General features: G+C 50.2%; 2 protein-coding genes across 2 annotated transcripts; both read right to left on the reverse strand.

Moving 5' to 3' along the window:
• Positions 1-685: 685 nt before the first annotated feature.
• LOC123345536 (zinc finger protein RFP-like) lies at positions 686-56941 on the reverse strand. The gene is made up of 7 exons (XM_044982514.1): positions 56405-56941; positions 54184-54279; positions 53371-53601; positions 52750-52772; positions 52082-52197; positions 50482-50541; positions 686-2043 (listed from the first exon to the last, which is right to left on the reverse strand). Exons 1-7 carry the CDS (start codon positions 56819-56821, stop codon positions 1535-1537), a joined length of 1452 nt encoding a protein of 483 aa, XP_044838449.1. The 5' UTR covers positions 56822-56941; the 3' UTR covers positions 686-1534.
• On the reverse strand, positions 7700-11052 carry LOC123345545 (E3 ubiquitin-protein ligase TRIM41-like). Its single transcript, XM_044982521.1, has 2 exons — positions 10504-11052; positions 7700-8431 (listed from the first exon to the last, which is right to left on the reverse strand). Exons 1-2 carry the CDS (start codon positions 10918-10920, stop codon positions 8255-8257), a joined length of 594 nt encoding a protein of 197 aa, XP_044838456.1. The 5' UTR covers positions 10921-11052; the 3' UTR covers positions 7700-8254.
• Positions 56942-70556: the final 13615 nt, after the last annotated feature.

Below are 70556 nucleotides of genomic sequence, written 5' to 3' on the forward strand. Positions count from 1 at the left end.
TGTTAATATTTTAACAAGCACCAAAAGTTAGGAATGTAAGGGAGTTAAACACACCGAACACTAAACCAGGGAGTTAGAGTCAGAACTGTGAGATGCTTGTGTTTCTTATCAGTTCTTCAAACACTGTTTCTAACACAACACAGCTGGTACCAGCCCCCTCACTTATCTCACTCTTTCCCAGGGCTTTATGAGACAATGCTGCTTCTCAGTATTTTTCCACTCTGGGATTACCCAGAAACCTCTGTTAGCCTGACTTCAGTCAGGTTGGCATAACTGGTTTTGTGCTACATCTTTATTCAGGCCTAACACAACCCCTTGGATCTTAACACAAGGAGAATTTAACCATCCCCTCTCCTTTCCCCCACCACTTCATGGTGAGTCCAGATTCAATCCCCTTGGATCTTAAAACAAGGAAAAATCAATCAGGTTCTTAAAAAGAAAGCTTTTAATTAAAGAAAGAAAGGTAAAAATAATCTCTGTAAAATCAAGATGGAAAACACTTTACAGGGTAATCAGATTCATACAACCCAGAGGAACCCCTTCTAGCCTTAGATTCAAAGTTACAGCAAACAGAGGTAAAATCGTCTCAGCAAAAAGGAACATGCCTTGTCTGGCTGTTACTTACAAGTTTAAAACATGAGAGACTGGTTCAGAAAGATTTGGAGAGCCTGAATTGATGTCTGGTCCCTCTAAGTCCCAAGAGTGAACAACCCCCAAAACAAAGAGCACAAACAAAAGACTTCCCCCCACCAAGATTTGAAAGTATCTTGTCCCCTTATTGGTCCTTTGGGTCAGGTGTCAGCCAGGTTTCCTAGCTTCTTAACGCTTTAAAGGTAAAAAAGGATTTTGGTGTCTCTGGCAATGAGGGATTTTATAGTACTGTACACTGGAGGGCTGTTCCCTTCCCTTTATAGTTATGACAACTGCTCAGAGCTGTGAAAACTTACACACCCTGTGTGATGTAGTTAGGTCAATCTAACACCTGATGTAGATGCAGACTGCTCAAGGGAAAATTTTTTGTTGCTCTAACTACTGCCTCTCCTGGAGGTGGATTTATTGCATTGATGGTAAAACCTCTTTTCTCCTCCTGCACCCCCAGAAGTTCTTCACCCCTTCCCCTCCCATATCTGGTGCTGCAGGGAGAGAGGGGGAGGAGCTTCCAGGAGTCACAGAGCTAAGAGGCCAGAGGTTGGGTAGACAGGAGTCCTCCAGGGCATAGGGGCTAGGATTACTTGGCTAGAGAAACCCATTTTTCCATTCTCAGTGGGCTCTTCCCCACGATGTCTCAGTGGCACTGTCTGACCCAGGATCCCCAGAGTCCTCCTGGATCATAGAGGACAGGAGCAAACAGGCTGCACAGTCCCTGGGTCAGTGATGGGATTGGCTTCTCTACCACACAGGAGCCTCCAGGATCATAGAGACGGGATGATAGAAAGGCCACAGGGAGAGGTCATAGAGACAAGGGTGTGTGAGGCTAGAGAGACTGATCTCAGGGCTTCCAGTGAGCTATTCCCCAGCCCCTCCCCTGTGTGTCTCAGGGACACAGGCTGAGCCGGGATCCCCCCACCCAGAGCCAGGGTCGGATTCTCTCCCCAGGGATGGAGCCCGGCGGGAAAGTGAAGATCGGGGCCTCGTCACCAGCATCGATAAATGTCACCTGCCCCCGGTCACAGTCCAGACAAACCCGGATCCTGCTGGGGAACCGGCTCAGGGGCAGGGGGGTCTCAGGAGAGGTGAGAGCCCAGAACTGACCCAGCCACTGCAAAGCCCAGATCCCCCCCTTAGGGCTAAGGCTGAACCCTTCCTTCCTCCTCACAGACTCTCTGGCCACCCCCACAGCCCAGAATAGCCCACCCCCCACCTCCACCTCCCAGCAATGTCTCCCCGAGGTGAATCCCTCACAGCCCAGCACACAACCACAAGTATCAAATCTCTCAGGGTTCTTGGGCAGTCGCTGCCGTCTGTCTCCCCATCTCACACTTTTCCGATCCTCAGACAGGACGAGGTTGGGATGAGCCGTGTCTGGATCCAGAGTCACATTCGCTGGGGAGAGAGAATCAGAGCGTTAGGGGCAGAGCTCGGCCCTGGGGGAAGCTGGGACCATTTCTCAAACTCCCCAGCAGCCCCGTCCTGGCTGGGTCAGTCCTGGATCCCAGGGAGCTGCCTCTGTCCTGGGCACCTGAGACTGAGCAGGGAGGTTACTGCAGCTCCTCAGAGTAGTGATCAATCTATCGGGGATCAATTTATAGAATCTAGTCTAGACGAGATGAATTGATCCCCGAGCTCTCTCCCCGTCAACTCCGGTTCTCCCCCGCCGCGAGCGGAAGCGGAGTCGATGGGGGAGGGGCAGTATCTTAGCTCAACCTCCCCCACCCCTTAGCATAGACCCGGGCCTAGTGTGTTTCTCATTTGCTTCCAGAAGCTTCAGCTCCCTGTTCCCTCTGCTGGGGCTGCTCCATTCCCAGGGGCACAGACACATCCAGGAAGGGATCAGAAGCTTTTATTGAGCAGGGAGCAGAGGAGGCCGGTACCAGCTTTATACCCCAGAGAGAAACTCCCTCCCCTAAGGCAGCCTCCACTCCCAGGCCAGGGAACAGAGAGGAAGGTGCAGCATTGGGGAAGATCTGCTTAAAACCATAGAGTAGGAGGTGGCACTGTTGATCTGTTTCCTTATTAAAACCTGCCCAGGATGGGTTTCTGGGGGGGCCTAAGAGCAGCCCCCAGCCCAGGTCCCCGCTCACTGGAATGTGATGTTGGCTTGGGATCTCCCCAGGAGTTCCGGACCCTTGGTAGAAGTTGGGGGTGGGGCACGAGGTCCCACCACTGGCGGCCCCGCATACTCCGTGGCCCTGCCCCATTACTCCTCTTCCCACCAAGTCCCTGACCCCTGGGAGCATTGCCTGCTGGGGAGAGCTCATGACCCTCCACCTGTCCTGGGTGGGTCTCTGCGGGCCTGAGAGCAGTCCCAGTCCCATGTACACGCTCCCCGGGGTGCTCCATCCAGAGCAGGTGGAGGGTGCAGGGCTCAACAGGGCCGCTCGGGCTCCCTGGGTGGGAGCCCAGCTCTGGTTTCTGGCCTGGCCAGGGGCAGGGTCTCGGGGGAAGAGGAGCAGGGGTGGGACTGCTGAGAGGGGCCAGTGCAGGGAAGAGGCTCCAATCTCACCCTGTCTGTGTGCTCTGAGTGGTTCCCCTCTTTTTCTCTCCAGTGCAGACGGCAGAGTGTCTGGAGGGGGAAAGGATAAGAGAGGTCAGATTTCAGGCTTCATCTTTATAACAGTATCATCACTCTGATCTCCTAGAACTGTGTTTTCATCATGACACAGAAAGAGACGGAGACACACTCAGGTATTTAATGTGAAAAGGTCTGAAACCTCTTTCCTCTCTCATTCAGGCATCTCCCAGCAATGGGCCCAACATCCTTGTGAACTCCCAACTTGTCAAAAGACATGAAATTGTAGAAAAGATCCTTGGGTCCTGATTCTGTCATCCCAGATCTGCTTAGGTTTCATCAGGGGAAGTTTGAGTCGTAAGACTGACGTCCCAGTTATGCTGGTACACCCTCAAGGTGATATTGGACACTGGACTATGAACTATTTCTGAAGAGCTAGAAAGCTCGCCATCTCCGCTATGAATCTGAACCTCGATGAATCAAACGCATGTCTGTATGTACACTGATCTTTTAACCATACTCTCTCTCTTTTGTTTTTTAATAAAGTGTAGTTTCGTTAACAAGAAATGGCTGTAGCGTGTATTTGTGTAAGATCTGAAACATTTGTTAACCTGGGGAGTAATGTGTCCGACCCTTTGGGATTGGTAGAACCTTTTCTGTTATATGATGAAGTAAGATTTTCAGAAATCGATGTATTTGACATAAGGGAAATGTTTCCTTAAGTGACCTTGTTATTAAGTGGTGTGTTCATTAAGTTCCCCTGTGGGACAAAGAGATGTTTCGACCACACAATGTGGTCAAAGACACCAGACACCCACAATGTGCTGCCCAGGAGCAGTTAGCAAAGTCCAAAAAATCCCATGTGGAGAAAAGGGTCAAAGTGACCCGTGCACATCAGTGTGTAATGACTGGTAATGAACGAATCAGAAACAAGAATAACTTGAAAGTATCTTGGACAGCAAAAGCCCTGCCAGTTAGAAGATACTTACAATGCATAACACACATGCGTGTGTAGTGTATGAGTTATACAAGATACTTCCTATTCATAACATTCAAAGGTGATTGGAAAAGAACTAATAAATATAGCCACCATCCTAGCCACCATGGATGTAGAGGCTCTCTACACAAACATCCCACACACAGATGGAATACAAGCTGCCAGGAACAGTATCCCTGATGATGCCACAGCACAACTGGTGGCTGAGCTCTGTGCCTTTATCCTCACACACAACTATTTCAAATGTGATGACAATATATATCTCCAGATCAGTGGCACCGCTATGGGCACCTGCATGGCCCCACAACATGCCAATATTTTTATGGCCGACCTGGAACAACGCTTCCTCAGCTCTCGTCCACTCACGCCCCTTCTCTACCTACACTACATTGATGACATCTTCATCATCTGGACCCATGGGAAGGAGACTCTGGAAAAATTCCACCACGATTTCAACAGCTTCCACCCCATCATCAACCTCAGTCTGGACCAGTCTACACGGGAGTTCCACTTCCTAGACACCACGGTACAACTAAGTGATGGTCACATTAACACCACTCTATACCGAAAACCTACCGACCGTTATGCCTACCTTCATGCCTCCAGCTTCCATCCCGGGCACATCACACGATTCATTGTCTACAGCCAAGCACTGAGGTACAACCGCATCTGCTCTAACCCCTCAGACAGAGACCAACACCTACAAAATCTCCACCAACCATTCTCAAAACTACAATACCCGCACGAGGAAATAAGGAAACAGATCAACAGAGCCAGACATGTACCCAGAAGCCTCCTACTGCAAGACAAACCCAAGAAAGAAACCAACAGGACTCCACTGGCCATCACATACAGTCCCCAGCTAAAACCCCTCCAACGCATCATCAGGGATCTACAACCCATCCTGGACAATGATCCCACACTTTCACAGGCCTTGGGTGGCCGGCCAGTCCTCGCCCACAGACAACCTGCCAACCTGAAGCATATTCTCACCAGTAACTGCACACCACACCATAGTAACTCTAGCTCGGGAACCAATCCATGCAACAAACCTCGATGCCAACTCTGCCCACATATCTACACCAGCGACACCATCACAGGACCTAACCAGATCTGCCACACCATCACCGGTCCATTCACCTGCCCATCCACCAATGTAATATACGCCATCATATGCCAGCAATGCCCCTCTGCTATGTACATTGGACAAACTGGACAGTCCCTAAGGAAAAGGATAAATGGACACAAATCAGATATTAGGAATGGCAATATACAAAAACCTGTAGGAGAACACTTCAACCGCCCTGGGCACACGATAGCAGACCTTAAGGTGGCCATTCTGCAGCAAAAAAACTTCAGAACCAGACTCCAAAGAGAAACTGCTGAGCTCCAGTTCATCTGCAAATTTGACACCATCAGCTCAGGATTAAACAAAGACTGTGAACGGCTCGCCAACTACAGAACCAGTTTCTCCTCCCTTGGTTTTCACACCTCAACTGCTAGAACAGGGCCTCATCCTCCCTGATTGAACTAACCTCGTTATCTCTAGCTTGCTTGCATATATATACCTGCCTCTGGAAATTTCCACTACATGCATCCGACGAAGTGGGTATTCACCCACGAAAGCTCACGCTCCAAAACGTCTGTTAGTCTATAAGGTGCCACAGGATTCTTTGCTGCTTTTACAAATCCAGACTAACACGGCTACCCCTCTGATAATAAATATATAATCTGGATGTGTAAAATACGTCAGACATTGTAAGGAGCATCATAGGAGAAATGCATCATGACCTGCCTGTGCCCCAGGAGAAGGTAAGTGGGCAGTATTTCTTTCAGTATGTCTGTCATTTCTTACTTTAACAGTAACTGTAATGGCAAGACATGCTTTTGGAACAAATAACGGGTTGAATTAATTAGTCTGAGTGTCTTGGACCCTAAGTGTGTGGCATTCTCATCCAACAATTAAATAGAAGCATAATCTAACTATGAACCAATTGACCAGAGCCATTCTCTTTCCACAGTCTCAGACACTTATCCCAGTTTCCCCTCCTAGATCCCTTCTAGGTACCTTTGAACTTCCTCAGAGCCTCCAGTAGAGCAATAGTTTTCTGGGAGAAACCACTGACTCGCTCTTCCAGTTCAGGAGAAATCTTCTCTGGCTGCTGCAACTTCCTCTTCTCACACCTGGAGAGAAACAATGTCATGTGATTACAATTCATTGTGACACTCATTATAAGTGGTTGCCAGGGAGTCGCTGCTCTAATGGGCCTGGAGTTAGAATTCCTCTGCTTTTCCCAGCTGCAGAAATCTGTCCCCTAGGAACTAGACTGAGGCACCAACTCCCACATCCCCAGCTCATTCCACGCAGGTCTCCAAACAGTCTTCAGGTGGGAAAGACTCTTGACCACTGCTGGCCTGGGCTGAATGGTAACCAGGGCCCCAGCAGTGACAGGACCATATTCCATCTCCACTATCCTGAGGAGGCCAGTCCCCCAGGGAGGTGACATCTCTGGGAAATACTTGAGGTCAGTCTTTCCCACTGAATGGAGAATTCCAGAATTTTCTGTGCAAGGGTGAGAACCTCTGGATGAAGTTGATCAGAGAGATTTGTATCTAGAATGTGACCTTTCCCGCACATTTTTCTGTACAGCCCTGGGGAGATGCAGTGCTAACATCACCATTAAGCCCTTTCCCAGTATTGTGAAGTGCGAGGGGGAGTGAGAGGGAGCCACATACCTGCTCAAGGTGCTTCTAACATCCTAGAGGGAAGGGAGAGAGAGAGAGGAAAGACTGTCAGTTCCATTTGATTCCCATAGGGGATCCCAGGGAAGGGATTTTGCAAATATGGGGAAGAGAGGCCCTGCCCTGATCCAAGGGCCATGGATTCCCTGAGCTAACGGGGCTTTTCCATCTCTAAGATCTCTGTCTGTAACTCTGCAAAGAACAATAGTCACTCACATGTCAGCAATGCACACGCCGAGTTACACTCAGATCTCAGACCGCTGGCTCCAGTGCTTATGATTCAGGAGCCCTCCCTTCCCTGTGTGGGGATCTGGGATGTTTCTAACCACAGGCGCTGGCTTCTAATTTGTCCCTGGAGGTGCTCAACCCCAGGCCCTGCCCCGATTCCACCCCTTCCCCAATGCCACACCCCCACTCTCCCTCTTACCACTGAGGCAGGTGGGAAGTGCTGGGAGGGAGGGGGAGGAGTTGATCGGTGGGCATGAGGTGCTAGGAGTAGAGGGGGGAGCTGGCTGCCAACGGGTGCTAAGGACCCACTAATTTTTTTTCATGGGTGCTCTAGCCCTTAAACACCCATGGAATTGGTGCCTCTGTTTCTCCCTGTCTCACCTGCAGGAATTCACTCGCTGGCTTCTGACACTTCCCCTCCAGCTCACTGATCAGCTCACTGAGATGGGAAATCTGCTCGGAGAGTTTACTGACATTTTCATTCTGGATCCTCACAATCTCCTCATCCAGCTTCCCCAGCTGGGCCAGCAGGAGTCGCTCTTGTTCCTTCAGGAACTGCCACAGTTGCTGAAATTCAGACACAATCTTCTGCCTCTCGGTTTGTGTTTGTCTCTGTATGAAAATAGGGCAAGGGCTGGTCAGGGACATGGATGTAGCCTGGGGTCCTTTCACGGAGAGCTGACTGTGTAGGAAGGAGAACTTTGTTGAAAATCCTAAGATTTCTGACATTTGACTTTACCCTAGGGAGAGGATTCTCTCACAGCTTCCCCTTCAGCCCCTGTATCTCTGAAAGGGAGGTTTCCATGTCTGTCATGTTAGCATATTATGTCATTCATGGTCTCTGGGAATTCAGACCCAGAGCAGCAGGAGGCAGGACTCAGCACTACACTGACAGAGACACCAGGGGAGAAAAAAGAAACAAACATGTTAATGCACAAAATGACCAGACCCAGTGGACAGCACTTCATGGGGACATTCAGTTCACTTGGGGGGGATTTCTGGGCAAGTCACAAGAGCGAGACATTAACTGACCAGCTGAAATGGAAGCTTAGGGCTTGTCTATGCACAAATCTAACTCAGTAATCCATGGTCATGGAGAAACACGCACAAGCCCACATTCACCAAGGCCACACAGGAATCTGCCTCCAAACAGACCTCCCACTGCCAGTCCCTGCTGGTTCATAACAACAGGCACCTACCAGATACTCCTGGCTTTTCCCCTCTCCAGTCACTTTCAATCCCAGCAGCTTTTCTCGCTCTTCCCTCAGAGTCTTCAATTGGGTCTGGATTTTTTCCTGAAGAAACAGAAATGATTTGGGAACTTTAATCTGAATGGTTGAGAGGGGTGTGGAGCTTTTCGTTTTTTCATCCAAGATGACTGTTGGTCCTAATCACTTTGTGTCATTATCAGACTCATTACCAATTCAGATTCAGTCTTTTTAGTAATTAGACAGAGATCTCAATTATAACCACGCATTATTGATATTTGTGAATTGATGAGTGGTACAGAGCATAGCAGGACATTGGAGTCACATGGAGGTGAATCAATAAATCTGTTCTTGAGGTTTAATGAACAAAGTGATACAAATCCCAGAATCCACCAGGTTTTCAATATGGGCTGGGATTTCAGCCCTGAAGCCCTGGGGACTTCACTGGTTGGGCTGAGCTGGTCTAGGCACCGGGGCAAACCCCATGAGACGTCGGGAGGCCATTCGTCTGTTTGGAAGCTCCACAGTCCTAGTTTTGTGGAGCACTATTCGTGTCTGGTAGGCACCCAGCACTGGGTGTGGCTTCGTCCAGTGAAAAAGAGGGAAGAGGAGACCGAGGATGCAGGAGGACACCAGTGAGCGTGGGGGCAGGGGTGTGAGTGGCACTTCCATGCAGAATGATGCAGGTGGGGTCGAGCTGACAAAGGCGGGGGAGGGCCCAAGCAGGCTGATCGATTCAGGTGTGGGAGGGCCTCATGCAGGCAGGCATAGGGATGTCCTATATTCTGGCGATGCCTCAGGGCCCCTCCTAATGAGGCAGATTTGTATAAGGAACTGTTGGGATTTGCCCCAGTGCTGCCCTAAATCCTTTCCGTGGCAATGCCCTCTGGGTAGGTCCCCACTGTCCCATTCCCTGGTAAAGATCCTGGAAGCAGTGCATTCTGGGAGATTTCTAAAGGCTGCCTGGGAGAACTAACAGAACAGCTCTGGCTGGTCCTTGCCCACGTACACAACAGAACAGGTCAGACTGGCCGCGGTCACCTCCAGCCTGGGGTTGGTTTTGCTACAACCCAGTGTAATCCCAGTGGTACTTGGAATGGACCTGAGCTGCGTGGAGCCCTTTTGTGTGCGGACTGAAGGTACTCGGGGTCCCACGCAGCGTTTAGCCCAGTGATCTCCTCTAGTCCAGACCGGTAGCATCTGAGTTTAACCCCTCATGGAGCAACACAGGAGTTCAGGTTCCCCCTGGGAAACCTGGTATCCCTGGTGAGTCTGGGGCTTTTCTCAAGGAGTCTTTTCCTCCTAGTGTCCACATGTCATCATTGCTCCGTGCTCCTGAGGGGGACAGTGTAGCCTAGTGGTTAGGGCACTGGGCTTGGCCTTGGAAAAATGGGGGTTTATACCTGGCTCTGACACTGACCTACTGAGTCACCTTGAACAAATCACTTCCCCTCTTTGTGCCTCAGTTTCCCCTCCCACCTTTTGTCTCTCTTGTCCAGTTAGACCAGGGGTGGGACAACATGGGAGCGGGGAGGGGCTAGCCTCCCCAGCCAGGAGATCAGGGGACGAGCAGGATGGGCCTGTGGCTGGATGTGGCCCGCAGGCCGTAGTTTGCCCACATCTAAGTTAGATTGTAAATGGCTCAGGGCAGGGATTGTTCCTCACTGGGTTTTCTACAGGGCCCCCCACAATCGAGGTCAGATCTCATCTGGGGGCTGTAGGGGCTGCTGGGATGCCTATAACAATAATAAACACTGTGACACAGTCAGTAATAACAGCCACAGCTTGTAACTCCCCCTTCTCCAGCCTGAAGGCAGCACTCCCACATAGACTGGCCTGCAGCTCTTGTGAATCAAACCTCACTAGTCATTTAATGACTTCTGGTCTGCAGAGAGTTCCCTTAGTTCACTGGTGGGAGCTGGGTTTGAAAAGGTTTCAGCTGCTCAGAGAAAAGTTTCCCACATCAGACAATTTTTAAATCCTTCTGCTGCCTTTCTTGCCAGGCTGCAGTATCATTAATTTGTACAACCTCTTTCATGCAATGAAGGCTACACACAGGTGAGTGACGCAGTTACACCTGTCTCAGGAAACTTGTGATGCCATGAACCTGTAATTCAAATCCAAAGTTATTATCCATTAGACTGGACAGCAGTTCCTACCTTGTACTCCTGGGCAGCCTCCTGTATGGGAACCACAGTGTGAGCGCGGTGAGCCCTGGACTCTCTGCAGATCATACAGATGGAGGTTTGATCCTCTTCACAGAATAGTTTCGGAGCCTCCTGGTGTTCCCCACACACCCCGTCCCCTCCTCTTCCCTTTGCTGCCTGTAAACTCAGTTGCTTGGCGATTTCCACCATGTTTGCCAGCTGCCTGTTGGGCCTGAGGTTTCTCTGTTGCACAGTTTGTCTGCACTGAGGGCAGGAGGCTGCTGTATTGGATCCCTCCCAGCACTGGGCGATGCAGGCTCGGCAGAAATTGTGCCCACACTCCAGAGTGACAGGTTCTGTGAAATACTCCAGACAGACGGGACATGTTGCTTCCTCCTGGAGACTTTCCACGGGGTTCTCTGCAGCCATGGCTCCCTCTGGGCAGTTTGTAACAGGCTTTGTTTCACATTCCTGAGTTCACACTATGCCCAGCCTGCAGCAGCAAGGGGGTGTTTCCCTTCCTGGAACTGACTCCTGCTCTTTGTTCAGGTGGAAGGGGCCTAACTGTAAAATTACAGCCCTGGATGTTGTGGTGAAAAATTTACCACTGGCGCTGTGGTCTGGCAATCAGCCCCTGTGCTGGTGGGGAAGGTCACTGGGGCTTCACATGGACGTCAGCTCTCCCTGTGAGGATGAGCCTGCTGGAGCAGGGTCTGTGTGTCTGAGGAGCGATAGACTCAGTGGAATTCTTTTTTTTTATACTATACAATTTTGACAGATAATGCTCATTTTAAGCAATTTTTATATTTACTCTAAACTTTCACAGTTGCACAAAAATCTGGGTTCCAGCATTTCATTCCAATTGTTACCAATTAAAATTTTCACAGCTGTGGGAAATTATGGGAGTTCAGACAATATTTTGGCAGACAATAACTATTGAATGACACTGGACACTGAGATTCAAAAAGTTGAAACTTTAGAAGTGCTAAAATTGTCTGTGGGCAGCTAAATCTCCTCCCTCCCCCAGCAGCTCCCCCAGGGCAATAACCCAATTCCTCCCCCACCACCACATGGGCAGAGGCTGAAAGTCCATGTGATGGCAGCTCCGGGGCCTGTGGAATGTGCTGGGATCTCAGCCTGGGCCCTAGTGGGGCAGGTGACCCTGTAACAGTGTCGGGGACTCAAACCCAGACGGCGACGTTCATTGTCTGACCGCAGAGAGACAGGCAACACCAGCAAGGTCCGATCAAAAGCTCTTTATTGACAAGCGCACGCATCAATAGAGAGCAGCCCATCTCCAGAGAGAACCAGCTGCTCTTTACATCTTAGTATCAGCCTATATAGACAGTTCTATCGTGTCATAGATCATTCACTTGAGCAACCCCCCCGACCCAGCTTTTCTAACAACTAGAAACTAGATACCTTTAATATACACGCATGCCTAGTCCCCTGTGTTTACAGCATTAGATGATTAATAATCTCTTAACAAGCACCAAAAGTTAGGAAAACAAAACAGACAGAAAACTGAACCAGGGAGTGAGAGTAAAGACGCTGGGAGGCTGGGGTTTCTTATCAGTTCTTCAAACAAACTGTTGCTAACACAGCACAGCTGGGACTATGCCAGGAATGCAGCCCCTCGCTTATCTCACTTTTTCCCAGTGCTTTGTGAGACATGCTGCATCTCAGTATTTTTCCACTCAGGGATTACCCAGAAACCACTGTTAGCCTGACTTCGGTCAGGTTGCCATAACTGGTTTTGTGCTACATCTCTATTCAGGCCTAACAACAGGGCCACACCCAGCAAGGCCTGCACTGATTTTCTCCCTATTTGTCAGTCCCAGCAGAGAGGCCAGGGACTCAGTGCTGTACTGAGACCAAGCTCCTCCCCACCAGGTGAGGGCTGGGGCCCAGTGGCCAAGGGCAGCGGGTGTGAGGGGAGATGGCACTAGGGGTCCTGCACTGCACAGGGTGTGGGACAAACAGAGAGATCTAGGGGTCCCTGGTTCAGTGCTGGGTGTGCTGGCCAAGACAGCAGCCGTCACCCCTGTTCTTAGCCTGGCGGCTCCTGCTTCTGTTTCCCTGCAAAGTCTCCTCAGCTCTCGGGGACTCCTGACTCTCTGCAGATGGCAATGGGTGTGAAGGGAGCTGGCGCTGGGGCTCCTGCACTGTACAGGGGATGGGCTAACCAGAGATCTCCTGTCCCCAAGGCTCTCAGGCCACTTGTCCAGCCTGGCTGCAGGAGGGGATCTGGGGACAGACAGAGGGGGCCTGGGAGAGTCTGGGGGGGCAGCCACCTAGGAACAGACACTGAAATCCAGCGGTGGTGAGAAAGGCAAAGGGGCAGGTGCTCAGGGCTGTGTCCCTTAGATATTCACAGCTCATGTCAGTGAAGATGCTGATTGGGTGGTCACTAGGGGTTGAACAATCAAAATTATAATTCAACGTACAATGGATCTTAGTAATTGGTGTCAAACAATGACTGAGAAACCTTCACCAGCTACTTCCCCAGGGATGTCGATAGCCAGAGTGTTAATAAACTTTTTTTGCAAGCAGAGACCCCAAGGCACAAGAAGATCCCACGCCCTGACCTGGTGCCTCTTGAAAGCAGAGGAAAGATTCCCACTCACATAAAAGGCTTTTGGATCAATCTCTGAGTGACTTGGTCAGTCACCCTGAGTGCCAGTCACTGCACCCCAAAACTGGGTACTCTGCACATGTAGTGCAGCGGGGTTGGGGAGGTGAAATCCAGCCCCATCCTGGACCCGGGACATAGGGCCCCAGCACAGCACAGACTGTGCACCCTAAAGTCAGCCCCTCCCCCAGCCTGTGCAGGGGTGGGGCCACTGAGAGGGGCTGGCACTGGGAAGAAGCTGGCACGGCGGGCAGGAGCTGTTCCTTATGGGGAGGAGCTGATCAGCTGCCCTGCCCTGCACTACCACTGCCTGTGACACTCCGCACGTGCCCAAGGCTTGCAGTGGCCTCCTGCCCCCAAACTGTGCCCATGTCAAAAAATGGGCAGAGCTCAGTGGCCTTACCACCATGGCCCCTGGTCTACCCTGTTCCAGTGCCCCTGGATCTCCTCACTGCTAAATGGGCTAGTTTTAGGGCTTTGTGTCCTGGCCACTGTCGCTTTGGTTGGTAACTTTAGCTACAATCCCAGGGAGATTTTTGCACTGGAATTTTCTCCTAATTTAAAGACAATCTTCTCCTAAAATCTCACCCTGTCTGAATGGTCCTAGGGATTTCCCCTTTTTCTCTCCAGTTCAGACAGCAGAGTGTCTGGAAGAGGAAAGGAGAAGAGAGGTGAGATTTAAGGCTTTCATATTATTACAGCGTCCCCAGTCTGAACTCCCAGAACTGTGTTTTAATTATGACAGAGAAATAGACAGAGAAACACTTGGGTATTTAATATAAAAAGGTCTGAAACTGTCTATTTTGTCCCTCATTCAGGCATCTCCCAGCAATGGAACCAACATCCAATGAAGCCTCACAACGATCCCAGGACAGACAATCTGTAAGTGAGATTTACTTTTCCCTCATCATCCCCTCCCACCCCTCGGACTCCAATTGGTTTGTCTCATTAACTTGCTGCCTTTTGTCATAACCTAGACCCAGATCATGCAAAGACTTTGGCATAAAAGTAACTTTACCCACTTGGGTTCCTTTGACACTAACGGGATGTTCAGAGTGCCCTGGAGCGCTGGCTGCAGCCCCCGTGCGCCACTGGGATTCCCCTTCCAGGAGACATTGAAGCTGCTTCTCCTCCAGCAGCTAGTCCAATCTGTCCTCTTGCTGCTGCAGCCTCACTGCTATTGGCAGTGTGCTCACTCCAGCAGTGTCAGCATGTTTACATGCACCCATCTGGGAATCACACCTCCCAGGTGCTGTGTAGACGTGCCCTCACCGAACTAGGACATTTGCAATGTAAGTAGGGTCTGAATGAGCTCTCCTTTGACACCTAGTGGTGAGCTGGGGAAGAGGACTTCAGGAGCTGCCATGTTTGCATGAACACCCCCACCCTGCCTCGGTGCTCAGCATGATGGGGCTGCTTTGCCCAAACGATCCCTTTTGGCTGGTATTGGATCACCAGTCAGTTTCTTATTGGGGGCAGAGGTACTAAAGCAGGGGTAGGCAACCTATGGCATGCGTGCCGAAGGCGGCACGCGAGCTGATTTTCAGTGGCACTCACACTGCCCGGGTCCTGGCCACCGGTCCGGGGGGTTCTGCATATTAATTTAATTTTAAATGAAGCTTCTTAGACATTTTAAAAACCTTATTTACTTTACATACAACAATAGTTTAGTTTTATATTATAGACTTATAGAAATAAACCTTCTAAAAAACGTTAAAATGTATTACTGGCACGCGAAACCTTATGTTAGAGTGAATAAATGAAGACTCGGCACAGCACTGCTGAAAGGTTGCCGAGCCCTGTACTAAAGTGTTGTTATCCTTGTGTGTGAATCAAGGGCAGCAGAACTGTGCTTGGCATACCCTCATTGAGAGGCTCACCCTCAACTCAACTGCCCTTGCTGGGCAGGAGATGTTGGTGCCAAAGACTAGTGGAGCTGTGAGAGGGGCGGGTGAGATATCTGTACTAGATGGTATAAGCCCTGGATGCTCTCCAATCCTTTCTGTGTCCACTGTGTAATCATAGAGCTGGTTAAGATTCAATGGGGAGTTTTGTAACATACCAACAGATCTGCAATCACTGATTGTCAGGTCTCATCATTAGATCTTCGTTGGGAGAGTTGCTCTGATACAGTAGACTGCCCTGTCTGTGCTACCAGTGAGGCTCCCCCACTAGCAGCTGAAATCACTGAGAGCTGTGCTAAGTGGTGTGACGTGAAGATGTCCCAGAGAGTGTAGGGTGGCGAGCCAATAACTGGCTGAGCAGCTGGTGCGCTGGTAAGTAGAGCTGTGAGTGGCTGGCAGGGCCGGCTCCAGATGCCAGCGCGCCAAGCCTGCGGAAGGTCCGCTGGTCCCGCGGCTCTGGTGGAGCATCCACCCGCCTGCCAAAGGGAGGTCCACCAGAGCCGCGGGACCAGTGGACCCTCCGCAGGACGTCTGCGAGAGGTCCACCGGCGCCGCGGGACCGGCGCCTGGCAGAGCACCCCCCGTGGCTTGCCGCCCTGCTTGGGGCGGCGAAAATCCTAGAGCCGCACCTGGTGGCTGGCAAGGCAGCCGGTGCCAGAGGAAATGCCTGGACAGTGGAGCAAGCAAGATGCACCCCCTGGTCCCCGCCAGGTTGAGAGGTGAACTCTGGAGATGCACCTCTACATTTTGGGTCTTCACTGTGAGTGCTGCAGAGGGAGAAGGGGTGGGCACGTCAAAGGAACTTTTGGTTGCTTGAATTAAAAACCTGAGACAAAAGGTCACTGCCCAATGTTTTCCAGGGTGATTGTTTTGCTCATGGTTTTATGTTTATTAATCCAGCTTGCAGCAGTTCCCCTAACGAATGCTGTGCAATTTCCCTCCTTTCATTCAAAGGTTCTGTTCTACATTCACACTCCGTGCTTGCAAGAGGGGAGCTATTGCCTCTAGAGGCACCCAGGGGTGGTGTGTAATTTTCTCAGGTTACTGGTGGGGCTGGAGCCGGGTCTATTGTATTGTTGAAAAGGAACCCCTAGATCAGTGGTTCCCCAACTGGAGTTTGTGAACCCCTGGGGATTCATGAAATGTTACAGGGGCTTCTCGGGGAAAAATTCCCTAATGGCGGACAGAGCTGTCCCTAGGCACCCTGGGCAGCCCGGGTCAGCAGCCCAGATCTCCTGGACTTCCAAGAGCGAAGCAGGGCAAAGCCAGCATCTCTATCACGCTGAGGAGATTTAAACTTCAAGACTCCTTAGAAGAAATGGAAAGGGAGGGGATATTTTTTAATGTTTTTAAAATTAAATAGGCAGAACAAGTTTAAGTTTTGTTGTAATGTGCATTGTTTGCCTGCACTGCTCAAGACCTGAATGCTTGTGTAGGAGGAACTCTGTGAGTTGGCCAGGGGTGAAAGTAACTTACTGGGCTTACCGGTACTGCTGGAGTCCTGAGGGGGCATGGCCTCAACCAGACGAGGTGGTACCTCTCAAGATTTAAAGGCCCTGGGGCACTAGCTGTGGCTGGGAGCCCCAGGGCCTTTAAATCAACCAGGAGCTCCCAGCTGCAGAGGTGGCTGGGAGCCCCCGGGGCTCAGGAGAAAATTAAAAGCCTGGGGCTCCAGCTACCATGGCGCTCCAGACCCTTTAAATCCCCACTGCAGCTCCGGCTGCCGGAGCCGCGGACGTGGAGTTTAAAGGGCCCTGGGTTGCCCACAGCAACGGCACCCAAGCCCTTTAAATCCGGCTCCAGCCTGGCCACCGAAGCCGCGGGCGGAGGGTTTAAAAGGGCTCTGGGCTGAGCACAGCCACGGCACCCCAGAGCACTTTAAATCCGGCCCCAGCCCAGCCGCCAGAGCCGCGCGGGGGGGGGGGGGGGAGGATTAAAGGGCCCTGGACTGCCAGCTGTGGTGGGGAACCCAGAGCCATTTAAGTCCCCGCAGCGGAAGCAGGTGCGGTCCAGCACGGCATACAGGCTCTTGCCAGTACGCCATACCGGCCTGTACCAGCTTACTTTCACCTCTGGAGTTGGCTTCTTAAATACCTTCCTGCTGTTTCACATCTGATGCTCCTTGATGAAACCTAGGAGCCTTGTCTTATAACAGGCTTATTCAAAGTGACACACGCTACGAAAGTGTGAGCTTAGAAGTGTGCTGCCGTTTTCATAACGTAATAAAAATACTGTCACGATAAATGATAATTAATAATAAATAGTGTGTAATAAGCATGTCATAAAAACAAATTGTATAATTTATAATCACTGCTATTATAATTTATACTCAGGTAAAGGAGAAAATCCCTGGAAATATTCATTTTTAGGAAGGGGTTCACAGGACTTGACATTTTAGTGAAAGGGGTTCATGGGTTGTTAAAGTTTGGGACCCACTGCCCTAGATATTGAACCCAGGCGTGGTTGCTGCCAGCTCCCCCCGGCAGAAGGGTTATATTAATACACAGTGAGGGCATCCACAGCCACACACAGACTTGCACTGAAACAATAGGTGGGAACTAAACCCCCTTGAGTGATTTCAGTGGCAATGTGTGTGCAGAGGAGCCTTGGCTTGGCTGTGTCTTGCTGAACATCTAACCACCCGCCTGGGACCAGCCGGGCTACAGGAGCTGCCTGGGTTTAGGTCAGAGGCAGCTGGTGTGTGTTAGTGACAACGCATGAAAATGGCAACAACTCATTAATCTGGAGCAAACCTGGAGCTGAAGGGTGATTTCATGGTAAATCTTCTAAGATTTATGTCATTGCAATCCAGGGCCGCCCAGAGGATTCCGGGGGCCCGGGGTCTTCGGCGGCAGGGGGCCCTTCCGTTCCTGGACCCGCCGCCGAAGTGCCCTGAAGACCCGCGGCGGGGGCCCCCCTCTGCCGAATTACCGCCGAAGCGGGACCCGCCGCCGAAGCGCAGCCCGGTCTTTGGCGGTAATTACCGCCGAAGACCGGGCTGCACGTCGGGGGCGGGTCCCGCTCCGTCTTCGGCGGTAATTCGCCAGCGGGGGGTCCTTCCGCCCCGGAGCGGAAGGACCCCCCGCCGGCGAAGACCGGGAGCGGCAGAAGCTCCTGCGCCCGGCCACACAAGCGTGGGGCTCGGGGCCTGGGGCAAATTGCCCCTCTTGCCCCCCCTCTGGGCGGCCCTGTTGCAATCTAAAGGTCACAGCTGAGCCCCTTCAAAACACGAGCTAAGAGCTAGAAAGAAGAGTTTAGGTTTTAATTGTGTAAAACTCCAACCACAAAAGGGAAAGTAACAATCCAACCCATTCCCCACCCCAATCCCCCAACCTGTTCCAGCTGCCCCAGTCTCTTCCTGTCATTTTGTCTCCTTGGGCCAATACCGAGTTCATTATCACTGTGTTGACTGGGTCTGCTGGGGGGAAATACAAGCCAGGGATCCATGTTTTGGTTTGTCTGACTCTGGGCAGAAGAGTATCAGGCCAGACAGAAGGGACAATGGGGACTGCTCGGCACACAAAGCTGGACATGCTCAAGTCCAGTTAGCAGCAATTGCTCCTCTGCACAGGCTCTTTGCTGCTGGAGCTCCCCGCAAATGCTTCCCACCAACGCATTTGCCTCCACAGGTCTAGCTTTTGACTGTGGTTGCACCAATTCTCCTTTGACCTGAGCAGTTAGCCAGTGTTTGGGGCCTTGCTAGGTTCTTCCATTGGCAGGAGAAATGGATTATAGGACTCAGGTATTTCTTTGGTGCAATCTTTATTATTTACAAACAATATCCACACATTCCTGTGCCCTGAACACGGTACAAACAAACAGCAGTTGGCAGTTTCTTTACTCAGAACTCCACGTCTGCCTTTCCGGGGAACCCCGGCCTGAAGCAAGCTCTGTGACTCAGTTTCCTGCTGGGATCACACTCAGGACTGGTTCTCTTGGCTTTCTGCCTCACGCACACCAAGCTGCCAGCCAGTCCCTCAGCCCCTGTGTTTCCAGGCAGCTCCAGGGAAACCCCTCTTAGGCCTGCTCTACACTTAACACTTAGATCAACCTGGGAATGCTATTCAGGGCTGTGAAACTTTGTGTGCTGTGAGTGCCACAGCTAGATCGACCTAACCTCCGGTCCAGACAATGGAATTCTGCAGGTGACCTTGCTACAGCCTGTGAGAAAGGGGGATAAACTAGAGCGATGGAAAAAACACTTCCGGATGCATCTACACTATGGCACTTCAGTGACACAGCTGTAGGTCTGCTGTAGTAGCAATATTCTTCCTGAGACCTGGTCTACACCTAAAACTTAGGTCAGTCTAGCTACATCACTTAGAGCTGTGAAAACTTTCACACCCCGTGTGATGTAGTCAGGGCCGGCTCCAGACCCCAGCGCAGCAAGCACGCGCGTGGGGCGGCATTTGCCGGCAGGGGCGGCAGGCGGGTCCGGCGGACCTCCCGCAGTCATGCCTGCGGCAGGTCCACCGGAACCCCGGGAGCAGCGGACCTCCCGCGGGCATGACTGCGGAGGGGGCGCTCGGCCCGCGGCTCTAGTGGACCTCCCGCAGGCATGACTGCGGACGGTCCGCTGGTCGCGCGGCTCCACTGGACCTCCCGCAGGCGTGCCTGTGGAAGCTCCACGGGAGCCGTGGGACCAGCGAACCCTCCGCAGCTGCGGGAGGTCCAGCCGAGCCGCACGACCAGCGGAGCCTCCACAGTCATGCCCGCGGGAGGTCCGCTGCTCCCGGGATTCCGGTGCACCTCCCGCGCATGACTGCTTGGGGCGGCCAAATTCGTAGAGCCGCACCTGGATGTAGTTAGGTCAATCTAACCCCTGATGTAGACGCAGATAAGTCAAGGGAAGAATTCTTTGTTGCTCTAACTACTGTGTCTTCTGGAGGTGGATTTACTGCATTGATGGAAAATCTCTTTTATAGACATAGGAAGTGTCTATGCTAGTCACTCATTTCTACTGGATATTGGGATGAATGCACACTCCACAGTCCCTGGGTCTCCTTCTCCCAGGCTTCCGGCTGGTGTGGAGCTTCCAGCTTCTTCCCAAACTGCCAAATCCCAATTAACTAATTCTGTGTCCCTGCCACCCCACATATGCCTGTCTCCAGCTCCACGTTAATACTGCCCCACAACCCCACATCACTACTACCCCCAACCCCTCCATCAGTTGTGACCCCACAGCCCCCACGGCCCCTTTTCTCCTCCCATAACTGGTGCTGAAGGGAGGGAGGGGGAGGAGCTTCTAGGGGTCATAGAGCTAAGAGGCCAGAGGGTTGCATAGACAGGAGTCCTCCAGGCCATAGGGGCTGGGATTACTTGGTTAGAGAAACCCATTTTTCCATTCCCAGCGGGCTGTTCTCCCCAGATGTCTCAGTGACACTGTCTGACCCAGGATCCCAAGAGTCCTCCTGGATTATAGAGGACAGTGGGAAACAGGCTGCACAGTCCTGGGGCAGTGATGCTATTGGCTTCTCTACCACGCAGCAGCCTCCAGGGTCATAGAGACGGGATGATAGAAAGGTCACAGAGACAAGGGTGTGTGAGGCTAGAGAGGCTGATTTCCGGGCTCCCAGTGAGATATTCCCCCGCCCCTGCGTGTCTCAGGGACACAGTCTGAACCGGGATCCTACCCCCACCCAGAGCCAGGGTCGGATTCTCTCCCCAGGGACGGAGCCCGGCGGGAAAGTGAAGATCGGGGCCTCGTCACCAGCATCGATAAATGTCACCTGCCCCTGGTCACAGTCCAGACAAACCCGGATCCTGCTGGGGGCCCGGCTCAGGGGCAGGAGGGTCACAGGGGAGGTGAGAGCCTGGAACTGATCCCTCAACTGCTCCACAGCCCAGATCCCCCCCTCAGGGTTAAGGCTGATCCATCCCTTCCTCCTCACAGACTCTCTGGCCACCCCCACAGCCCAGCATCGCCCAGCCACCACCTCCACCTCCACCTCCCAGCAATGTCTCCCCGAGGTGAATCCCTCACAGCCCAACACACAGGCCCAAGTATCAAATCTCTCAGGGGTGTTGGGCAGTCGCTGCTGCCATGTGTCTTCCCGTCTCACACTTTTCCGATCCTCAGACAGGACGAGGATGGGATGAGCCGTGTCTGGATCCAGAGTCACATTCACTGGGGAGAGAGAATCAGAGTGTTAGGGGCAGAGCTCGGCCCTGGGGGAGCCTGGGACCATTTCTCACATTCCCCAGCAGCCCCGTCCTGGCTGGGACAGGCCTGGATCCCAGGGAGCTGCCTCTGCCCTGGGCACCTGAGACTGAGCAGAGACGTCACTGCAGCTCCTTGGGGTAATGATCGATCTATCGGGGATCAATTTATAGAATCTAGTCTAGACACGATGAATCGATCCCTGAGCTCTCTCCCCATCAACTCCGGTTCTCCCCCCGCCGCAAGAGGCAGAAGCGGAGTTGATGGGGGAGGGGCAGTATCTTAGCTCGACCCCCCCCCCCCCGACCCCTTAGCATAGACCAGGGCCTAGTGTGTTTCTCATTTGCTTCCAGAAGCTTCAGCTCCCGGCTCCCCCTGCTGGGGCTGCTCCATTCCCAGGGGCACAGACACAGCCAGGAAGGCGTCAGAAGCTTTTCTTGAGCAGGGAGCAGAGGAGGCCGGTACCAGTTTTATACCCCAGAGGGAAACTCCCTCCCCTAATGCAGCCTCCACTCCCAGGCCAGGGAACAGAGAGGAAGGTGCAGCATAGAGCCGTTTAACATCAGAGAGTAGGAGGTGGCATTGGGTCGGGGAGCCCATTCCCCAGCCCAGAGAGAGGGGAGGACCTGCCAGCATCACAGGGAGAGCGTCTCCCCAATCCAGGAAGCAGGGAGCAGCTCCAATGGGAGAGTCCAGTCCTGCCCACAGGAAAGCAGGATGGTGGAGAAGAGCGATAGGGTGAAGTTGAGGGATGCGTTAGCCGTCAGGGCAGAGAGCTCTGTTCGGGTGCTGCTCAGTGAGTGTTTCTGTTCATCAGTGTGGGCATGAACTCAGCACTAAGGTTGGTGTCATGATTGTTTGTGTGATTTCGGCTTGGGATCTCCCCAGGAGTTCCGGACCCTTGGTAGAAGTTGGGGATGGGGCACGAGATCCCACCACTGGTGGCCCCGCCCACTCCGTGGCCCTGCCCCATTACTCCTCTTCCCACCAAGCCCTGACCCCTGGCCAGTCTGGGAACGTTGCCTGCTGGGGAGAGCCCTGGACCCTCCACCTGCCCTGGGTGGGTTTCTGGGGGGCCTGAGATCAGTCCCATGTCCCCGCTCCCCGTGATGCTCCACCCAGGGCAGGTGGAGGGTGCAAGGCTCCTCAGTGCTGCTCGGGCTCCCTGGGTGGGAGCCCAGCTCTGGTTTCTGGTCTGGCCAGGGGCAGGGTCTCGGGGGAAGAGGAGCAGGGGTGGGGCCACTGAAAGGGGCCAGCGCCAGGAAGCTGCTGCAATCTCACCCTGTCTGTGTGCTCCGAGTGGTTCCCCTCTTTTTCTCTCCAGTGTAGATGGCAGAGTGTCTGGAGGGGGAAAGGATAAGAGAGGTGAGATTTCAGGCTTCGTATTTATAACAGCATCATCACTCTGATCTCCTAGAACTGTGTTTTCATCATGACATAGAAACAGACAGAGACACTCAGGTATTTAATGTGAAAAGGCTTGAAACCTCTTTCCTGTCTCATTCAGGCATCTCCTAGCAATGGAACCAACATCCTTTTGAACTCCCAACTTGTCAAAAGACATGAAATTGTAGAAAAGATCCTTGGGTTCTGATTCTGTTATCTCAGATCTGCTTAGGCTTCATCAGGGAAGTTTGAGTCACAAGATTCAGGTCGCAGTTATGCTGGTACGACCTGAATGTTATATTGGACATTGGACAATGAACTATTTCTGAAAGAACTCTTTACAACTAAAAAGCTCGCCATCTCCGCTATGAATCTGAACCTCGATGAATCAAAATCATGTCTGTGTGTATATTAATCTTTTAACCATACTCTCTCTCTTTCTTTTGTTTTTTAATAGAATTTAATTTAGTTAAGTTAATAAGAAATGGCTGTAGCATGTATTTGGGTAAAATCTGAAACATTCGTTAACTTGGGAGGTAATGCGTCCGATCCTTTGGGATTGGTAGAAGCTTTCCTGATATACGATGAAATAAGATTTTCAGAAATCATCGTATTTGATATAAGGGAAAAGTTTCTTTAAGTGGCCTTGTAATTAAGTGATGTGTTTATAAGTTGCCATATAGGACAAAGATGTTTTGACCGCACAATGTGCTTAAAGACACCAGACACCCACAATGTGCTGCCTAGGAGCAGTTAGCAAAGCCCAAAAAATCCCACGTGGAGAAAAGGGTCAAAGTGACCCATGCACATCAGTGTGAAATGACTGGAAATGAACAAATAAGAAACGAGAATAACTTGAAAATAGCTTGGACAGCAAAAGTCTTTCCAGTTAGAAGATACTTATAATGCATAACACACAAAAGTGATTGGAAAAGAACTAATAAATATATAATCTGGATGTGTATAATACGTCAGACATTGTAAGAGGTAGTCGGAGCATCATAGGAGAAATGCATCATGACCCGCCTATGCCCCAGCAGAAGGTAACTGGGCATTATTTCTTTCAGTATGTCTGTCATTTCTGACTTTAACAGTAATTGTAATAGCCAAACATGCTTTTGGAACAAATAAGGGGTTGAATTAATCAGTCTGAGTGTCTTGGACGAAAGCATGTGGCATTCTCATCCAACAATTAAAAAGAAGCATAATCTAATTATGAACCAATTGACCAGTGCCATCTCAGTTTCAGACACTGATCCCAGTTTCCCCTCCTAGATCCCTTCTAGGTACCTTTGAACTTCCTCAGAGTCTCCAGTAGCGCAATAGTTTTCTGGGAGAAATTGCCGACTTGCTCTTCCAGTTCAGGAGAAATCTCCTCTGGCTGCTGCAACTTCCCCTTCTCACACCTGGAGAGAAACAATTTCCCGTGATTATATTTCATTGCGACTAGGGAGTCGCTGCTCTAATGGGCCTGGAGTTAGAATTCCCCTGCTTCTCCCAGCTGCAGAAATCTGTCCCCTAGGAATTAGACTGAGGCACCAACTCCCACCTCCCCAGCTCATTCCACACAGGTCTCCAAACGGTCCTCAGGCGGGAAATACTCTTGACCACTGCTGGCCTGGGCTGAATGGTAACCAGGGCCCCAGCAGTGACAGGCCCATATTCCATCTCCACTATCCTGAGGAGGCCAGTCCCCCAGGGAGGTGACATCTCTGGGAAATACTTGAGGTCAGTCCTTCCCACTGAATGGAGAATCCCAGAGTTCTCTGTGCAAAGGTGAGATCCTCCTGATGAAGTTGATCAGAGAGATTTGTATCTAGAATGTGACCTTCCCCACACATTTTGCTGTAGGGCCCGGAGGAGATGCAGTGCTAACATCACCATTAAGCCCTTTCCCAGTATTGTGAAGTGCGAAGGGGAGTGAGAGGGAGCCACGTACCTGCTCAAGGTGCATCTGACATTCTAGAGGGGAGGGAGAGGAAGAGAGAGAGAGGAAAGACTGTCAGTTCCGTTTGATTCACACAGGGGATCCCAGGGAAGGGATTTTGCAAATATGGGGAAGAGAAGCCCTGCCCTGACACCAGGGCCATGGATTCCCTGAGCTAATGGGGCTTTTCCATCTCTCATATCTGTGTGTCTGTGACTCTGCAAAGAATAATAGTTATTCACGTCAGCAATGCATATGCCGAGTTACACTCAGATCTCTGACTGCTGGCTCCAGTGCTTATGATTCAGGAGCCCTCCCTTCCCTGTGTGAGGATCTGGGATGTTTCTAACCACAGGTGCTGGCTTCTAATTGTCCCTGGGGGTGCTCAACCCCAGACCCTGCCCACACTCCACCTCTTCCCCAATGCCACACCCCCACCCTCCCTCTTCCCGCCCCCACTCTGCCCCTACCCAGCCTCTTTCTGACCCCTCTTTTGTGCACACCCTATCCCCACTCCTCCCCCTCCCAGTGCACACCACGGAACAGCTGATTGAGGCAGGTGGGAAGCACTGGGAGGGGGAGGAGTTGATCGGCGGCTAGGAGGGGCTGGGGGCAGAGGGAGGAGCTGGCTGCCAATAGGTGCTAATCGCCCACTAATTTTTTTCCATGGGTGCTCTGGCCCTTAAGCACCCATGGAGTGGGCACCTCTGTTTCTCCCTGTCTCACCTGCAGGAATTCGCTCGCTGGCTTCTGACACTTCCCCTCCAGCTCACTGATCAGCTCACTGAGATGGGAAATCTGCTCGGAGAGTTTACTGACATTTTCATTCTGGATCCTCACAATCTCCTCATCCAGCTTCTCCAGCTGGGCCAGCAGGAGTCGCTCTTGTTCCTCCAGGAACTGCCGCAGTTCCTGAAATTCGGACATAATCTTCTGCCTCTCGGTTTGTGTTTGTTTCTGTATGAAAATATGGAAAGGGCTGGTCAGGGATATGAATGGCACCTGGGGTCCTTTCATGGAGAGCTGAGTGTGCAGGAGGGAGAACTTCATTTAAACTCCTAAGATTTCTGACATTTGACTCTACCTTAGGGAGAGGACTTTCTCTCAACTTCCCCTTCATGCCCTATCTCTCTGAAAGGGAGGTTTCCATGTCTGTCATGGTCAGCATATGTTATTCGTGGTCTCTGGGAATTCAGACCCAGAGCAGCAGGAGGCAGGACTCAGCACTACACCGACAGAGACACCAGAGGAGAAAAAAGAAACAAACATGTTAATGCACGAAATGACCAGACACATGGACAGCACCTCACGGGGACATTCAGTTCCCTTGGGGGGGATTTCTGGGCAAGCCACAAGAGCTAGACATTATCTCATCCAGTGAAATGGAAGCTTAGGGCTTGTCTACACATGAATCTAACCCATCAATCCATGATCATGGAGAAACACACACAGGTCCATCTTCACCAAGGCCACACAGGAATCTGCCTCCAAACAGACCTCCCACTGCCAGTCCCTGCTGGGTCATAACAACAGGCACCTACCAGATACTTCTGGCTTTTCCCCTCTCCAGTCACTTTCAATCCCAGCAGCTTTTCTCTCTCATCCCTCAGAGTCTTCAACTGGGCCTGGATTCTTTCCTGAAGAAACAGAAAGGATTTGGGAGCTTTTATTTGAATGGTTGAGAGGGTTGTGGAGCTTTTTGTTTTTCCATCCAAACCCCAAGATGACTGTTGGTCCTAATTGCTTTGTGACATCAGGGGCAGCAAGGAGATGAAACCTTATCAATGCAGACTGGGTATGTGTCATATTCTGACTTGTTACCAAATCCGGTTCAGTTTTTTTCAGTAATTAGAGAGAGATCTCAGTTATAACCAAGCTTTACTGGTATTTGTGAATTGATTAGTGGTACAGCACATAACAGGACACTGGAGTCACATGGGGCTGAATCAGCAGGCCTTTTTTTAAAGAAGTTTTAACAAACAAAGTGATACAAATCCCAGAAGCCACCAGGGTTTCATTATGGGCTAGGGACTGCGCTGGTTAGACAGAACTTGTCTAAGCACCAGGGCAAGCCCCATGAGACGTCGGGAGGCCGTTCGTCTGGTTGGAAGCTGCACAATCCCAGTTTTTTGGAACACTATTCCCAGGGGTGAAAGTGACTTAAAAGACTTGCTGGTACTCCAGAGTCCTGTGGTGGTGGGGAAGGGCTTCAACTAACGGAGTTGGGGCTTTTAAATCAGGATTTAAAGGGCTCGGGGATTCAGCTGAAGCTAGGAGCCAGGCCCTTTAAATCATCCTTGGTGCTACCAGCTGCAGAGGTGGCTGGGAGCCCTGGGGTTTGGGCAGGAGTGAAACTAATTTACATTTCTGACCCATAATGGTCCAGTCGCAAGCAACCCACCTCTCCTATGTACTTCATGGATCCCTCCCATTGCATGACATAGATAGAGAACATAAAGCTACTATTACTACTACCAGTACTGTCTGTAATAAAACTTTACTATTGAAATAAGCCTGAAAAAGTGAAAAGTCACTGTCACATTTTAATCCGTGTTTTCCTCCTCCTCCAGCCAGGCTGCCGACACTAGGCTCTGTGCTTTCTCCCTACCTGGCACTGAGTAGCGGCTGCAGGGGCTTTCCTCTAGCTTGCAGCTGGGAGACTGGCTGAGGGAGGGAGAAGCCTGCCTCCTGCATAAGAACAGTTTAAACTCAGCTATTCCCTGCATAGTTCAGTAACATTTCAAAGATGATCTGCAAGCAGTTTGGACATCACAACCATGATCCTCTGCTGAGAAGGGAATGGGAGAGATTTGAACTTGGAAATGGTTCCTGATTTTGATTGTGTTTTTTGTGTATAGGAGATCCCCTCATCCCAAGGGCAGAAAAGAACTGCCCCTGCTAAGATCACCCACCCCACCCCAACAACAACTGGGAGTGAAATTAACAAGGATGCCAGAAAAGGCTTCTAATCCTGGGGGCTGAACTGCGTAGGGAACAGCTGAGTTTAAACTGTTCTTATGCAGGCAGCAGTAGCAGCAGCAGCAGGCATCTCAGCCAGTGTCCCTACTGTAAGCTAGAACTTAGAGGAGAACCCCTGCTGGGGGTGGGGCAGGAGGAATGCAGAGCCTTGTCTGCAGCCTGGCTGGAGGAGGGGGAGGGAGGAGATGAGAAACCAATGTGACAGTTTTCAGAGTAGCAGCCGTGTTAGTCTGTATCCGCAAAAAAAACAGGAGTACTTGTGGCACCTTAAAGACTAACAAATTTATTTTAACATGAGCTTTCGAGAGCTAAAGCTCACTTCTTCGGATGCATAGAATGGAACACACAGACAGGAGATATTTATACATACAGAGAACATGAAAAGGTGGAAGTATGTATACCAACAGGCAGAGTCTAATCAATTGAGATGAGCTATCGTTAGCAGGAGGAAAAAAAACTTTTTGAAGGAATCATAACATTCAAAAACCAGTGGGAGAACACTTCAACCTTTCTAACCACTCAGTGACAGACTTGAAGGTGGCAATTTTGCAACAAAAAAACTTCAAAAACAGACTCCAAAGAGAGACTGCTGAACTTGAATTAATATGCAAACTAGATACTATTAACTGTGGTCTAAACAGAGACTGGGAATGGTTGGGTCATTACACCAATTGAATCTATTTCCCTATGTTAAGTTCTCCTCACACCTTCTATGGGCCATCTTAATTATCACTTCAAAAAGTTTTTTTTCCTCCTGCTAACGATAGCTCATCTCAATTTATTAGACTCTGCCTGTTGGTATGCATACTTCCACCTTTTCATGTTCTCTGTATGTATAAATATCTCCTGTCTGTGTGTTCCATTCTATGCATCTGAAGAAGTGAGCTTTAGCTCACAAAAGCTCATGCTAAAATAAATTTGTTAGTCTTTAAGGTGCCACAAGTACTCCTGTTTTTTTTTTTTCAATGTGACAGTGAGTTTTCCCCTTCCACCTGCTTTGATTAGCTCTGGATTTAAGCTGTGCAGCCAAATGCTTGTATTTCTTGTGTATAGACAAAAGCCCCTCATCCTGGGGGCAGATAAGGACTGCCCCTGCCATGGTCAAACACACTCTCCTCTCCCCACTCCCCGCAGCTACTGTGAGTGAAATTAACAAGGATGCCAGAAACCGCTGCTAACCCCAAGGGCTGAACCACTCCGGGAACAGCTTAGTTTAAACTATTCTTATGCAGGGGGCAGGCTTCTCCCTCCCTCAGCCAGTCTCCTTTTCTTACCGGTCCTCGTACCGACTTACTTTCACTCCTGACTATCCCTGTCCAGTAGGGACCCAGCACTGGACATGAGTTTGTCCAGTGAAAAAGAAAAAGGAGGAGACTGAGGACGCAGAAGGACACCGTGAGGGCGGGGGCAGGGGTGGGACCGGCAGAATGATGAAGGTGGAGGAAAGCTGAAGAAGGTCGGGGAGGGCCCATGCTAACTGACTGATTCAGATGCAGGAGGGCCCATGCAGGCAGGCGTGGTGATGTCCTATGTTCTGGGGATGCCTCAGTGGCCATCCTAATTGGACATGCAGATTTGTATAAAGAACAGATGGGGTTTGCCCCACTGCAATGCCCTCTGGGTAGGTCCCCACTGTCCCATTCCCTGGTAAAGATCTCGGAAGCAGTGCATTCTGGGATATTACAAAATCTGCCTGGTGGGACTAACAGAACGGCTCTGGCTGGTCCTTGCCCACGTACACAACAGAACAGGTCAGACTGGCACCGGTCAGCTCCAGCTTGGAGTTAGTTTTGCTTCAATCCAGTGAATTCCAGTGGTACTTGGCATGGACCTGAGCTGTCTGGAGCCCTTTTGTGTGCAGGCTCAAGGTGCTCGGGGTCCCAAGCATTTAGCGCCATGATCTCCTCCAGTGCAGGCTGACATCATCTGAGTTTAACCCCTCATGGAGCAACACAGGAGTTCAGAATCCCAGTGGGAAACCTTGTCTCTGTGCTGAGCCTGGGAGTCTTTTCTTCCTACTTTTTGCACTTCATCACTGCTCAGTGTTGCTGAGGGGGGCAGCGTAGGCTAGTGGTTACGGCACTTGGCTTGGCCTTGGATAAGTGGGGGTTTATTCTCAGCTCTGACACTGACCTACTGAGTGACCTTGCACAACTCACTTCCCCTCTTTGTGCCTCAGTTTCTCCTCCCACCTTTTGTCTCTCTTGTCCAGTTAGACGAGGGGTGGGCAAACTTTTTGGCCCACGGGCCACATAGGGGTTGCAAAACTGTATGGAGTGCTGAGTAGGGAATTCTGTGCCTCCCCAAACGGCCTGACCCCTGCCCCCTATCCACCTCCTCCCACTTCCCACATCCTGACTGCCCCCCTCAGAATCCCCGACCCATCCAACCTCCCCACACTCCTTATCCACTGACCGTCCCCTCCCAGGACCCCCCATCCCTAACCACCCTCCCAGGACCCCACCCCCCATCCAACCACCCCTACTCCCTGTCTCCTGACTGCCCCGCCCCCTATCCACACCCCCGCCCCTGACTGGCCCCTCAGGACTCCCATGCCCCATCCAACTGCCCCCTGTTCCCAGTCCACTGACTGGCCCCCAGGACCCGCTGCCCCTTACCCAACCCCCCGGCCCCCTTACCACGCCACTCAGAGCAGCACGTATGGCAGCCTTGCAGCCCACTCGGAGCCAGACACGCTGCCGCGCAGCCCTGCAGAACTGCGCAGCCTCACCGCCCAGAGCACTGCCTGCGCAGCGGTGTGGCTCCATGGGGCAGGGGGGACCACGGGGCGGGGCGGTTCTAGCCTTCCCAGCTGGGAGCTCAGGGTCTGGACAGGATGGTCCCATAGGCTGGATGTGGCCCACGGGCCATAGTTTGCCCATCCCTGAGTTGGACTGTAAATGGCTCAGGGGAGGGATTGTCCCTCACTGGGTTTTCTACAGGGCCCCCTGCAATCGAGGTCAGATCTCATCTGGGGGCTGTAGGGGCTGCTGGGATGCCAATAACAATAATAAACACTGTGATCCAATCAGTAATAACAGCCACAGCTTGTAACTCCCCCTGCAGCTCTTGTGAATCAAACCTCACTGGTCATTTAATAACTTCTGGTCTGCAGAGAGTTCCCTTAGTTCACTGGTGGGAGCTGGGTTTGAAAAGGATTCAGCTGCTCAGAGAAAACTTTTCCACATCAGACAATTTTTAAATCTTTCTGTTCCCTTTCTTGCCAGGCTGGAGTATCATTAATTTGCACAGCCTCTTTCATGTAATGAGGGCTACACACAGCTGAGTGACACTGTTACACCTGTCTTAGGAAACTTGTGATGCCAAATTTATTACCCATAAGACTGGACAGCAACTCGGTACCTTGTACTCATGGGCGGCTTCCTGTATGGGAACCACTGTGTGAGCGCGGTGAGCCCGGGACTCTCTGCAGATCACACAGATGGGAGTTTGATCCTCTTCACAGAACAGTTTCGGAGCCTCCTGGTGTTCCCCACACACCCCGTCCCCTCCTCTTCCCTTTGTTGCCTGTAAACTCAGTCGCTTGGCGATTTCTACCATGTTTGCCAGCTGCCTGTTGGGCCTGAGGTTTCCCTGTTGCACAGTTTCTCTGCACTGAGGGCAGGAGGCGGCTGTATCGGATCCCTCCCAGCACTGGCTGATGCAGGCTCGGCAGAAATTGTGCCCACACTCCAGGATGACAGGTTCTGTGAAATACTCCAGACAGACGGGACATGACGCTTCCTCCTGGAGACTTTCCACAGGGTTTTCTGCAGCCATGGCTTCCTCTGGGCAGAGTAACAGGGTTAGTTTCAATTTCCTGAGTTCACACTATGCCCCACCTGCAGCAGCAAGGGGGTGTTTCCCTTCCTGGAACTGACTCCTGTTCTTTGTTCAGTTGGAAGGGGCCTACCTGTAAGATTACAGCCCTGGAGGCTGTGGTGAGAAATTTACCACTAGCGCTGTGGTCTGGCAATCAGCCATCTGTGCTGGTGGGGAGGGTCACTGGGGCTTCACATGGACGTCAGCTCTCCCTGTGAGGATGAGCCTGCAGGAGCAGGGTCTGTGTGTCTAAGGCGCGATAGTCAGATTTGGTGGAATTCTTTTTTTTTTATACTATATAATTTTGACAGAAAATGTTCATTTTAAGCAATTTTTATATTTATTAATTTAAACTTTCACAGTTGCAAAAAAATCCCGGTTTCAGCATTTCATTCCAATTGTTACCAATTTAAATTTTCAAGGCTGTGGAAAATAATGGGGGGATCAGACAGTATTTTGGTCAGACCAGAACTATTTAATGACACTGGACACTGAGATTCAAGAAGTTGAAGCTTTAGAACTGTTAAAATTGTCTGTGAGCAGCTAAATCTCCTCCCTCCTCCAGCAGCTCCCCCAGGACAATAACCCAATTCCTCCCTTCGCACTACACAGACTGAGGCTGAAAGTCCATCTGATGGCGGCTCAGATGCCTGTGGAATGTGCTGGGATCTCAGCCTGGGCACTTGACCCTGTAACACAACCACGCCCAGTAAGGCCTGCACTGATTTTCTCCCTGTTTGTCAGTCCCAGCAGAGAGGCCAGGGACTCAGTGCTGTACTGAGACCAATCTCCTCCCCACCAATGGCCAAGGGCAGTGGGCGTGAGGGGAGCTGGCACGAGGGGTCCTGCACTGCACAGGGTGTGGGACAAACAGAGAGCTCTAGGGGTCCCTGGTTCAGGGCTGGGTGCACTGGCCAAGAGAGCAGCCGTCACACCTGTTCTTAGCCTGGCGGCTCCTGCTTCTGTTTCCCTGCACAGTCTCCCCAGCAATCCGGGACTCCTGGCTCTCTGCAGATGGCAGTCGGTGTGAGGGGAGCTGGTGGTGGGGCTCCTGCGCTGTACAGGGGATGAGCTAACCAGAGATCTCCTGTCCCCAAGGCTCTGATAGGGAAAATATCCCCCCACCCCGCTTATAGGCCCATTTTTTTTAACGTATCTTAACCCCCCTTGATTCGCAGGCTCAAGGCCTGTAGCTAGAACAATTGCTATGTAAGAGCAAAGGTTGGAACTTCTGCAAAACTTGTTTGTCTGTACAAGGGGCACGGGGGAGAGGGTTGGGGATGAGACCAGAGATAGAGGAACTGAGGAAAGGAACAAAGAGGGCCCATATGTGCCAGCTCAGTTAGAATGAGACAAGAGCCTTATCCAATGCGACCGCAAAGGAGGGGTCTTAAGGCAGGCAGACCACCAACGAAAACTGCCAAAGAACAATAACAGGAAAAACCAAATATGGAAAAGTACTGAGCTAGCTTGCTTAATTTGCCATTGATAATCCCAAATAAGGGAAATTTAGTAAGTAATGATTTGTGGTTTTAGCCTTTATAAGCTTGGTGAAATCCGTTGAAGAGAGGGCAGCCACCCCTTGCATGGGGCCATGCTAACCTTCCATGCATGCATGCCTGTATAACAATAAAGGTGCCTCAGGCTGTCTGATCTAAAATCAAACATGTGGCTAATTTTCCACAACAGCTCTCAGGCCACTCGTCCAGCCTGGCTGCAGGAGGGGATCTGGGGACAGACAGAGGGGGCCTGGGAGAGTCTGCGGGGGTAGCCACCTGGGAGCAGACACTGAAATCCAGCGGTGGTGAGAAAAGCAAAGGGGCAGGTGCTCAGGGCTGTGTCCCTTAAATATTCACAGCTCATGTCAGTGAAGATGCTGATTGGATGCTCACTGGGGGTTGAACCATCAAAATTATAATTCAACGTACAATGGATCTTAGTATAATTGGTGTCAAACAATGACTGAGAAACCGTCACCAGCCATTTCCCCAGAGATGCTGATAACCTGAGTGTTAATAAACTTCTTTCGCAAGCAGAGACCCCCACGGCACAAGAAGATCCCACGACCTGATCTGGTGCCTCTTGAAAGCAGAGGCAAGATTCCCACTCACATAAAAGGCTTTTGGATCAATCTCTGAGTGACTTGGTCAGACATGAGTGCCATTCACTGCACCCCAAAACTGGGTTCTCTGCACATGCAGTGCAGGGGGGTTGGGGAGGTGAAATCCAGCCCCCTTCTGGGGCCAGGACATAGGGCCCCAGCACAGCACAGCCTGTGCATCGTAAAGTCAGCCCCTCCCCCAGCCTGTGCTGGGGTGGGTGAGAGGGGCTGGCACTGGGAAGAAGATGGCACCGCGGGCAGGGGCTGTTCCTCATGGGGAGGAGCTGATCAGCTGCCCTGCCCTGCCCTGCACTACCACTGCCTGTGACACTCCGCACCTGCCCAAGGCTTGCAGTGGCCTCCTGCCCCCAAACTGTGCCCATATTAAAAAATGGGCAGAGCTCAGTGGCCTCACCACCATGGTCCCTGGTCTTCCCTGTTCCAGTGCCCCTGGATCTCCTCACTGCTAAATGGGCTAGTTTTAGGGCTTTGTGTCCTGGCCACTGTTGCTTTGGTTGGTAACTTTAGCTACAATCCCAGGGAGATGTTTCCACTGAAATTTTCTCGTAATTTAAAGACAATCTTCTCCTAAATCTCACCCTGTCTGAATGATTCTAGGGATTTCCCCTTTTTCTCTCCAGTTCAGACAGTTGGCGATCTCTGTATGGGAAGCTAGACTTGGGGGAAAGCAGCATCCCCGCGGTTATATCCACGTGCTGTACCCTCCATAATATTTGTCAAGGGAAGGGTGAAAGATTCAGTCAGGCATGGACCTCCGAGGTTCAACGCCTGGAGGTTGAATTTGCACAGCCAGAGAGCAGGGGCATGGGCGCCAGCTTATATGGGCTCGTGGAGCTAAAGCCCCAGGAATATTCATAATCAGGGGCTCTGCTCCACCAATATTTGGAGCTAGGTTTTCCCCCCCCCCCCCGAAGTTTCCCTGCCTGAATGTAAAGAGAGCTCTCTCCCTTGCTTTTGCTGCTGTAGCCTAAGGCTACAGCTGCCGCATTAGCATAAGAACAATGCTAACTAACTGCTGCTGTAGAGGGGGAGGGGAGTGGAGGGGGCCTCTTCTCCCCTCCCCTGCCCCTACCTGGAGGAGACGCGAACGGGACTTTCCGCCAGGAGAGGGACATCCCTCACCTTAGCAGCTTTTGGGGCTTCCGTGAGTGTTTGACCCTATGATTTTTTTTATTATGTTTGAGTGTTTGACCCTATGATTCCCCCCTAGCCCCAGCCCCAGCCCCAGCTCCAGCCCCCACTCCTACCCCCAGTGAGGAGCAGCAGGCTGCACAGGGGAGGCAGGAAGCCACATGTGAAGGCAATGCCCCCTCCCCCAGCACCCATCAACCCACCAGCCACAGGAGGGATGGGAGAGGGAGGCTTCCTAGACCTGAGCAGCTGGGGCTTGGATGAATTTTATGACACCCTGCTCCCCCACCCCATAGCCAGCCACCACCCTGCCTACCCCACTTCTGCCCCATGCTGGGCAAGGGGCAGCCCCATCACCCATCCACAGTGAAGTTATGGTGAGGGGCAGCACGGAAGGCCACCTGTGATGGCAACCCCCCCCCCCCAGTACCCATCATAGGGGAGGGGAGTGAGCTTTCTGGACCTGAGGGGCCCTAGGAGCATGTGCAGTGACTGTGGTGCAGAGTGAGTGTGCTGTGGGGGGTAGGGGGGCAGAGGAGGGGTCCCTCCCCTGGAGCTTGCTGCTGCCAGTGGTGGTGATGGGGAGTCCTCTCTGGCCCTAGCCCTGGGGCAGCCTATCTGCACCCCAAGATCCTCATCCTCAGCCCTGCCTCATCCCAAAGCCTGCACCCCCAGCACCGAGCACGCTCCTGCACTGTGAACCCCTCATCCCCAGCCCCACCCCAGAACCCTCACCTGAGGAGAAAAACGTGCAACTTAAATTTGGTGGTCAGTTTGGAGTATCATTGTATTTAGCACAATATTTGATTATTTTACACCCTTCAAAGTATGTAACTGGTCGTATACAGGTGTTTTCTCTGAATATGGTCTGTGTGCCTCAGTTTCCCCAATGCATTTCTTAAGGCTCTAGATGGTGGGATAAGGGGGTGTGATTGTTGTAAAGCCCTAGAGGGCCAGTGTGATGCCATCTGCACAGAGAATGGCCGACACCCTGTCTCCAGGCAACTGATGGCCTGGGCCACTCTCCTGCAAGGTGCCAACTGAAGGTGTTTGGAGTATCATTGTATTTAGCACAATATTTGATTATTTTACACCCTTCAAAGTATGTAACTGGTCGTATACAGGTGTTTTCTCTGAATACTGTCTGTGTGCCTCAGTTTCCCCAATGCATTTCTTAAGGCTCTAGATGGTGGGATAAGGGGGTGTGATTGTTGTAAAGCCCTAGAGGACCAGTGTGATGCCATCTGCACAGAGAATGGCTGCAACCCTGCCTCCAGGCAACTGATGGCCTGGGCCACCCTCCTGCAAGGTGCCAACTGAAGGTGTTGGAGAACAAAGAGATCAGGTGGCCTCCTAATGCCTGGAAAAGAGACAAAGGCCAGAGGAGGGAGTGTCAGTGCCTGTGCAGACTTCCGGGAAGCGCATGGTGTGGAAGGGGATGCTGGGATACTTTGGAACAACTCCATACAAAGCCAGTCAGGACTCTGGGGGAGCCTCCTCTCTGAGCATACTGTCTCCAGGGCAAGAAGCTTACACCTTCCTGGGTCTGACCTCGGAGCATTCAGCATGCCCTTCCACACCATGCACTTTCCGCAGCGAGTGTGCCCAGGCAGGTCCTGGGGCAACCAGAGGTCCCTGCACCCCAACTCCGCAGTCAGATGTGACTCTCAGCCAGACAGTAAAACAGAAGGTTTATTAGATGACAGGGATACAGTCTAAAACAGAGCTTGTAGGTACAGAAAACAGGACCCCTCAGTCAGGTCCATCTTGGGGGGGTGGGGAGCCCAGACCCAAGTTCTGGGCCTCTCCCGATTTCCCCAGCCAGCTCCAAACTGACACTCCCTCCTCTAGCCTTTGTGTCTCTTCCGGACAAGGAGGCCACCTGATCTCTTTGTCCCCAACACCGTCAGTTGGCACTTTGCAGGGGAAACTGAGGCACCCACACAGTATTGAGAGAAAACATTAAGAACATTCCCACTTTGTCACAACAGGTGTAACAAAATGTAATACCGTATATTGAAGCAGGCAAGTGCTGCTTCTGACTTTCCACTTTTAATTGACCCTTGTAATCTTGTGGTGCTGACGCATTGTAGCTTCATTTTATATCAGCTTACAGGGTGAGAGCGGGGGGGGGGGGGGCGGACACCACCATTTTGGGCCCCACCAAAAATTTTACGAACCTGCCGCCTATGAGCAGAGCTACTAGAGAGGCCCAGCACAGGGCTGCGAGGATTAGGGATGCCTTGAGGGAGGAATTTGAGGCTGAAAACCAACAGTAATGTTTGGTGCCTTGCATGGGAGTGAAGTGCAGTGGTTACAATGATAGTAGGAATGTGTGTTTCCTAAGCTGATTTGCAGTGCCTGTTTCTTTCCTGGGCTAAGGTATCTTTGACTTTCTGCAATAATAACGACTGTTTTCAAAGCCAATAATTCATTTATTGAAAAGAAAATAAGTTTATTGACAGACACACAACATTTTGGGAACCTAAAAGGGCAGGTGGGTGGGGTGGGTGGGGAACTGTACGGTCACAGGTTTGAATATGTCCTGTCTGGAGTGCTGTGCAATGACTGCTGCACTTCTGGATGCCTATACTGCCTGGTGATGGGGGTTGAGTGCAGAGGGTAAGGGTCGTAGTTCTCAGGGCTGGTTGGTGAACGTACAGGTGTTGGAGGCAGCTGCTGGTGGTGGTAAGAACCTGGATGCTGGGGAACAGTGATTTCCCTACACCCCCGCTGAATTTCCCCAACACCCCCCCAGTTTTGTGAGCTAGTTACATACCAATTTAGTGACTGTTTGGAAATATGAATTTAAACTGAAACATTAATACACACTTTAAAAGCTTATACAGTGTATGATAAAATATGTGTATCTGAAAAAGTATAATAGATCTGAAAAGTATTAACATAGACTAGCTTCCTTGCTTCCTTATACAGCTGTTGTTTTTTATGATGTCAGTGCATTCATTTCGGTGATGTTGGCCAACCTAATAATTTCAAATGATGATTTGTAAGCGAAGTCTAAATGAGCTCTCCCTGACAGCTAGTGATAAGCTGGGGCTGGGGGGAAAAGCTTCAGGGCCAGATTATATTTACATTCACACCTAATCTACCAAGGTATCCAGCAAACCGAGCTGTGTTGTCCAAGTGATAGATTTTGGCTGGGGTTGGGTTACAAACCACTTGAATGCAGGGCCGCCCAGAGGATTCCGGGGGCCCGGGGGTCTTCGGCGGTGGGGGCCCCCGCTTCAGCAGTAAGTCGGCGGTAAGTCGTCGGCGGGGGGTCCTTCCATTCCGGGACCCGCCACCAAAGTGCCCCAAAGACCCACGGCGGGGACCCCCCTCCACCGAATTACCGCCAAAGCAGGACCCGCCCCCGAAGTGCAGCCCCCACCGCGGGTTTTCGGGGCACTTCAGCGGTGGGTCCCGGAACGGAAGGACACCCCCCGCCCCCTGCAGCCGAATTACCGCCGAAGACCCGGCTGCACTCCGGCGGCGGGTCCCGCTTCGGCTGTAATTCGGCGGCGGGGGGGTCCTTCTATCCCGGAGAGGAAGGACCCCCCCCCCGCCAGCGAAGACTGGGAGCAAAGAAGCTCCGGGGGCCCGGGCCCCACGAGAATTTTCCGGGGGCCCCGGAGCGAGTGAAGGACCCCGCTCCAGGGGCCCCGAAAAACTCTCATGGGGGCCCCTGCTGGGCCCGGGGCCTGGGGCAAATTGCCCCTCTTGCCCCCCCCTCTGGGCGGCCCTGCTTGAATGTGGGGCAAATGGGGGATGAAATGTTGTTTTTATTGTATGAGTAAAGGGCAGTAGAACTGTACTTAGGGTATGGCTACACTTACGGTTTGCAGCACTGGTAGTTTGCAGCACTGGTCATCCAGCTGTGTAGGAGCAGCGCTGGTGTGTGGCCACACTCACAGCTACCAGCGCTGGTGTGTGGCCACATTTGCAGTATTAGCAGCACTGTTGGGAGTGCTGCATTATGGACAGCTATCCCAGCATTGAAGTGCAACAACGTGCTTTTCAAAAGAGGGGGGTGGAGGGTGGTGTACTGTGACAGGGAGCGGGGAAGATAGAGAGTGGATTTTTGGAGCCAACACTGTGTGTTAGCTTCCTGGATTGGAAAAATCACAAAATGTTCATGAGCTCTTAGTCTTAACTCTTAATTGCAATCAGCCTGCCTCCAACACGGACTCCCCGCTGTTTCACTCACTCCCTGTGGTGTACTGTGACAGGGAGCGGGGAAGAGAGAGATTGGAAAAATCACAAAATGTTTGCGAACCCTTAAAGTCTTGCAAACAGCCTGCATCCAACTCTGTTTCCCCTGCCTCTCATTTGATCGTTCACAGCCAGGTACAGATAGCTCCTGTTTGCTGTGATCAGTGTTTGTTTTTTTAGATAAGCAGTTCAACGGAGCTTCGATCGGCTCCGTTCTGTTTGCCTGCCTCTCATTTGATTGTTTACAGCCAGGTACAGATGATCACAGCAAACAGGAGCTCTGTTCGGAGCTCCGATCAGAGCTCGTTCACAACAAAACAAAGAGAGGCTGCATAACAAAACAAAGAGAGTAATTTATAAAAGCATTCTGGGATACACCTTATACCCTGGAGGCCAATCACAGCGCTGGTGTGTGGCCACACTTGATGACCAGCGCTGCAGCACCAGCGCTGGAATCCTTATTCCCCATGCCGAGTGAGGTGTACGGCCAGCGCTGCAGCCAGGGAGTTGCAGCGCTGGAAGTGCCCTGCAGGTGTGGCCACTTACTAATTGCAGCGCTGGTGGAGGCTTTCCAGCGCTGCAAATCGCCAGTGTAGCCATACCCTTAGTCTGTGATGATTTGAAGGCATCAAGAGAGAGGGCGGGGACCTGTCCCTCTCCACTGTTTAAAGACAGAGCTGATTAGGCTCCATAGAGAGTCTTTTGTTCTGTTAAGTGACCACTGCAGCTGAAATCACTGACAATCAGGTCTAAGTGCTTAGTCCTGTTGTGGGGACAGTGTTCCTGTGGGTACAGTGTTTTTGTGTAAGAGACAGCCCAGACTGCACTAGCAGTGAGGTTCCCCCACTGAGAGCTCAGCTGAAATCACTGAGAGCTGGTGGAACCTCAAGAGACCAACTCGCAGAGGTCAAAGTGGCAGGTGGCAGCAGACGGTGACTGCGCAGGGCCATTGGCAACAGAGCGGTGGAGTGAACAGTGGCACAATGAACAGCCGTGGCCAGAGCGAACAGTGAGCAGCTGGAGGAACAAGTAAAGTGCCTTCTTGTCCTCCACCTGGAAGGTGTACTCACGTGAAAGCACCTCTGAACTCTGAGTCTCCACTGACCAAAGACAACACCGGAGAGCGGGGTGCGGTGGAGGGAAAAGCGAGGGGCACCTTAATAAACATTTGTTTGTTGGACTATATTTTAGTCACTTTGCTCCAGAATGCTAGATTTGTGACTGGGAATGGAAGCTTATATAAATATGTTTCCTAGTAGGCCAAGATTTTTAAGTGTTGCATCCCTCCCATCCTGGCTAATAGTCACTAATGGACCTATTCTCCAGGAATTTATCTAGTTCTTTTTTTAATCCTGTTATAGTTTTGGTCTTCACAGCATTCTCCGGCAAAGAGTTCCCTGGGTTGACTTTATATTGTATGAAGAAGTACTTCCTTTGTTTTTTAAAAACCTGCTGCCTATTAATTTAATTGGGTGACTGCTAGTTCTTGTGTTATGTGAAGGATTAAATAACATTTCCTTATTCACTTTCTTCGCACCACTCAAGATTTTATAGACCTCTATCATATCCCCCTTAGTCATCTCTTCTCTAAGCTGAAAATTCCCAGTCATTTTAATCTCTCCTCCTGTTTTATATCCCTGATCATTTTAGTTGCCCATCTCTGTACCTTTTCCAATTTCAATATATCTCTTTTGGGATGGGGTGACCAGATCTGCACACACTATTCAAGGAGTACACATACCATGGATTTATAGAAAGGCAATATGATATTTTCTGTCTTAGTATCTATCCCTTTCATGATTCCCAACATTCTGTTTGCTTTTTTGACAGCTGCACCACATTGAGTGGATGTTTTCAGAGAACTATCCACAATGACTCCAACATCTCTTTCTTAAGTGGTAACAGTTAATTCAGATGCCATCATTTTGTATGTATAGTTGAGATTGTTTTCCAATGTGCATTACTTTGCATTTATCAACATTGAATTTCATTTGCCATTTTGTTGCCCAGTCACCCTGTTTTGTGAGATGCCTTGGTAACTCTTCACAGTCTGCCTGGGGCTTAACTATCTTGAATAGTTTTGTATCATCTGCAAATTTTGCCACCTCACTGTTTACCCATTTTACCAGATGAATATGTTGAATAGGACTGGTCCCAGTACTGACCCCTCAAGGATGCCACTATTTATCTCTCTCCATTCTGAAAACTGATAATTGATTCCTACCCTTTGTTTCCGATCTTTTAACCAGTTATTGATCCATGAGAAAACTTCCCTCTTATCCCATGATGGCTTACTTTTCAAAAGTCAATTTAAATTAAATTTTTTTTACTTATATATTTTTAGAAATCTAGAACTGTTATGCGTTTTGGTGTAACTTGCATTATTCTTATGTTAAATTTGCATCATCCTAACAAAACATTTACTTTATTCATATCTCTTTTATATATCATTGGTCCTGACACCCCTCCTGTAAATTCGAACCCCCCCCCCTAATTTCAATTCTTGGGGAAACCACTGAGTAGAGCTGTGAGTGGCTGGCAAGGCATCTGGTGCCAGAGCAAATGCTTGGACAGTGGACCAAGCAAGATGCACCCCCTGGCCCCCACCAGGATGAGAGGTGAACTCTGCAGATGCACCTCTACATTCTGGGTCTTCATTGTGTTGACAGCAAAGTTCGTTGTCTGACCGCAGAGAGACAGGCAACACCAGCAAGGTCCGATAAAAAGTTCTTTATTGACAAGTGCACGCATCAGTAAAGAACAGCTCGTATCCGAAAAGAACCAGCCCCCTCTTTACAGCTTAGTATTAGCTTATATAGACAGTTTTATTACGTCATAAATCATTTACTTAAGCAATTGTGAAAGTAGAATGAATTATATTGTAAAAATAAGAATGGATTAAAGAAATGTTGTATGTACCTTTAAGCAGAAATACGAAATGTTGAAATACAGGTGCCAGGAAAAGAAACATTAGGCATAAACAATGGTGCTAATGGCGAAACATTAACAGAAGATGGGTAATAGTTAGTATATGCATGCCTAGCCCAGGTAAACTTATCTGATTCTGCTTCCTTTGTTATCTTGTTAAGTTCTCACCCTTTTATCTGTATAAATAAGATAGTTTGTGTCTTGCATGGTGCTCACATTATCTGGGTGTTATTAGCAGAGCGCTGTGCTAATAAAACAGAGTGGTCTGACAAACTGTGAGTCCTGAGTCTAACTTTGACAATTTGGAGGTTCCACCGAGATGGCAACCGTCTTCACTGGGGCTGTGTGATTCCTGACTGTTTTTGTAGGATGACCGTGGCAGCCGGCACCTGGGCATTTGGCCCGAGCGGTCCTCCACCAGAACGGAAAGGTGCACGACCACAGTGAAGTCTACGCCATTGAACCTGTTGGTTCCCACTCTGTTCTGGTAGGGATCCCGGGATCTGACATCAGGAATCTGGTCAGGTAATTATTTCTGTGTTTTGTCCGGACTGAGGACTGTCCTGTCTCTGTGTCTATCTGTCTTCCTGTGGAGTGTTTGAGTCTGGGTGCCATCTCTGTCCGGGGATCGGCCGACCAAGGGGTTCCTGTCCCTGCGGTCTGAGTGAGTGGAATCTGCACAATTGCAGCCGCACCACACTTTGGGTAAAACCCCTGGTGTGAAAGCAAGGGCAATTGAGGCAGTAGCCTGTGGGCTCCTTTTGTGTGTTGCTCTGACGAACCCGAATTTCCTTCTTGTGCGATTGGTGTGTGAAGTCCTCCTGTATGGGTAACCAGACGTCTAAGTCAGGACAGTTCCCTAAACGAACGCTGGCTCATTTTATATATTTAGGATGGGTCCAGACTCCTGTAAGAAGGGTCCGGACTCCTGTAAATTTCTGGAAAAATGGTCTAGGCTAACTCAGGGGGATCCCAAAACTCAGTGGCCACTGTTAATATCTTGGAACAAAGACCGAGTGGACGTCTTAAATGACAAACTCGGCCAACCTAAAACTAAATTGGCTAAAGAAGAGGTTAATTGTTTCATTCAGTGGTGGGAAGAGGCAAATCGTAGCTAGACAAAATCAAAACTCGCCTCTCTCAAATATTCAAATAATAAGTTAAAAGCTTTATTAAAAGCCTCCTCTCCCACCACCAGACCGAGCGCTCCCCTTTACCCCGTTCTCAAAAACCCACCCCGGATTGATCCAACCCCCTTAATTCTCCTATCTCATTGTAAAAAGGACAAAAAGCCCCTTGTTCTGTTCCCCTTTGTTGTCTGCCTCAAAAACTGATTCTTTAGTGTTCCACTAACAATTCAGCAAGGGGAGGGGCTCCTTTCCTTGAACATTTATTTCAAAATTGTGAAGTGACCACAATATCACTCAAACAGTTCATTCAAGAAAAAAAAAAAAAAAAAAAAAAAGCAGGATCGGGCCCAGAAAAGCAGGCAAGCAACAGATAAAGAAACTGAAAAACAGGTTGGAAGCCCTAAGGGCATAGTGTAAGGAGTAAGAAAAGCAGTAAGTGCAGGCATGAACCCCTGGAACAATACTTAAAATGGTGAAATCTGAGGGGATAAAGGTGTTATTTTGGGAGAAAAACAAGTGATTTAAGGAAAGAGAGTGAAAAGTTAACTCTACAAAGGCTGGAGAGAATTAAGCAGTTAAATTTTGTGAAAATGTGTATGTATCTATTTGTGAAAATATGTAAAGTTCTAAGAATCTAAACCAGCACATCTGGTTTGTAAAACTCCTGTTTTGTAGGTGTAAGATAAATTAGTTTTGTTTTTGTTTTTAATGCCACTAAAAAAATTCATTTGACTCTTAATTCAAAGTTGCAAAACTGACAGACCTTTTTGCAAGACACAGGTAATTAGTGATGTTTGGCTTTGGGATTTAGCATTTAACCCTTAAGGGGTAACTTGATTCTTTATAAAATTTAAAATGTTTTTTTAAATAAAAACCAAGTCATGGCTGCAATATGGCAGTCAAAATCAGGAGAATAGGGAGAGATTCTGGAGTCTTTTTGTTTGTTTGGTTTTGTTTTGTTTTTTTGGTAACAATAGCAGATAAGAGCTGTAGTGAAAAAAAAAATAATTTTTTAACAGTGCCCCTCTGAAGCAACAGCAGAGGTGAGGTGCACAAAACAAAAAGAAGCAATGTTAAAAACACTGAGCCTTAAAATTGCTCTGTGTAATCAGACTGTCACTTTTGATAAGGGTACATGAAAACTCTGTAAGAAAAAAGAAACAGTTACATCGTATGTAAAAATTCATATGGCTAATGTTTAAAAAAAAAAAAAAGTTGTACTATAGAAGAAATGTGCTTTTTCCCTAGGACATGTGCAGTGTATATTGTAAAAAGGGGTAAAAAAAATACAAATGAAATATGCTACTGAATTAAAATCCTATTAGGGCTCCAAAAAGAGCCGCAATAGACTGTTTTCTTTTTCAGATCTCTGTGTGTTTTGTAAGCAGGAGTTGAAAGTGGAAAGAAATCAAAACTCTGGTGGAAGTTGATTGTGTCCCTTTTAAGACAGAGTCTCTGAGCTCTGCTGATGGCTTTGAATCCAAAAGCCAAGCCTGTGTTGATGCAAATTACCTAACTGATAAAGGAAGGTGAAAACTGCCAGCACAAAATAAATTGCCTAAATAAAAGACATGGTATAACAAGATCCCTTTAAGAGATTTGATGCTAAATGTTATTGTTAATATTAAACATTGAAATAAATTTAATGTTAGTAAGTACCCCTGTAACAAGGTATAGTGTGTATGATTTTTGGAAAAATCCTTGAAGGTAATATGGTAATGATGCTTCTCAGCTATCACCTGTGAATAAACTTAAAACACACACACAGGAAAATATGGGGGTAATTCCTCTGTTTTGCCTGCAATCAGCAAGGGTATTTGTAAAAGAAAGGAATCTTTTAAGCAACAATCAATGCCACCCTGAAAGAGGTAGAAAAATGTTATTTTTGTCTTTCAGAAAATCAGAAAAAGCTAATACCAGCTACAGAACAACCTATTAAAAAAACAAAAGTTTAAAAAAAACATACTGCAATAGCTATGGAATGTACTAAAATGCAGATATTTAGAACATAAGATGTTTTGGGTAATATCAGAGAATATTAAGGTTTTAATACATCTGTTAAAGCAAAGAAAAAGATAATTGTTTAATACCTATCAATATAACTGGATGCAGTATGACTCCAGTATGGTAACACAAAATTTGTTAAGTGAAGAAATTGTTGTTAAAATTGCACACCCCAACAGGCTCTGGAAGCAAAGATATGGAAAGCTAGCCCACTCCACAGATTGCGCCTGGGATCCTTCTGGCTACCTCAAACCTCAAGCCAGTGGGCTGGGAGGAAGGGAAACTATTGGACACTAGAGGTTGTACCAAGTGGACTCCTCAAAAGTGGGTATGCTTATCCATGCCTGTTGCTCCAAAGCCCTGTAGTAAAGACATCTCACTAGGATCCTGTATGTGGGATAAAATTAATAATTAGACCAAAGTATTGTATAACGGGCAATGTGTGTGTTAATTCTTGGAAAGAAGTGTTTTAAAAGGATAGAAGTTTTAGCAACCCATCAGTAGACAAATGTACATGTAATGTAAGTACTGTGTTTACCAATAATCACATTTACTATTTGCCACAACCAAAAAGTCTCAGCTTACTGTAAGCACTGATTTAGCTGAGTTCTCTATCAGTCTTGGCATTGAATGGCAAACAGTTACCAATTATCTGTTTAAAAAGGTAACATAGTTCCTAAAAACAAACAAACAAAACACTGTGGGAAACAGAACCATTCATATTATCTGGATGGTCTCCCACAACTACTGGCATACTAATGTTACTACCCCTAATTGTTTTTGGTTTTAAATTGTATGTGTTTAATTGAAATGTTTAAAATATGCTGGTGGATAAAACAAATGTATGCAAAGCTAGAGCCACAGGCCCAAATCACCTCCCAGTATTTTACTACATAATAGTGACACTGGCGATTGATAATCTTAGTGTCAAAAGGGGGATATGTAGAAGCTGGACTTTATAATGTATAATTTGATTTCATCCTGCCAGCCACCCTTTTTGAATAGCAGAAAGAAATGACCCTCTGGAACTGTAAGATTCTGTTTTCCCATATGCATTACAAATTGGGCCCTCTCTAACTCTTTGTTTTAAGATTTAGGTAGTAAGAGACAGGATTCTCTATTGTGTCTATGTTAAGTAAATTAAAGAAACATTGAAGGCCTGGGTCTCAGTGTAAATTGTCTTGGTTATTAATTGTAAAACTTAGCAAGGTTTAATTTGCAATGCCTTTTTGCTCGATATAAAATACTACTGTTTGTATTCTCAATCTGTTTGTGTGAATGAGGAATGAATGCATCAGGAAAAGATAAGGTGTGAAGGCCATTGTTATAGCCAGAGTCAAGGAAAGAAGCAAAAAGACTTAAAGAGTATCAAAGAATCATCAGGCACTGCTTACTACCCAGACGGCTGTTAAACTGTCTGGAATCCGCAGCATGAATACATGCTTTGCCGTGTAAGAATGCACCACCCCCAGCGAACCAATCATCACCTCAGGACCATGCAGAGTCAGTTTTGACTCCAGAAGATGACGTAGAGGAACAGCCTGCAATACCTTACAATCTATGTTCTCGTAAGGGTTGCCAGAAGCAGACGACTACCTAAAGCAAGGCCCAAGAAAAAGCAGTAGTGAGCCTAGCGCCTGCTGCCTGGTGGACATAAAACTGTGACTACAGTTCCCTCAGTTGAGGTTGTCAGAACCAGAAGGGCCCTGCCTCCAACATGCACCTCTGGTGGTGCCTGTTCCTCGGCTGTTGGTGTCTGAAGGTCTGGGGAGTCCACAATGACAATTCTTTTATCCAGCAGCAAGTGTGGATAGCTCAGACCCTTAATATTTCTAAATGCTGGGTCTGCAGCCACATCCCAGCCCACTCTCAAACTGATGTTCCTGTCCTGGCTATCCCACTCAATTCCCCAGACCTCACTGGAGGACCTTGTCCGTTTAACACAATATGGAACAGTAATGACACCTGGGAAGAGACTATTGGCAGTTCCTTTAACCCACTTGGGGAGTAATACACCAGGCAAAAAGGCTCCTGAGGTTAAAAGAAGTAGTTAAAATAATGGCAAATAAAACTGAAGAAAGTTTATGAGCCCTGGCCAAAGAAACAGGGGCGATCCGACAGGTGGTCCTCCAAAACCGTCAGGCATTGTACATAGTGCTGGCGGCCAAAGGAGGGACCTGTGCTCTCATTGGAAAACAATGTTGTGTGTTTATACCTGACGATACCAATGAGGTAATAGATCACGCTAGCCACTTAGAACAAATTGCATATCTTCCCCATGAAGAGCCAAGTTCTTTATGGAAGTGGCTAAGTATTCTCTGGCATAGGAAACTGGTTGTTTCAGGGAGCCCTGACTATCCTGTTTGGAATCCTAATAATTTTTGTATGTTTTCAGTTAGTCTCCTGTTGTACCCAAAATTGTGTAAGGCATGCCACTCAGGTGACTGCCCCAGAACAGAGTGCTAATATGATGATTTTGAATATTGCTGATGAACAAAGAGATAAAGAACGGTTAATATGTGGAACCCAGTAAAATTTTGGTCATGGCGTGAGCTTGACCAAAAGGAGGGATTGTGAAAGTAGAATGAATTATATTGTAAAAATAAGAATGGATTAAAGAAATGTTGTATGTACCTTTAAGCAGAAATACGAAATGTTGAAATACAGGTGCCAGGAAAAGAAACATTAGGCATAAACAATGGTGCTAATGGCGAAACATTAACAGAAGATGGGTAATAGTTAGTATATGCATGCCTAGCCCAGGTAAACTTATCTGATTCTGCTTCCTTTGTTATCTTGTTAAGTTCTCACCCTTTTATCTGTATAAATAAGATAGTTTGTGTCTTGCATGGTGCTCACATTATCTGGGTGTTATTAGCAGAGCGCTGTGCTAATAAAACAGAGTGGTCTGACAAACTGTGAGTCCTGAGTCTAACTTTGACACAATCCACCCCCTTTGTCTAACAACTAGAAATTAGACACCTTTTAATATATACGCATGCCTAGTCTCTACAGCATTATATTGTTAATATCTCAACAAGCGCCAAAGGTTAGGAATGTGAGGGAGTTAAAAACACACCGAACACTAAACTAGGGAGTTAGAGTCAGAACTGTGAGATGCTTGTGTTTCTTATCAGTCCTTCAAACACTGTTTCTTAACACAACACAGCTGGCACCAGCCCCCTCACTTATCTTACTCTTTCCCAGGGCTTTGTGAGACAATACTGCTTCTCAGTATTCCACTCTGGGTTTACCCAGAAACCACTGCTAGCCTGATTTCAGTCAGGTTGGCCTAACCGGTTTTGTACTACATCTTTATTCAGGCCTAACAACTCTGTAGCCCCCACATATGCCCCAAGTCCCCTTTTCTCCTCCCATACTTGGAGCTGTTGGGGGGGGGGCAGAGGGAGGAGCTTCGAAGGGCCATAGAGCTAAGAGGCCAGAGGTTGGGTAGACAGGAGTCCTCCAGGCCATAGGGGATAGGATTACTTGGCTAGAGAAACCAATTTTTCCATTCCCAGTGGGCTGTTGCCCCCCGCCGCCCCGCATGTCTCAGTGGCACTGTCTGACCCAGGATCCCCAGAGTTCTCCTGGATCATACAGGACAGTGGCAAACAGGCTGCACAGTCCTTGGGTCAGTGATGCTATTGGCTTCTCTACCATGCAGCAGCCTCCAGGGTCATAGAGACGGGATGATAGAAAGTCCACAGGGACAGGTCACAGAGACAAGGGTGTATGAGGCTAGACAGGCTGATCTCCGGGCTCCCAGTGAGATATTCCCCCTGCCCCTCCCCTGCGTGTATCAGGGACACAGTCTGAGCCGGGATCCCCCCACCCAGAGCCAGGGTCGGATTCTCCCCCCTGGGACGGAGCCGGGCGGGAAAGTGAAGATCGGGGCCTCGTCACGAGCATCGATAAATGTCACCTGCCCCCGGTCACAGTCCAGACAAACCCGCATCCTGCTGGGGAACCGGCTCAGGGGCAGGGGGGTCTCAGGGGAGGTGAGAGCCTGGAACTGATCCCCCCATCGTTCCACAGCCCAGATCCCCCCCTCAGGGCTGAGGCTGATCTCTCCCTTCCTCCTCACAGACTCTCTGGCCACCCCCACAGCCCAGTATCGCCCAGCCCCCACCTCCACCTTCCAGCAATGTCTCCCCGAGGTGAATCCCTCACAGCCCAGCACACAGGTCCAAGGGTCAAATCTCTCAGGGTTGTTGGGCAGTCGCTGCCATGTGTCTCCCCATCTCACACTTTTCCGATCCTCAGACAGGACGAGGTTGGGATGAGCCGTGTCTGGATCCAGAGTCACATTCACTGGGGAGAGAGAATCAGAGCGTTAGGGGCAGAGCTCGGCCCTGGGGGAGCCTGGGGCCATTTCTCAGATTCCCCAGCAGCCCCGTCCTGGCTGGGACAGGCCTGGATCCCAGGGAGCTGCCTCTGCCCTGGGCACCTGAGACTGAGCAGGGACGTCACTGCAGCTCCTCAGGGTAGTGATTGATCTATCGGGGATCAATTTATAGAGTCTAGTCTAGACAAGATGAATCAATCCCCGAGCTCTCTCCCCGTCAACTCCGGTTCTCCCCCGCCAGGAGAGGTGGAAGCGGAGTCGATGGGGGAGGGGCAGCATCTTAGCTCGACCGCCCCCGCCCCCCTTAGCATAGACCAGGGCCTAGTGTGTTTCTCATTTGCTAACAGAAGCTTCAGCTCCTGGCTCCCCCTGCTGGGGCTGCTCCATTCCCAGGGGCAGAGACACAGCCAGGAAGGCGTCAGAAGCTTTTATTGAGGAGGGAGCAGAGGAGGCCGGTACCAGCTTTATACCCCAGAGGGAAACTCCCTCCCCTAAGGCAGCCTCCACTCCCAGGCCGGGGAACAGAGAGGAAGGTGCAGCACTGGGGAAGAGCTGCTTAAAACCACAGAGTAGGAGGTGGCATTGGGTGGGGGAGCCCCATCCCCAGCCCAGAGAGAAGGGAGGCGCTGCCAGCATCACAGGGAGAGCATCTCCCCAATCCAGGAAGCAGTGAGCTGCTCCAATGGGAGAGCCCAGCCCTGCCCACAGGAAAGGCAGGATGTTGGAGAAGAGCGATGGGGAGACCTCTCCACTAGGGTAAACCAGAGAAATGTGTCAGCCCTCAGGGCAGAGAGCTCTGTTCAGATGCTGCTTAGTGAATGTTTCTGTTCATCAGTGTGGGCATGAACTCAGCACTAAGGTTGGTGTCAGGAGTGTTTGTGTGATGACAGTCTGGGATCTCCCCACGAGTTCTGGAACCTTGGTACAAGTTGGGGGTGGGGCACGAGATCCCACCAGTGGTGGCCCCGCCCACTCCGTGGCCCTGCCCCATTACTCCTCTTCCGACCAAGCCCTGACCCCTGGCCAGGCTGTGAGCGTTGCCTGCTGAGGAGATCCCTTGACCCTTCACCTGTCCTGGGTGGGTCTCTGGGGGGCCTGAGAGCAGCCCCCGTTCCATGTCCCCGCTCCCCGGGGTGCTCCACCCAGGGCAGGTGGAGGGTGCAGGGCTCCACACTGCCACTCGGGCTGCCAGGGTGGGAGCCCGGCTCTGGTTTCTCGCCTGGCCAGGGACAGGGTCTCGGGGGAAGAGGAGCAGGGGTTGGGCCGCTGAGAGGGGCCAGTGCAGGGAAGAGGCTCCAATCTCACCCTGTCTGTGCGCTCCGAGTGGTTCCCCTCTTTTTCTCTCCAGTGCAGACGGCAGAGTGTCTAGAGGGGGAAAGATAAGAGAGGTGAGATTTCAGACTTCATATTTATAACAGCGTCCCCACTCTGATCTCCTAGAACTGTGTTTTCATCATGACACAGAAAGAGAGGGAGACACACTCAAGTATTTAATGTGACAAGGTCTGAAACCTCTTTCCTCTCTCATTCAGGCATCTCCCAGCAATGGACCCAACATCCTTGTGAACTCCCGACTTGTCAAAAGACATGAAATTGTAGTAAAGATCCTTGGGTCCTGATTCTGTCACCCCAGATCTGCTTAGGTTTCATCAGGGGAAGTTTGAGTCGCCAGACTGAGGTCCCAGTTATGCTGGTACGCCCTCAAGGTGATATTGGACACTGGACTATGAACTATTTCTGAAAGAACTCTTTACAGCTAGAAAGCTCGCTATCTCCACTATGAATCTGAACCTCGATGAATCAAACTCATGTCTGTTTGTATACTGATCTTTTAACCATACTCTCTCTCTTGTTTTTTAATAAAGTTTAGTTTCGTTAACAAGAAATGGCTGTAGTGTGTATTTGGGTAAGATCTAAAACAATCGTTAACCTGGGACGTAATGTGTCCGATCCTTTGGGATTGGTAGAACCTTTTCTGTTATATAATGAAGTAAGATTTTCAGAAATCATTGTATTTGACATAAGGGAAATGTTTCCTTAAGTGACCTTGTTATTAAGTGATGTGTTCATAAGTTCCCCTGTGGGATACAGAGATGTTTCGACCACACAATGTGCATAAAGACACCAGACACCCACAATGTACTGCCCAGGAGCAGTTAGCAAAGTCCAAAAAATCCCATGTGGAGAAAAGGGTCAAAGTGACCCGTGCACGTCAGTGTGTAATGACAGGTAATAAACGAATAAAATACCTTCGACAGCAAAAGCCCTGCCAGTTAGAAGATACTTACAATGCATAACACACATGCATGTGTAGTGTATGAGTTATACAAGATACTTTCTATTCATAACATTCAAAGGTGATTGGAAAAGAACTAATAAATATATACTCTGGATGTGTATAATACGTCAGACATTGTAAGGAGCATCATAGGAGAAATGCATCATGACCTACCTATGCCCCAGGAGAAGGTAACTGGGCAGTATTTCTTTCAGTATGTTTGTCATTTCTTACTTTAACAAGTATCAGAGGGGTAGCCGTGTTAGTCTGGTTCTGTAGAAGCAGCAAAGAATCCTGTGGCACCTTATAGCCTAACAGACGTTTTGCAGCATGAGCTTTCGTGGGTGAAAGCTGCTTGCATCCGAAAAAGTGGGTATTCACCCACGAAAGCTCATGCTGCAAAACGTCTGTTACTTTAACAGTAATTGTAATGGCAAGACATGCTTTTGGAACAAATAACGGGTTGAATTAATCAGGCTGAGTGTCTTAGACCCTAAGTGTATGGCATTCTCATCCAACAATTAAATAAAAGCATAATGTAATTATGAACCAATTGACCACCGCCATTCTCTTTCCACAGCCTCAGACACTTATCCCAGTTTCCCCTCCTAGATCCCTTCTAGGTACCTTTGAACTTCCTCAGAGCCTCCAGTAGCGCAATAGTTTTCTGGGAGAAACCACTGACTTGTTCTTCCAGTTCAGGAGAAATCTCCTCTGGCTGCTGCAACTTCCTCTTCTTACACCTATAGAGAAACAATTTCATGTGATTACAGTTCATTGTGAGACTTATTATAAGTGGTTGCTAGCGAGTCGCTGCTCTAATGGGCCTGGAGTTAGAATTCTTCTGCTTCTCCCAGCTGCAGAAATCTGTCCCCTAGGAACTAGACTGAGGCACGAACTCCCACCTCCCCAGCTCATTCCACACAGGTATCCAAATGGTCCTGAGGCGGGAAAGACTCTTGACCACTGCTGGCCTGGGCTGAATGGTAACCAGGGCCCCAGCAGTGACAGGACCATATTCCATCTCCACTATCCTGAGGAGGCCAGTCCCCCAGGGAGGTGACATCTCTGGGAAATACTTGAGGTCCGTCCTTCCCACTGAATGGAGAATTCCAGAGTTTTCTGTGCAAGGGTGAGAATCTCAGGATGAAGTTGATCAGAGAGATTTGTATCTACAATGTGACCTTCCCCACACATTTTGCTGTACAGCCCAGGGGAGATGTAGTGCTAACATCACCATTAAGCTCTTTCCCAGTATTGTGAAGTGCGAGGTGGAGTGAGAGGGAGCTACGTACCTGCTCAAGGTGCTTCTGACATTCTAGAGGGGAAGGAGTGGGAGAGAGAGAGAGGAAAGACTGTCAGTTCCATTTGACTCACACAGGGGATCCCAGGGAAGGGATTTTGCAAATATGGGGAAGAGAAGCCCTGCCCTGATCCCAGGGCCATGGATTCACTGAGCTAATGGGGCTTTTCCATCTCTAAGATCTCTGTCTGTAACTCTGCAAAGAACAATAGTCACTCACATGTCAGCAATGCACACGCCGAGTTACACTCAGATCTCTGACCGCTGGCTCCAGTGCTTATGATTCAGGAGCCCTCCCTTCCCTGTGTGGGGATCTGGGATGTTTCTAACCACAGGTGCTGGCTTCTAATTGTCCCTGGAGGTGCTCAACCCCAGGCCCTGACCCGACTCCGCCCCTTCCCCAATGCCACACCTCCACCCTCCCTCTTACCACTGAGGCAGGTGGGAAGTGCTGGGAGGGAGGGGGAGGAGTTGATCGGTGGGCATGAGGCGCTAGGGGTAGAGTGGGGGAGCTGGCTGCCAATGGGTGCTAAGCACCTACTAATTTTTTTCCCTGGGTGCTCTGGCCTTTAAGCACCCATGGAATCGGTGCCTCTGTTTCTCCCTGTCTCACCTGCAGGAATTCACTGGCTGGCTTCTGACACTTCTCCTCCAGCTCACTGATCAGCTCACTGAGATGGGAAATCTGCTCGGAGAGTTTACTGACATTTTCATTCTGGATCCTCACAATCTCCTCGTCCAGCTTCTTCAGCTGGGCCAGCAGGAGTCGCTCTTGTTCCTCTAGGAACTGCCGCAGTTGCTGAAATTCAGACACAACCTTCTGCCTCTCGGTTTGTGTTTGTTTCTGTATGAAAATAGGGGAAGGGCTGGTCAGGGACATGGATGGAGCCTGGGGTCCTTTCACGGAGAGCTGAGTGTGCAGGAGGGTTTCTGCCTGCTGACATTTCTGACATTTGACTTTACCCTAGAGAGAGGATTCTCTCACAGCTTCCCCTTCAGCCCCTGTATCTCTGAAAGGGAGGTTTCCATGTCTGTCATGTTAGTATATTATGTCATTCATGGTCTCTGGGAATTCAGACCCAGAGCAGCAGGAGGCAGGACTCAGCACTACACTGACAGAGACACCAGGGGAGAAAAAAGAAACAAACATGTTAATGCACGAAATGACCAGACACAGGGGACAGCACCTCACGGGTGACATTCAGTTCACTTGGGGAGGATTTCTGGGCAAGTCACAAGAGCGAGACATTAACTGACCAGCTGAAATGGAAGCTTAGGGCTTGTCTATGCACAAATATAACCCAGTAATCCATGGTCATGGAGAAACACACACAAGTCCACATTCACCAAGGCCACACACAGGAATCTGCCTCCAAACAGACCTCCCACTGCCAGTCCCTGCTGGTTCATAACAACAGGCACCTACCAGATACTCCTGGCTTTCCCCCTCTCCGGTCACTTTCAATCCCAGCAGCTTTTCTCGCTCTTCCCTCAGAGTCTTCAATTGGGTCTGGATTTTTGGCTGAAGAAACACAAATGATTTGGGAACTTGAATTTGAATGGTTCAGAGGGGTGTGGAGCTTTTCGTTTTTTCATCCAAGATGACTGTTGGTCCTAATCACTTTGTGATATTAGGGCCAACAAGGAGATGAAACCTTATCAATGCAGACTGGGAGTGTGTCATTATCAGACTCGTTACCAATTCAGATTCAGTCTTTTTAGTAATTAGAGAGAGATCTCAATTATAACCAAGCTTTACTGGTATTTGTGAATTGATGAGTGGTACAGAGCATAACAGGACATTGGAGTCACATGGGGGTGAATCAATACATCTGTTTTTGAGGTTTAATGAACAAAGTGATACAAATCCCAGAAGCCACCAGGGTTTCAATATGGGCTGGGATTTCAGCCCTGAAGCCCTGGGGACTTCACTGGTTGGGCTGAGCTGGTCTAGGCACCAGGGCAATCCCCATGAGACATCAGGAGGCCATTCGTCTGTTTGGAAGCTCCACAGTCCAAGTTTTGTGGAGCACTATTCGTGTCTGGTAGGCACCCAGCACTGGGTGTGGCTTCGTCCGGTGAAAAAGAGGGAAAAGGAGACCGAGGATGCAGGAGGACACCAGCGAGGGTGGGGGCAGGGGTGTGAGTGGCACTTCCATGCAGAATGATGCAGGTGGGGTGGAGCTGACAAAGGCGGGGGAGGGCCCAAGCAGGCTGATCGATTCAGGTGCGGGAGGGCCCCATGCAGGCAGGCATGGGGATGTCCTATATTCTGGGGATGCCTCAGGGCCCCTCCTAATGAGGCAGATTTGTATAAGGAACTGTTGGGATTTCCCCCAGTGCTGCCCTAAACCCTTTCCATGGCAATGCCCTCTGGGTAGGTCCCCACTGTCCCATTCCCTGGTAAAGATCCCGGAAGTAGTGCATTCTGGGAGATTTCTAAAGGCTGCCTGGTGGGACTAACAGAACAGCTCTGGCTGGTCCCTGCCCACGTACACAACAGAGCAGGTCAGACTGGCACCGGTCAGCTCCAGCCTGGGGTTGGTTTTGCTACAACCCAGTGTAATCCCAGTGGTACTTGGCATGGACCTGAGCGGTCTGGAGCCCTTTTGTGTGCGGACTGAAGGTGCTCAGGGTCCCACACAGTGTTTAGCCCAGTGATCTCCTCTAGTGCAGACCGGCAGCATCTGAGTTTAACCCTTCATGGAACAACACAGGAATTCAGATTCCCCCTGGGAAACCTTCTCTCCCTGGTGAGTCTGGGGCTTTTCTCAAGGAATCTTTTCCTCCTACTGTTCACATGCCATCATTGCTCCATGCTCCTGAGGGGGACAGTGTATTCTAGTGGTTAGGGCACTGGGCTTGGCCTTGGAAAAATGGAGATTTATACCCAGCTCTGACACTGACCTACTGAGTGACCTTGGACAAGTCACTTCCCCTCTTTGTGCCTCAGTTTCCCCTCCCACCTTTTGCCTCTCTTATCCAGTTAGACCAGGGGTGGGACAACATGGGAGCGGGGAGGGGCCAGCCTCCTCAGCCAGGAGCTCAGGGGACAGGCAGGATGGGCCTGTGGCTGGATGTGGCCCGCAGGCCGTAGTTTCCCCACCCCTGAGTTAGACTGTAAATGGCTCAGGGCAGGGATTGTCCCTCACTGGGTTTTCTACAGGGCCCCCCCACAATCGAGGTCAGATCTCAACTGGGGGCTGTAGGGGCTGCTGGGATGCCAATAACAATAATAAACACTGTGACACAGTCAGTAATAACAGCCACAGCTTGTAACTCCCCCTTCTCCAGCCTGAAGGCAGCACTCCCACATAGACTAGCCTGCAGCTCTAGTGAATGAAACCTCACTGGGCATTTAATGACTTCTGGTCTGCAGAGAGTTCCCTTAGTTCACTGGTGGGAGCTGGGTTTCAAAAGGTTTCATCTGCTCAGAGAAAACTTTCCACATCAGACAATTTTTAAATCGTTCTCTTGCCTTTCTTGCCAGGCTGGAGTATCATTAATTTGTACAGTCTCTTTCATGCAATGAAGGCTACACACAGCTTAGTGACATAGATACACCAGTCTCAGGATACTTGTGTTGCTATTAACTTTGGATTTGAATTACAGGTTATTATCCATTAGACGGGACAGCAGTTCCCTACCTTGTACTCCTGGGCAGCCTCCTGGATGGGAACCACCTTGTGAGAGCGGTGAGCCCGGGACTCTCTGCAGAGCACACAGATGGGGGTTTGATCCTCTTCACAGAACAGTTTCAGAGCCTCCTGGTGTTTCCCACAAACCCCGTCCCCTCCGCTTCCCTTTGCTGCCTGTAAACTCAGTCGCTTGGCGATTTCTACCATGTTTGCCAGCTGCCTGTTGGGCCGGAGGTTTCTCTGTTGCACAGTTTGTCTGCACTGAGGGCAGGAGGCAGCTGTATCGGATCCCTCCCAGCACTGGCTGACGCAGGCTCGGCAGAAATTGTGCCCACACTCCAGGATGACAGGTTCTGTGAAATACTCCAGACAGACGGGACATGTCGCTTCCTTCTGGAGACTTTCCACGGGGTTCTCTGCAGCCATGGCTCCCTCTGGGCAGTTTGTAACAGGCTTTGTTTAAAATTCCTGAGTTCACACTATGCCCCGCCTGCAGCAGCAAGGAGGTGTTTCCCTTCCTGGAACTGACTCCTGCTCTTTGTTCAGTTGGAAGGGGCCTACCTGTAAGAATACAGCCCTGGAGGTTGTGGTGAAAAATTTACCACTAGGGCTCTGGTCTGGCAATCAGCCCCTGTGCTGGTGCGGAGGGTCACTGGGGTTTCACATGGACGTCAGCTCTCCCTGTGAGGATGAGCCTGCAGGGGCAGGGTCTGTGTGTCTAAGGCCTTGTCTACACTACAGGACTATTTCGAATCTACTTAATTCGAATTTGTGGATTCGACCTTATGAAGTCGAATTTGTGTATCCATACTAAATACACTAATTCGAACTTCTGAGTCCACATTAACGGGGCCGGCGTTGACTTTCGAAGCGGTGCACTGTGGGAAGCTATCCCACAGTTCCCGCAGTCCCCGCTGCCCATTGGAATGCTGGGTAGAGCCCCCAATGCCTGCTGGGGGAAAAAATGTGTCGAGGGTGGTTTTGGGTGACTGTCGTCATTGAACCGTCAATCACGCCCTCACTCCCTCCCTCCCTGAAAGCGCCTGCGGGCAATCGGTTCGTGCACTTTTCTGGTCAGTGACAGCGTGGACGCCACAGCACTGCAAGCATGGAGCCCGCTGCGATCCTCGCCGTTTTCTCCTCCTCGCACTTTATCGTCCACCTCTTCCACATTCAGCTGCTGAGAAATTGGGCTACTTTTCAATGATTCTGCAAGCACTGGGGGACCATAGGGGCCTTTTTACCTACATGAACGTCGTATGGCCGGGCAAGGTTCCTGATGCGTGTGTTCTCAGGAACTGTGGGCTGCTCAGACGCCTGCTGGAAGGTAGTTTCTTCCCGTACCACGAAATAACTGTTGTGGATGTGCATTTGCCTATAGTGATCCTCGGTGACCCAGCCTGCCCGCTAATGCACTTGCTCATGAAGCCCTATACAGGCGCCTGGGACAGCGACAAGGAACTCTTTAAATACCAGCGAGCAGCGAGCAGCGTGACCTGTGACTGTTCAGTTTCTTTACAGAGAAGCTGAACCTGCCCCTGTTTCTTTACCCAGTTACTGTTGACTCTCCTCTTCGGTTAAATACCCCGTTCTCCCCGTTTCCTCCACTTCCAAGACACGTGTAAAAATAAAATACATGTCACACTGTTACTGAGGAGAGGTTTCTTTATTCATGACTTTTCGTTAAAGGGTCGAAACTGGAACGCAGACTGCGGTGGGTAGGGTGTGCGCTGATGTAAAGACCGCCTCTAAACTCAAGGAATGACAGGCTCCTGCTCCTACAGCGGTCCGCATTGCCGGACTGCTTGTTTCAACGGAGCCTGCCATCCCTCCTTTTTGGGATTCTGTGTGCGGGGGGCTATGTGGCCTTGTGGCGGAGGAGGACGGATACAGATTCCTCTGCTGCGTGACTCAGCGGTCCACGACAAGGACCGCTGTATAAGATCTGTACCCGCCCTCCCCCGCTAAAAAGTCACATCCCCACCGCCCACACAGAACCTGGAAACCACCTCCCATACCGACCACGGTGCCTGCTGACTGCACTGTGTGTGTTACCCGCTGCTGATCCGGCCCCCGTGTCTGTACCCTGCGAAAGGTGCCTGTCCTATGCAATTAGCAACGCACTTCCCCACGCACCCCATTCAAACACAGTCTTCAGTGAAGAAACATGACGGAAACAGTACTTAACAGCAAAGTATTTTTATTACTTAAGTACACAGTTATGGGATGGGACTGGGATTGGGACTTGTTTGAGTCCGGAAGGGAAGGACTTATGCAAACGTAGGGTATGAGAGCTTTTGGTTACTTGAGCACTCTGCTGGGGTGCAGTGACAGTATTCACGGCCCAGGGCGGGCATCCTCCTGGTTATTTAGGGTGAGGGGGGTATGTGACTTTGTGGCGGGGGAGGGCGGTTGCAGAGATACTACCGGGGGCTCTGTCCTGCAGCGGTCCTGCAGAACATACACAAGTCGCCGGAGCGTGTCCGTTTGCTCCCTCAGTAGTACAAGCATTGCTTGAGTCGCCTGCTTGTGTTCCTCACGCCACCTCTCCTCCCATTCGCTGTGTGAGCGCTGGTACAGAGAGACTTTCTCCCTCCACTGCCTCTGCTGGTCCGCCTCGGCTAGGTAGCAGCCCACACATTCATCGAAAATCGTGTCCCTTGTCTTTTTCTTTCGCCGCCTAACCTTCGCCAGCCTCTGCGAGGGGGATGCTGTGGAAGGTCTGGAGACAGTGGAAGCTGTGAGATGGGAAACAGTTAGTGAATTCCTTGCAATGATACTTTTTTGCGAACAATTAACTGAGTCTAGGCTGTCTCTGTGAATTTTTTGTTGAGACCCCTGTGCCTGCTGTTGCACAAATCATTTGCGCGGTGGATTCTGGGTAAATGTCGCCAGTCATTCCTTCCTCCGGGAAAGCAATGGCAGACAATCATTTCGAGCACGTTTTCCATGAAATGCCCTGGCACACGCCATAGCGTGGCAACAATGGACCCTATTTTGCCTTTTGTGTATGTCACCGTATGTGTACTGGATGCCGCTGACAGAGGCGGACCAGCAGCGCTACACAGCAGCATGCTTATGCTTTTGCATGACAGCAGCGATGGTTACCAGGCATACTGCACCGTCTACCATACCATGAACTGGTAAGAAGACGGTAATAAGATGGTCATGGTTACCTGTCCTTTTGCACTGCGCCATTTGGTGCTGTCATAAGTGCCCCTGGTCGATCAGCCAGGGGCGCAAAAGCAAAATTTGGGAATGACTCCCCGAGTCAATCCCTCCTTTTTGGGTATCTAAAAATAGAATCAGTCCTGCCTAGATTATGGACACAGCCCTGAGCACCAGCCCCTTTGCCTTTCTCACCACCGCTGGATTTCAGTGTCTGCTCCCAGGTGGCTGCCCCCGCAGACTCTCCCAGGCCCCCTCTGTCTGTCCCCAGATCCCCTCCTGCAGCCAGGCTGGACAAGTGGCTTGAGAGCCTTGGGGACAGGAGAGCTCTGGTTAGCCCATCCCCTGTACAGCACAGGAGCCCCAGCGCCAGCTCCCCTCACACCCGCTGCCCTTGGCCATTGGGCCCCAGCCCTCACCCCCTGATTCAGGATCCGGGTTCCTGGCTGGGGAGGGTTGGTAGGGGATCTCCGTGACGGTGATGAAGAGATCCTGGCTGTCGGGGAAACCAGCGTTGTAAGCGCTATCGCCTGCCTCGTCCTCCACAAACCCTTCCTCATCTTCCCCGTCCGTGAACATCGTCGAGGAACTGTCCGTCGACACTGTCCCATCATCAGAGTCCATGGTCACTGGTGGGGCAGTGGTGGCAGGCTCCGTAGCGTCCGTTGGCCGCTTTGATTTTTTGGTAGGCTTGTCTGGGGTCCTTGATTTTCACGCGGCGCTGCGTTGCATGACGGCTGTATCCTCTGTCTGGATCATGGCTTTGGAGACCTTCTCGTAGGTCTTTGCATTCCGTTCGTTGGAGCGCAGCTCCGAAAGCACAGACTCCTCGCCCCACACACCGATCAGATCCAAGAGTTCCCGGTCAGTCTATGCCGGGTCCCTCTTTCTATTCAGAGATTACATGAACTCCTCTGCTGGAGAGCTCTGCATTGCTGCCGGTGCTGCGGAGCTCGCCCCGATGTGCAACCAGAACGTCAGATTCAAACCGCCCAGACAGGAAAATGAATTCAAATTTTCGCGGGTCATTTCCTGTGTGGCTGGGCAGAGAATCCAAGCTCGGGCTGCTGTCCAGAGCGTCAAGAGAGTGGTGCAGTGTGGGATAGCTCCCGGAGCTACTAAGTTCGATTTCCATCCACACCTAGCCTAATTCGAACTAGCCATGTCGAATTTAGCGTTACTCCACCTGCCGGGGTGGAGTACCAAATTCAAACTAAAGAGCCCTCTAGTTCGAATTAAATGGCTTCCTGGTGTGGACGGTTGAGCGGTTAGTTCGAATTAACGCTGCTAAATTCGAATTAAAGTCCTAGTGTAGACCAGGCCTAAGGAGCGATAGTCAGAATTGGTGGGTTTCTTTCTTGTTTTATACTATATAATTTTGATACATAATGCTCATTTAAAGCAATTTTTATATTTATTGTAAACTTTCACAGTTGCACAAAAATCCCAGTTTCAGCATTTCATTCCAATTGTTACCAATTTAAATGTTCACAGCTCTGGGAAATTGTGGGGGGGATCAGAGAATATTTCGGTCAGACCAGAACTATTGAATGACACTGGACACTGAGATTCAAAAAGTTGAAGCTTTAGAACTATTAAAATAGTCTGTGAGCAGGTAAATCTCCTCCCTCCCCCAGCAGCTCCCCCAGGGCAGTAACCCAGTGCCTCCCTCCCCACCACATGGACTGAGGCTGAAAGCAGGGCCGGTGCAACTATTTAGGCCAACTAGGCGGCCGCCTAGGGTGCCTAGTGGTTGGGGGTGCGTAAAAGCCCGCTCAGGCGAGGAGGTGGAGTGGAGGTGAGCTGGGGGGGCGCGGGGAGGGCGGCCCGCTGTACGGGGGGGGGGGGGGGAGGCGCACAGGGGAACTGCTCCCCGCCCCAGATAACCTCCACTCTGCCTCCTCCGCTGAGCACATAACCCCCGCTCTAAGTCTCCTCCAATCGGCGCCGCAAGCCTGGGCGGGGAGGAGAATTAGAGCGACGCGGCGTGCTCAGTGGAGGAGGCGGAGCCGAGGTGAACCGGGGGAAGCTCCCCTGGCGGGGTTAGTTGCAGAGCAGGGTAGCTGTTGCGGGGGGCTCCCTGGGCAGGGGGTGGGGGTGCCTGGCTCCCTGGGTAGGGGGCTTGGTTAACTGCAGCGGGGGATGGGGTTAGCGGGGGGCGGGTGCAAGGTGGAAGTTCGCCTAGGGTGCGAAACTTACTTGCACCAGCCCTGGCTGAAAGTCCATCTGATGGGAGCTCAGGGGCCTGTGGAATGTGCTGGGGTCTCAGCCTGGGCCCTAGTGGGGCAGGTGACCCTGTAACACGACCACACCCAGCAAGGCCTGCACTGATTTTCTCCCTGTTTGTCAGTCCCAGCAGACAGGCCAGGGACTCAGTGCTGAACTGAGACCAAGCTCCTCCCCACCGGGTGAGGGCTGGGGCCCAATGGCCAAGGGCAGCGGGTGTGAGGGGAGCTGGCGCTGGGGCTCCTGCGCTGTACAGGGGGTGGGCTAACCAGAGCTCTCCTGTCCCCAAGGCTCTCAGGCCACTTGTCCAGCCTGGCTGCAGGAGGGGATCTGGGGATAGACAGAGGGGGCCTGGGAGAGTCTGCGGGGGTAGCCACCTGGGAGCAGACACTGAAATCCAGCGGTGGTGAGAAAGGCAAAGGGGCTGGTGCTCAGGGCTGTGTCCCTTAGATATTCACAGCTCATGTCAGTGAAGATGCTGATTGGGTGCTCACTGGGGGTTGAGCAATCAAAATTATAATTCAACGTACAATGGATCTTAGTACTTGGTGTCAAACAATGACTGAGAAACCGTCACCAGCCACTTCCCCGGAGATGCCGATAACCTGAGTGTTGTTAAACTTCTTTCGCAAGCAGAGACCCCAAGGCACAAGAAGATCCCACGCCCTGATCTGGTGCCTCTTGAAAGCAGAGGAAAGATTCCCAAATCACATAAAAGGCTTTTGGATCAATCCCTGAGTGACTTGGTCAGTCACCCTGAGTGCCATTCACTGCACCCCAAAACTGGGTTCTCTGCACATGCAGTGCAGGGGGGTTGGGCAGGTGAAATCCAGCCCCATCCTGGAGCCGGGACATAGGGCCCCAGCACAGCACAGACTGTGCACCCTAAAGTCAGCCCCTTCCCCAGCCTGTGCAGGGGTGGGGCCACTGAGAGGGGCTGGCCCTGGGAAGAAGCTGGCACGGCGGGCAGGGGCTGTTCCTCATGGGGAGGAGCTGATCAGCTGCCCTGCCTGAAGCACAACCACTGCCTGTGACACTCTGCACGTGCCCAAGGCTTGCAGTGGCCTCCTGCCCCCAAACTGTGCCCATGTAAAAAAATGGGCAGAGCTCAGTGGCCTTACCACCATGGCCCCTGGTCTACCCTGCTCCAGTGCCCCTGGATCTCCTCACTGCTACATGGGCTAGTTTTAGGGCTTCGTGTCCTGGCCACTGTCGCTTTGGTTGGTAACTTTAGCTACGATCCCAGGGAGATGTTTGCACTGAAATTTTCTCCTAATTTAAAGACAATCTTCTCCTAAAATCTCACCCTGTCTGAATGGTCCTAGGGATTTCCCCTTTTTCTCTCCAGTTCAGACAGCAGAGTGTCTGGAAGAGGAAAGGAGAAGAGAGGTGAGATTTAAGGCTTTCATATTAGAACAGCGTCCCCAGTCTGAACTCCTAGAGCTGTGTTTTCATTATGACAGAGAAATAGACAGAGACACACTCGGGTATTTAATCTGAAGCCGTCTCTTTTGGTTCTCAGTCAGGCATCTCCCAGCAATGGAACCAACATCCATGAAGCCTCACAAGCATCCCAGGACAGACAATCTGTAAGTGAGATTTACTTTTCCCTCATCATCCCCTCCCACCCCTCAGAATCCAGTTGGTTTCTCTCATTCACTTGCTGCCTTTTGTCATAACCTAGACCCAGATCATGCAAAGACTTTGGCATACAAGTAACTTTACCCACTTGGGTCCCTTTGACACTAACGGGATGTTCAGAGTGCCCTGGAGCGCAGGCTGCAGCCCCCCTGCACCACTGGGATTCCCCTTCCAGGAGACACTGGAGCTGCTTCTCCTCCAGCAGTTAGTCCAATCTGTCCTCTTGCTGCTGCAGCCTCACTGCTATTGGCAGTGTGCTCGCTCCAGCAGTGTCAGCATGTTTACATGCACCCATCTGGGAATCACACCTCCCAGGTGCTGTGTAGATGTGCCCTCAACCAGTGATGAGCTGCCAAAATCTTAACAACCGGTTCCCTATAAAAAGTTCTGATTTAAGGGGGGGGAGTGGGGGAGGGGCCAGGGAGAGATCGTCGTGGGGCCAGAGGCCCCTGCAGGGCCTGGGCCAATTGCCCCACTTGCCCCCTCCCCTCTTCTCTGGCCAGCCCTGGAGTTTGCAGCAGCCCCCCCCCCCCCCACCTTGCTGGGCCATTCAAAATGTGGCACCAGGACGACTCCAGAGCTCAGCTGAGCTGCCCAGCTGATGCCGGCAGCTGGCCACGCTGCAGCTGGGGGGAAGCGGGGGAAGGGCCGGGGAGCCTCAGCCTCCCCAGCTGGGAATCCTGGGAGCAACAGGATGGTCCGGCCCACAGACCAGAGTTCTTTGCCCACCCTTTGGCCCTTTAACAACCGGTTCTCCACGGAGGTCTAATTTTAGCAACCGGTTCTTGAGAATCTGTGGGAACCTGCTCCAGCTCACCACTGCCCTCAACCCAACTAGGACATTCTTAATGTAGGTACCGTCTGATTGAGCTCTCCCCTGACACCGAGTGATGAGCTGGGGAAGAGGACTTCAGGAGCTGCCCTTGTTTGCATGGACACACCCACCCTGACTCGGTGCGCAGCATGATGGGGCTGCTTTGCCCAAACGATCCCTTTTGGCTGGTATTGGATCACCAGTCAGTTTGCTATTGGGGACTCAGATACCAAAGTAGGGGTAGGCAACCTATGGTACATGTGCCAAAGGCAGCACGCGAGCAGATTTTCAGTGGGGGATAGAGAATAAGACTGAGAATATATTATTGCCCTTATATAAATCCATGGTACACCCACATCTCGAATACTGTGTACAGATGTGGTCTCCTCACCTCAAAAAAGATATTCTAGCACTAGAAAAGGTTCAGAAAAGGGCAACTAAAATGATTAGGGGTTTAGAGAGGGTCCCATATGAGGAAAGATTAAAGAGGCAAGGACTCTTCAGCTTGGAAAAGAGAAGACTAAGGGGGGATATGATAGAGGTATATAAAATCATGAGTGATGTTGAGAAAGTGGATAAGGAAAAGTTATTTACTTATTCCCATAATACAAGAACTAGGGGTCACCAAATGAAATTAATAGGCAGCAGGTTTAAAACAAATAAAAGGAAGTTCTTCTTCACGCAGCGCACAGTCAACTTGTGGAACTCCTTACCGGAGGAGGTTGTGAAGGCTAGGACTATAACAATGTTTAAAAGGGGACTGGATAAATTCATGGTGGCTAAGTCCATAAATGGCTATTAGCCAGAATGGGTAAGAATGGTGTCCCTAGCCTCTGTTCGTCAGAGGATGGAGATGGATGGCAGGAGAGAGATCACTTGATCATTGCCTGTTAGATTCACTCCCTCTGGGGCACCTGGCATTGGCCACTGTCGGTAGACAGATACTGGGCTAGATGGACCTTTGGTCTGACCCGGTACGGCCTTTCTTATGTTCTTATGTTATGGCACTCACGCTGCCTGGGTCCTGGCCATCGGTCCGGGAGGCTCTGTATTTTAATTTAATTTTAAATGAAGCTTCTTAAACATTTTAAAAACCTTATTTACTTTACATACAACAATAGTTTAGTTATATATTATAAATTTATAAAATGTTAAAATGTATTACTGGCACGCAAAACCTTACCTTAGAGTGAATAAATGAAGACTTGGCACAGCACTTCTGAAAGGTTGCCGACTCCTGTACTAAAGTGTTGCTATCCTTGTTGTGTGAATCAAGGGCAGCAGAACTGTGCTTTACATACCCTGATTGAGGGGCTTACCCTCAACTAAACAGCCCTTGCTGGGCAGGAGATGTTGGTGCCAAAGACTAGTGGAGGTGTGAGAAGGTGGTGAGATATCTGTGCTAGATGGTATAAGCCCTGGCTGCTCTCCAATCCTTTCTGTGTCCACTGTATAATAATAGAGCTGGTAAGATTCAATGGGATGTTTTGTTACATACCAACAGATCTGCAATCACTGATTGTCAGGTCTAAGGTCTTCGTTGGGAGAGTTTTTCTGATACCATAGACTGCCCTGTCTGTGCTATCAGTGAGGCTCCCTCACTAGCACTGAAATCACTGAAAGCTGTGCTAAGTGGTATGATGTGAAGATGTCACAGAGAGTATAGGGCAGCGAGCCAATAACTGGCTGAGCAGCTGGTGCGGTGGTAAGTAGAGCTGTGAGTGGCAGGCAAGGCAGCCGGTGCCAGAGCAAATGTCTGGACAGTGGAGCAATCAAGATTCACTGACCACCACCACCACCACCACCGCCACCAGGGTGAGAGGTGAACTCTGCAGATGCACCTCTACATTCTGGGTCTTCACTGTGAGTGCCGCAGAGGGAGAAGGGGTGGGCACGTTAAAGGACATTTTGGTTGCTTGAATTAAGAACCTGAGACAAAAGGTCACTGCCCAATGTATTCCAGGGTGATTGTTTTGCTCATGGTTTTATGTTTATTAATCCAGCTTGCAGCATTTTTCCAAATGCATGCTGTGCGATTTCCCTCCTTTCATTCAAAGGTTCTGTTCTACACTCACACTCCGTGCTTGTGAGAGGGGAAGTATTGCCTCTAGAGGCACCCAGGGGTGATGTGTAATTTTCTCAGGTTACTGGGTGGGGCTGGAGCCGGTTCTGTTGTATTGTTGAAAAGAAACCCCTAGATCAGTGGTTCCCAAACTGGGCTTCGTGAACCCCTGGGGGTCTAATCAATTGAGATGAGCTATCATCAGCAGGAGAAAAAAAACCACTTTTGAAGTGATAATTAAGGTGACCCATAGAAGGTGTGAGGAGAACTTAACGTAGGGAAATAGATTCAATTAGTGTAATGACCCAACCATTCCCAGTCTCTGTTTAGGCCTGAGTTAATTGTGTCTAATTTGCATATTAATTCAAGTTCAGCAGTCTCTCGCTCATCTCAGTTGATTAGACTCTTCCTGTTGGTATGCATACTTACACCTTTTCATGTTCTCTGTATGTATAAATATCTCCTGTCTGTGTGTTCCATTCTGTGCATCCGAAGAAGCGAGCTGTAGCTCACGAAAGCTCATGCTGAAATAAATTTGTTAGTCTCTAAGGTGCCACAGTACTCCTGTTCTTTTTTCATAAGTACTGGCTAGCTGCATCTTAGCAGCACCTTGGACTTCGTTTGCCAGGGAGCTGGAGACTGTGTTTCTCTTCGACAATAAACCTGGCCGATGTGCCTTGGTACCTTACTAGTCTGTGGTCATTGGGGGTTCTCTCGGGGTCTGCTGGGTCAGCGATCTGCGCAGAGCCGGGGCAGCACGCGGAGGGAACACACACACGCAACCGATTGATATCAACATTGAACAGAGCAGAGCACCACACCGGTAGCATCTGACAACACCACGCAGCAGCCTCCAGGGTCACAGAGACGGCATGATAGAAAGTCCACAGGGAGAGGTCATAGAGACTAGAGTGTGTAAGGCTGATCTCCGGGCTCCCAGAGAGCTATTCCCCCGCCCCTCCCCTGTGTGTCTCAGGGACACAGGCTGAGCCGGGATCCCCCCACCCAGAACCAGGGTCGGATTCTCTCCCCAGGGACAGAGCCCGGCGGGAAAGTGAAGATCGGGGCCTCGTCACCAGCATCGATAAATGTCACCTGCCCCTGGTCACAGTCCAGACAAACCCGGATCCTGCTGGGGAACCAGCTCAGGGGGATCGTAGGGGAGGTGAGAGCCCAGAACTGACCCCCCAACCGCCCACAGCACAGATCCCCCCCTCAGGGCTACGGCTGATCCCTCCCTTCCTCCACACAGACTCTCTGGCCACCCCCACAGCCCACAGAGGCTAGGGACACTTCAGAGCATGATTTTGCCTGATATTTAGTGTTTGTTAAAGCCCCAGCTCCTGGAAGCATGTGACGAGGTGAGACGCTTGGCTTTTGTTTCCTAAACAAAGGAAGTTTCTAGCTTTCTTGATGGCAGAGAAAAATGTAACAATGTGATCCGAGTGCAACCTAAAGGTCTGAGAAGCCAGACAGCAAATAGAAAGAACCCAGCATTTATTATTAACTATTATTTTTAAGTCTCATGGTTTTTAAGGCAATCTCATCATATCACAGGTCCTGCCTCATGATTTTTAAACATTTGGAATTGGCAATACTGCGAGAATTCAGGCCTTAACTCTGTTCACTACCCATGGAAAGTCCCCTAATTTAATGCCATCATTTATCTAAAACAGCAGAATCAACAGAAAGGGAAACAGAGAGGGCAAGGTGTGGGAATGCACATGGAGCCAGGCTGTGGGCCCAAGCAGCAAATGAGCACAGGCCCCTGGAGTAAGGGTGAAGTAAAGAGAGAAATTAGAATGTTCATTTTTATATTTAGGTCCTTAAAGCCTTTGCAGGAAGCAAAAGGCCTGACAACAAACTGATCGCTGCCAACGCACTATTGCCAGCACCACGTAATCAAAAATCTTGAGGTTGGCTGAAGGAAACATGAGGGGTTTTCTTCTAACAAATTACATTCTGGAGTTTTTGTTTGTTTCGGAGCATTCATGATTCGCTCTGGTCACGTTCTCAACCCTTTCTACTCAGCCATGAGAGCTAGACACTGACCTTTGTTAGAGAGCTGAGATTGTCACATAATCACAGGATTCCAGGAGCTGGGGTGTTAAGAGAAACACCAGCTAGTGAAAGAGTCAGTGTGAAATCGGGCAAGTTTGTGACAACCCCAATGTGATGTTTTTGTGAGTTGATGTGGAGAGGAAACAGCTGCACTTCTAGCAATTGCAGGTCCGTATCTGGCCCCCATCCCTGCACTGTCTGAGCACCTCACAAATGCCAATGGGCTCAGCCTCACCATACTGCTGTGCAGAGACAACCTGCCTGCAGTGTTGGGGGGAGGGGGCAGAGTGAGGGCAGCACCTTTAGCTGATGTTACTGAACATGTTCAGTCTCTGTGAACATGGTCACTACAAGACAGGCAGCAAATCTGGGCGACACATGACCCCATGTGCCCTCTTCCCCCATCTCCCACACCCATATGATGCCTCTGCTGCTGTGAGATGGGGAAGGGCTGTTTCCCCGTTTTTAGAAGAGGGGAAATTCAGGCCTAGACAGAATCAGTGACTTCACACGGAGCAGAGAACAGAACCTGGGTAACTTAGCGCCTTCGCTACTGGGGAAACCTTTCCCTCTGCAGCCAGATCCTGGGAGGATAAGGAGATGGATGGACACGCTCAGACACAGTTTGTCTGATAATCATCTCACGGACCCTCCCCACCGACCCTAGGCCAGTCTGTGCAGAGTCAGGTGATAATGGTGATGTCACCAGTCCTTGATGTGGCCTTTGTCCTTGGCCCAATACTGACCCTATGATCACTGGGTGGTAACTCCCTTCTCTTCATGATTAATAATGCCTGAATCTAATTTTCACTCCATACATCTGAGGAAGTGGGTTTTTTACCCACGAAAGGTTATGCCCAAATACATCAAACTCAGGGTTGTGAGTTCAATCCTTGAGGGGGCCATTTAGAGATTTGGGGATTTAGCAGGGGATTGGTCCTGCTTTGAGCAGTGAGTTGGACTAGATGACCTCCTGAGGTCCCTTCCAACCCTGTGATTCTATGAAATCTGTTAGTCTTTAAGGTGCCACTGGACTCCCCATTGTTTTTGTGGATACAGACTAACACAGCTACCCCCTATTACTGTCTGGGCTGGTTCTGCTGGGCGGAAATACGAGCCAGGGATCCTCGTTTGGGTTTTGTCTGACTGTGGGCAGAGAAGTGTCAGGCCGGAGAGAAGGGACAATGGGGACTGCTCGGCACACAAAGCTGGACATGCTGAAGTCCACAATTAGCAGCAATCTGCTCCTCTGCATGGGCTCTTTGCTGCTGGAGCTTCCTGCAGCTCTTTCCCACCAATAGATTTCCCTCCACAGGTCTAGATTCTGACTCGGGTTGTACCATTGCTCCTTTGACCTCAGCAGTTAGCCAATGTTTGGGGCCTTACTAGGTACTTCCATTGGCAGGAGAAATGGATTATAGGAGTCGGGTATTTCTGTGGTGCAATCTGTATTAGTTACAAATGATGTCCACACATTCCTGTGCCCTGAACACGGTACAAACAGACAGCAGCCGGCAGTTTTCTTACTTAGGACTCCAAGTCTCCCTTTGCAGGGAACCCGGGGCCTGAAGCAAACTCTGTTACTCAGTTTCCTGTTAGGATCACACTCAGGACTGGTTCTCTTGGCTTTCTGCCTCACTCACACCAAGCTGCCAGCCAGTCCCTCAGCCCCAGTGTTTCCAGTCAGCTCCAGGGAAACCCCTCTTAGGCCTGCTCAACACTTAACACTGACATTATTCAGGGCTGTGAAACTTTGTGTGCTCTGAGCGCCACAGCTAGATGGACCTAACCCCTGGTGCAGACAATGGAATTCTGCCAGTGACCTGGCTACGGTCTCACAGAAAGGGGGATTAACTAGAGCGATAGATAAAACACTTCAGTCAATGTAGAAAGCATCTACACTAGGGCACTTCAGGGACACAGCTGTAACATTGTAGCTCTCCCACTCTAGCCGCTGGCCCACCCCTAAACCTTAGGTTAATCTAGCTACATGGCTGTCAAGGTTCCTCCCCCACTCTGAACTTTAGGGTACAGATGTGGGGACCTGCATAAACACTTCTAAGCTTAACTACCATCTTAGATCTGGTTTCGCTGCCACCATCCAGATTCCTCAGTCTGGAACACCCCCTTTCCTCCCAAAACCTTCCCCTCCCTGGGTAGCCTTGAGAGATTTTTTTCACCAAGTTCCT

Source organism: Mauremys mutica, chromosome 12 (genome assembly GCF_020497125.1).
Source record: "Mauremys mutica isolate MM-2020 ecotype Southern chromosome 12, ASM2049712v1, whole genome shotgun sequence".
NCBI lineage: Eukaryota > Metazoa > Chordata > Testudines > Geoemydidae > Mauremys > Mauremys mutica.

What these genes read in the sequence shown, in the direction of transcription:
- LOC123345536 (XM_044982514.1), bottom strand. Translation starts at nt 56,821, where the DNA reads ATGGCTGCAGAGAACCCCGTGGAAAGTCTCCAGAAGGAAGCGACATGT. An exon ending in CAGCCAGTGAATTCCTGCAG is followed by an intron (nt 52,773 to 53,370) that starts GTGAGACAGGGA and finishes CTTCCCCTCTAG; the next exon opens with AATGTCAGAAGCACCTTGAG. An exon ending in GTCAGAAGCACCTTGAGCAG is followed by an intron (nt 52,198 to 52,749) that starts GTACGTAGCTCC and finishes GTTTCTCTATAG; the next exon opens with GTGTAAGAAGAGGAAGTTGC.
- LOC123345545 (XM_044982521.1), bottom strand. Translation starts at nt 10,920, where the DNA reads ATGGCTGCAGAGAACCCCGTGGAAAGTCTCCAGGAGGAAGCAACATGT. An exon ending in AGGCTGCCCAGGAGTACAAG is followed by an intron (nt 8,432 to 10,503) that starts GTAGGAACTGCT and finishes CTGTTTCTTCAG; the next exon opens with GAAAAAATCCAGACCCAATT.